Source organism: Oryza sativa, chromosome 8 (assembly GCF_034140825.1).
Source record: "Oryza sativa Japonica Group chromosome 8, ASM3414082v1".
NCBI lineage: Eukaryota > Viridiplantae > Streptophyta > Magnoliopsida > Poales > Poaceae > Oryza > Oryza sativa.
The window spans coordinates 17,728,089-17,790,392 of record NC_089042.1 but is presented as its reverse complement, the minus strand read 5'-3'; the positions used below and the strand labels follow the sequence as shown (position 1 = coordinate 17,790,392).

Genomic DNA, 62,304 nt, shown 5'->3' with positions numbered 1-62,304 from the left:
GCGGCTTGAGAGCGTTTATAGGATGTTTAATGGACTTTTAGTAGATAGATTTTGTCATAAAAAGTTAGAATCTTTAAAACAATTGACAAAATATATCGGGCCTGTTTGGCGCAGCTCCAGCTCCAGCTCCATCCCTCCTGGAGCTGGAGCTCAGCCAAACAGTTTCAGCTCCACCAAAACTGGGAGTGGAGTTAGGTGGAGTTCTATCACAAAATATACTAGAGTTATATTTAGGAGTTGAAGCTGTACCAAACATGACCATAATATATCATTTTACAAATATTCGAGTTTAAATTTTTGAAAAATTAATTTATTTTTCAACGTTTAAATACATGCCAGTAAAATACTTTGTTTGACTGCAAAATGGTTCTTCTCTAACTTTGTAAAATGGCATTTTATTTGATTAAAAAAATTATATATCGATTTACATTTTTCTTGGAAAAGATTTGACTGACAAATTTCTTATTTCGAACTGTTTGATCACAATTTATCATCATGTATGAGCAATGCCCTGCAATGTAAATATTATCTTATGTGAAACCCTTCCATATCATATTATGCTTTCACCTGACAAAGCTAAAAGCCATAGAAATCATAAGGGCCTACTTTCTCAAATTACCCCACGGGCATATTCACCACGTGACAAGCTAGCCCAAGCAGTTCTCACTAGTAATCATGCAATAAAATTAAAATATTATATTAAAATAATAATTTAGGAACTAATATTAAATTTTCACAGATAACATTCAATATAATTACAATTATATTTTTTAAGCTCTAAATTTGACCCGCCACTGCATCGCCCCCATTGGATCATGCTCACTCTGTGCGTAGGTTAGCCTCAGGCCCTCAAGTGTCACCATTAGCAAGCAGAACATACGCCTACTCCGTCTAAACTGAGACAGAATCACGGGCCCACCCGTCAGTCACCCAAGCTCCAAAACCCAAACCCCCCCTAATCTCCTTCAAAACTGACACGAGATGGTGGGTCCCACCCGTCAGTGAGACAGCCGCCCACGCCTTAAAGCCCAAACCCACCTTAATAGCCACCCACTACTCCCACTCCCACTTCGCTCCACTCCACGCTTCCCCCATGACTCCCCTGCTCCTCCTCCTCCTCGCCCTCGCCGCCGGCGCCGGCGCCGCCTCCTTCCCCGCCGACTTCGCCAACCTCTTCGCCGCCAAGGCCGCGCTCTCCGACCCGTCCTCCGCGCTCGCCGCGTGGGACCCTGGCCTGTCCCCGTCCCTCTCCCCGTGCCGATGGCCGCACCTCCTCTGCTCCAACCCGTCGTCCTCCTCCTCCGCCGCCATCGCCGCCGTGCTCCTCTCCAACCTCTCCCTCGCCGGCGAGTTCCCGGCGCCGCTGTGCGAGCTCCGGTCGCTGGCGCTGCTCGACCTGTCGTACAATGACCTCACCGGGCCGTTGCCCGGCTGCCTCGCCGCGATGCCGTCGCTGAGGCACCTTGATCTCGCCGGGAATGGGTTCTCCGGCGAGGTCCCGAGGAGCTACGGCGCGGGGTTCCCGTCTCTCTTGACGCTCAGCCTGGCCGGGAACGAGCTGTCCGGCGAGCTCCCGGCGTTCTTGGCGAACGTGAGCGCCCTCGAGGAGCTCCTCCTCGCGTACAACCAGTTCGCGCCGTCGCCGTTGCCGGAGACGTTCACCGGAATCCGGAGGCTACAGGTGCTGTGGCTGGCCGGGTGCAACCTCGTCGGAGATATCCCGCCGTCGATCGGGAGCCTGAAGAGCCTCGTCAACCTCGACCTCTCGACGAACAACCTCACCGGCGAGATCCCGAGCAGCATCGGAGGGTTGGAGAGCGTCGTCCAGCTCGAGCTCTACTCGAACCAGCTCACCGGGAGCTTGCCGGAGGGGATGTCGGCGCTCAAGAAGCTGCGGTTCTTCGACGCCGCCATGAACCAGCTCTCCGGCGAGATACCGGCCGACCTGTTCCTCGCACCGAGGCTGGAGAGCCTCCACCTGTACCAGAACGAGCTTACCGGACGCGTGCCGGCGACGGTGGCCGACGCGGCGGCGCTCAACGACCTCAGGCTGTTCACCAACCGGCTGGTCGGGGAGTTGCCGCCGGAGTTCGGGAAGAAGAGCCCGCTTGAGTTCTTGGACTTGTCGGACAACCGTATCTCCGGCGAGATTCCGGCGACGCTGTGCAGCGCCGGGAAGCTGGAGCAGCTTCTCATGCTGAACAACGAGCTCGTCGGCCCGATTCCGGCGGAGCTGGGGCAATGCCGGACGCTGACGCGGGTGCGGCTGCCGAACAACCGGCTCTCCGGCGCCGTGCCGCCGGACATGTGGGGCCTTCCGCACCTGTACCTGCTGGAGCTCGCCGGGAACGCCCTGTCCGGCGCCGTCGCGCCCGCCATTGCCACGGCGAGGAACCTGTCGCAGCTGCTGATATCTGACAACCGCTTCGCCGGCGCGCTGCCGCCGGAGCTAGGCAGCTTGCCGAACCTGTTCGAGCTGTCGGCTTCCAACAACGTGTTCTCCGGGCCATTGCCGGCGTCGTTGACCGTGGTCACCACGCTCGGCCGGCTTGATTTGAGGAACAACTCGCTCTCCGGCGAGCTGCCGCGAGGTGTTCGACGGTGGCAGAAGCTGACGCAGCTCGACCTCGCCGACAACCGCCTCACCGGAAACATCCCCGCCGAGCTCGGCGATCTGCCGGTGCTCAACTCGCTCGACCTGTCGAACAACGAGCTCACCGGCGGCGTGCCGGTGCAACTCGAGAACCTTAAGCTGAGCCTGCTCAACCTGTCGAACAACCGGCTCGCCGGCGTCCTGCCTCCTCTGTTCGCCGGCGAGATGTACAAGGACAGCTTCCTTGGCAATCCGGGGCTGTGCACCGGCGGTTCGTGCTCGAGCGGCCGCAGAGCCCGCGCCGGCCGCCGCGGCCTTGTCGGGAGCGTCACCGTCGCCGTCGCCGGCGTCATCCTGCTGCTCGGCGCCGCGTGGTTCGCCCACAGGTACAGGAGTCAAAGGAGGTGGAGCACGGAGGACGCCGCCGGCGAGAAGTCGAGGTGGGTGGTCACGTCGTTCCACAAGGCGGAGTTCGACGAGGAGGACATCCTGAGCTGCCTCGACGACGAGGACAACGTGGTCGGCACGGGCGCAGCGGGCAAGGTGTACAAGGCCGTCCTCGGGAACGGCGCCCGCGGCGGCGACGACGGCGCCGTCGTCGCCGTCAAGAAGCTCTGGGCTAACGGCGGCGCGGCGAAGAAGGCGGCGGCCATGGAAGCCGGCGGCGGCGGCGGCGGCGGCGGCAAGGACACGTTCGAGGCGGAGGTGGCGACGCTGGGGAGGATACGGCACAAGAACATCGTGAAGCTGTGGTGCAGCCTCAGCAGCGGCGACCGGCGGCTGCTCGTCTACGAGTACATGCCCAACGGCAGCCTCGGCGACCTCCTCCACGGCGGCAAGGGCGGCCTCCTCGACTGGCCGGCGCGGCACCGCATCATGGTCGACGCCGCCGAGGGTCTCTCCTACCTCCACCACGACTGCGCACCGCCGATCGTGCACCGCGACGTCAAGTCCAATAACATCCTCCTCGACGCCGACCTCCGCGCCAAGGTCGCCGACTTCGGCGTCGCCAGGGCCGTCTCCGCCGCGCCGCCCACCGCCGTGTCCGCCATCGCCGGCTCCTGCGGCTACATTGCCCCCGGTGAGTTAATCATTGCGCACCTCGATCGCCATCGCCATGGCGCCCGCTAACGATTCTTGATTTCCCAGAGTACTCGTACACGCTGCGTATCACGGAGAAGAGCGACGTGTACAGCTTCGGCGTGGTGATGCTGGAGCTCCTCACCGGCAAGGCGCCGGCGGGGCCGGAGCTCGGGGAGAAGGACCTCGTCAGGTGGGTGTGCGGCTGCGTCGAGCGCGACGGCGTCGACCGCGTGCTCGACGCGAGGCTCGCCGGCGCGCCGCGCGACGAGACGCGGAGGGCGCTCAACGTCGCGCTGCTCTGCGCGTCCAGCCTCCCGATCAACCGCCCGTCGATGAGGTCCGTCGTGAAGCTGCTGCTGGAGCTCCGGCCGGAGAGCAAGGAGAAGGCCATGGCGGAGGAGAAGCCTCTCCTCGTTTGATCACACAAAGCCAGCACTGATGAACACACTGAACAGTAGTACCTCACTTTAATTAGCAATTAGCATAATCACTCGCTTCAAAAATCAGTTAGCATAATCACATTAACAATCAGTAGTAATTAATGTACTCAAGTACCCAGCATTAAGGTTGAAGCCTCAAGCATGCAATGTAAGCTAGAACTACTTAAGTAAAGGTCCTCTATGTATAGCTCATTCTAGTATTTTCATGGGTTAATGTACTACTACCAGTTTGTCTAAAGTATCAATGCCAACAAGGATTTGGTTTAAGCTAGATGGTGCTAACACTTTTGACTCTGTGGACCATCTGCATTATTCTGTGCTCATTTCAGACCCTGAAAAGTGAAAAAGGTGCCTCTTGTTGTACCTGAACTTGTTGAGCGGCTTTTTTCCATTTTACATGTTCAGTTATCACTTGCTATCAGTTTATCACACAGACACATGTATAAGATATAGTGATTGATTTGGCTTGGATCGAACAAACTATTGGGTAGTAATTACTCATAGCAATCTAAAATCGTATGGAACACAACATAGTACAATAAATTTGGATAGATCTCCTGTCCAAATTAATTGTACTATGTTATGTCCCATTCAGTTCAGATTCATATATTATGGGATAAGGGGAGTAAAATTGCTATTTTAGTTTTAACATGTTAATTACTTTTCATTTTAGTATAAGCATTTCTAGGTATGTACCTGAACATCATCTCTCGACCCGGATAAATATGATCCTTCAGTGCTGTAATTTTTGGGCCATTCAGTGCTCCATTCAATTGCAGGCTTAGGTTGCAGCTTTTGCTATTAAGTTGGGAGCATTCAGCTGTGGTGGAGATCAAGTGACAGCAACAGAACAAGAGGCTGTACAGAAGCTGTGCTGGCTCTTTTCCCTTCTTCCCTTACCTTTCTGCTAGCCTGCAGGGTTTAGATCCAAAAAGGTTAGGTGATTTGTTGTTGGGATTACTGTTGGGCTTTGCATCTGTCAGGATATGCAAATTGTGGACACAGTCTGGAGTCCTGGACCATAGCCACACAACTGTGTAGTGAATGTCTGCATCTACAGTAACATGTACATTTGGTGTCAATGGTCCTGAAGAAAACCTTTATGAAATGCTAAGCTCCAAATTGTCCTTCATAGATTTCAGAGAAAATGTTTTTACTGTCTTTAAGTCCTTTGTCACTGACTGATCCAGACAATTACCCTCTGCTTGGACAGTTTATATGAGGGGACAGGATCAGCATCAGTGAATTTTCGTTTTCACTTCTGTAACTAACTGAATTCAACGGCTGCCGCACACCATAGCACAGTAACCAGTTAACCCCAAACTTGCCCAAGTGTCTGTCTGAATTACATGTGGGTCCATGCTGTTGGTACTAGTAGTAGACAGGAGACTCTTCGGATAGCCTACTATATCAATGGTTCTTTCTGAGAGGATATATGACAGGGTCACGATCAGAATGGTCGGCTTGTTGCCTGCTGATATTTCAAGGATTTTCAGTTTTACATGTCTTTATCGTCGAGTTTTTCTTGATTCACGTCAACTGAAAATACTTAAAAGTAGAGTCGTCCATCCACTCTAAAAACAATTTGAGTCTACTAATTATATGGGCCCATAAGCTTATGAATCAATGTTTATTGGTATGCACAGGTATATTACTATTTAACTGAAAATTCACATAAAGTTAGCACAAATGTTTCAAGAAAAGTTGACCACCGAAAAGACTGCAAAATCTATTTCAGAAAGGAGTTCACAAAGTTTTTTTCTGTTCAAACTTATTATGATCCAAACATTATCTATATATTTCAGCCCCACTGTTGTCGAAATTAAAAACTTGAAACCAAAAGGCAATCTCTCTATCCATGGATGCACATTGCCAATTCGCCTTCTTTTCAGAGGAGCAGAGTGGTATGGCAAGCAGCTGGGAGACTGAAGAAATGGACAGCCAAAAAATGCAGAGACGATGGGACTGCAGGGGCACGCCTGCCTGACCAAAGTGGCCTTTGGAGACAACAAGCACACACTCCCCTACTACTGAAATTCAGATAATCTTTTTAGCTTCCGTTCTAGTGCTGCCGTCGTTTTCCTTCACAGGTGCACATCCCTGTCTATCTGTCTGTCTGAAACTCTGAACATCAACAAAGTTGCTAAAGCTGAAAAGGAATAAAGCACAAGGGTTTGGAAGTTTCCTTCAGTGGGAATTTCTGTCTCAGGTCACATTCAGTGGCATGTTTTGTGTAATCCATTACCTCCATTAGTGCATGAAAAAAAACATTGTCTTTGGACTAAGAGGAAGTGTGTTTGTGCCGTTTATGAAATGAGGAGTTTGAGTTCCTATACCGATCAACTGAATTATAATAACAGGAGTTTCCAAGAGATGTTATTGCGAAATCAATACCAGTCCATCTGTCCCTCTTTGCTTCTTCTTTTGGGGGATATGCAAAAGGAGTTGTGTTGCATCATGTCCAACTTTGCTGCTCGGTTTTGCAAAGAAGGCTTCTTGATTCAACACCCTCTACAGTCCAAAATTTGTGGTTGTTATGATGTGTTCATTTTCTAAGATGATACATAGCATTGGGTAACCATACACAAAGAAGGAATTGTGCCATTTTGCAACTGGAATAATAAAAAAGAACACCAAATAGTAGGCGAGGTAATCCCATTTGGAATCCAATTATTAGTTATTTTAAACAAAACTCGCAACTCTAAACTATCTGCTAAAAAAATCCCTTAATAAATACTCCATCCGTTTCAGGTTATAAAACATTTTGACTTTGGTCAAAGTCAAACTGCTTTAATTTGACCAAGTTTATAGAAAAAAGTAGTAGTATTTTCAACCCAACACAAATTTATTATGAAAATATATTCAATTATTGATTTGATGACACTAATTTAGTATTATAAATATTACTATATTTGTCTATAAATTTAGTCAAACTTAAAACAGTTTGACTTTGACCAAAGTCAAAACGTTTTGTAACCTGAAACGGAGGGAGTAGTGGTTTTCCAATTGATGTACTGTTAAATTTAATCTTATGTTCTAGAGCACATAATTTGGGATAATCAGCTAACCAAACAGTCAAACACCAACATGCCCAACGGGTAGTCCAACCAAACAAGAGTACGATAATCCTTCGTAATTCCATTCCAAACAGGATTTTGGGCATGTTTGGTACAGCTCCAGGTCTAGAAGAGGTGGATCTAGGTGGAGCTCTCTTACAAAATGAAATAGACTGGTGGAGCTGTGTTTAGGTAGCTCTACAACTCCACTCCAGACCCAACTCCTGTAGTTAAATTTAGGAGTTGGAGCTCTACCAAACAGACCCTTTATTGCCAGCAGAACTCCCCAAAAAATAATACAAATCTCGTTTTGAAACTCTACCATTTTTTTCCCAAATCATGCCGCTCAAGAGAAACTACAATAGAGCCATGCTATCGCTGTAGTCAACAACCGAAGCGCAGATAAAGAATGGCAGTGCATGATTTGATTTTTGTGGATGATGGAATCCATGGAAATGACATTCATGGAAGCCTCCCCATGATTAACCCAAAGATTTACAAGAGGCATGCTTATGTTGTGTGGGCTCCATGAATCTGCTCTAAAGTTCTATTACCAAAAAGCTCCCACTACTCGTTAGGTTTTTTCAGAAAGCCCATGGACAATCCTGCAGTACGGTGCCTAACCACAGGAGGACACGATGGCTAAAAAGCCAACAGAAAACTAAGCAAAGTAACACTCTGATGTGAAGTAATGTAACTGAGAAAGAAGGTGAGAAAAAATTGTTTAGCAATGAAATTATACTATCTGCATACATACTGGGAGAAGCACTAGCAATCCATTGTCTACCATTTCTTTCTTTCTTTCTTTTGCATCTCATTTGTTTTATCTCAGGTTGAGTTGCCCAATCCAAACTTGCCACCTGCAAAAGTTTTCATCTGGGTATGTTGGATATACCATTTGTGTTTGCGACACATCAAGAGAAGTTGTGGGATAGAGACATGACAAAAGCAACACCATGATCTGATTGTAGTAAACATAGGGAAAGGTTAACAAAAAGATAACACTGCAGAAAAAACAGGTTTCAGAAGGAATGGAACAATTGAGCATCAACAGTATCAGCAATTTGGTAGGTTTTCACAAACATCTGATCCTAATTGAGTGACTGAACAACGCACTCAACACACTAAATTTGATTTATACTTCACATATAAAACCCAACTGTATTAGTGCAACTGTTTGGTGACATCAACAGGGAGCAAATGGGGGTTACTCAGATAACTCAGCATCAACAAATGTTAACATCAGCGTGTTATGTAAAGAATGGTGCAAAGAATAGAAAATATATATTCTCCAGCAACCTTTTTTGGGATTTTTTTTCCGCCATGCTCTTCAATCGGTATAATTGAGTCTCCATAGTAAGTTAACAGTATTTAGTATATGCTGATCCATGGCACTGCCAACGACCCCTTCAGAACTTTGGCAGGTTGAAATGTACTCTTCGCTCGGGAAAGTCTGGTGGGCGCTGGTATACAACTGAAGCAGCATGAATTAAGATGCGTGCAGTCAGGCCCCAGATTAAGTACTTTTGGTTCTCTTTCTCATAATTGAAGTAATGAATTGTGAATGTCTGCCCCATCTTTTCGCGCTCCTCAGATGTCCTATTTTCATCCTGCAGCGTTCCAGAATGGATTGGATGTCACAATGTCCCAAAAAAAAAGAAAAAAGAAGCAGATTTCTTTTGCCATTATTTGCACATAATAATTAATTTACTGTATTAACCCATGCAATTCTGGTAACTTTCCAAAGCAGTTCAACGTACATAACAGAGCATGTTCCAAAGTAAATCACTGCAGCATGGTAACTATGGCAGTTATGCCTGGACATTTTTAACAGTGAATTGTTATTTTGTACAGTAAACTGCAAATGTCAGTATGTCATGAACATGGAATGAAGGATGTAAAAAATTTACTACTCATAAAGTACAAACAATGTGATGCCTTTTAATTAATACAGTAAGAAGATAAATAAACTGACCTTGAGGAACATCTCCAGCGGTACATCAAAAATGTCATCTACCTCATCGACATTAAGAACAGGCTTAAATGCTTCTATATCTGAGAGGATGCCAACAATAGGAACAACCACCAGAAGATGCTGCAAGAATGTTTAAAGATTTGTATTTGTAACACCAGAAAAAAAATAAAAAAAGATTTCCCTATTTTTTATTGATGCATTGCAACACAGTTTTCTCTGATCTAAGAAAAAATTTCAGTTTCGATGTAAAAGAAGACCGAAAGGCATTGCACCTTTGACAAGAAATGCTCTAAAGAGGCAACAACAGTGACCAAAGAAGGATCAAGCCCAATCTCCTCCTTTGCCTCTCTCAGTGCTGTTGCTGCATCATCAGCATCACCTTCCTCAGCCTTCCCTCCTGGCAATGCAACCTCGCCTGACAATCTCAAATTTAGGCAAGAAACTTAGTTAAGAAAAAGCATAGAAGCAGCATTGGGCATCTATGAGCATCCATCAACACTTTGGGGTGTAGTTGAAGCAAGTTTAGATAAAATGAGCCAGGGCAGACTACATTTGGATCAGCTCACCTGAATATGCTGACTCAAACCAAGTCAGCTCTCTAGTAGAGCCAGAAGCTCAATTTATAACTCTTGTGTAAGCCAAACCTATCTTGAGACCATTTGTGAGCTCAAGTCCCCAAACTCAAAATCTATAACAAGAAAATATATGAGCAGGCTTGGTTTCAAAAGTATTTCAGAAAGTCAGCTTGTTTCATTTCACTTCAGAACCAAATCTCAAGTTGCTCAAACAATTCCTGAGGTGAGGCCAAGTCGCTTAAAATTTGTAAATTCTGATGCACCCTACTTGTTTTTCTCAAGTAGACACCGAAGTAAGAAATGCTATGATGTTCCTAGTATAAGTCCAATCATCTGTACAAATTGTTTGTTCAAAACATTCCACAAAAGCCAGTTGGCTAATAATGTTGAAGTGGACAAGACAAGAGAGAAACAACTATATCATTTGTAAACTAACTTCATGAATGAATCACCCACATGGTAGAAACTAGAAAGTGACTCCCTATCATATTTGTGAACTATATATTAACACCCCCCCCCCCTCACCCCCAAAAAGAAAAAATGTTTCAATCTGACATAATACTATGATAAAATTATCACAAAACTACAGATTTAACTCGGTGTATCACAAAACTACACATTTATGATGAAGTGTCACAAAACTACATGTTTATTAACTAAATTACCACAAGACTACAAGTTTAGAACCAATTTAGTCAGAAAGCAATAATGTTTATAGCTCCAATATAACAATGGTGCTAGGGATCTAAACTCCAAGTTGTAGTTTTGTGATTACTTCAATATTAAATATGCATTTTTGTGATACTTAACCTTAAAACTGTAGTTTTGTGATAAATTTGATGCTAAATCTGTAGTTGTAGTTTTGTGATACAACACATTAAATCTATAGTTGTAGTTTTGTGATAATTTGGTCAAAATACCTGTATTTTTGTGAAATTTACTCTAATATTTTTTATATAAACTACTATAGGCACCGTAGAGGACACTAGAAACAGAAGAAACTTACATCTATGCCACTAAAATACCTGAACAAAATCCACCAAAAAATCACGAACTCTTGCTCCTCTATGCTCTCAGAAACAATTATATTTGCTTCATTGACCTTAGCAAAAATGCCAAGAACTAACGGCCAATCCCCCTTGGGGACCGATGGAAAGAAGAAAGCGCCTAGGGAATGCCCGCCCCCCTCCCCCCACATTCCCCAACCTACCGCTCGCATGGACCGCAATGGCGAGCCCCGCTGCCGACAAATCTCCGAGCTTACCCGCAAGAATCCGATCGATCGCACTCGCGCCCGATCGCCCAACGGACCCCCCCACACCACACCACACCACGCGAAGGCGATGCGAGGGAGGAGGAAGGAAGGAAGGAAGCGAGCTCACCGGAGTGGGTGGAGAGGGAGGAGGATCGCTTGGTGAGGATGACGCGGAGCTCGCCGTCGCCTCCGCGGCGGCGGAAGAGGCAGACCAGCACGGCGGCCCTCCGCGGCCGGAACAGCTCGCCGCCGCCGCCGGCCGCCGTGGTCGAGGCGCCGTCGTACGGGGAGGGAGGCGGCTGGTACAGCCTGAGGCGGCGGACGAGCGCCTCGATGCCCTCCACCTCCGTCGTCCCCACCATGGGAAGGATGAGAGATCGGAGAAGGTGAGAATGGTGGAAGGGGAGGAGGGCTCGTTTCCTTCAGTCGACACGACAGCAATGGCCTGCCTACTGTACTGTGTTGCGTTGTGTGTGTGTCGCGTACAAAGTTGACCGTTGACCCCCGCCAAGAACGCATTTGTAATTCTGTATTTATTTTTATTTATATTACTTCCTCAGTTTTATATTATAAACAGCTTTTTAAGTCAAACTACTTGTTTAAGTTCGATAAGTTTATATAGAAAAACATATTAGTACTTACAACACAAAGTAAACATATTATTAAAATATATTTGGTGCTAGATTTAACGAGACTAATTTGGAGTTATATTGCTAATTATTTTTATAAAATTGATTAAACATAAAAAAGTTTGATAACTTATGATAGGATGAAACAGAGAAATATTATCTAAAACAAAAGGGTTTAGAGCTTCGAAATGTACTCCTTCCATTCCAAAATATTTTGGAACTACGGAAGTATATTTTTGAAATCGTATTAACAGAAAAAAAAAAACATATGAACAAATTGTTCAATCCAATTGATCACATGAATTTGTGACAAATGTTGTTGGTGGCACTAAAAGAAAATCATAGTTACTTTTCGAGTAAGGAAGAGAAAGCACGAGGCTAGAGTTCTCCTTCTCGTTTCCAAAATAAAAACCGCTCCTCACCGATTTATAAAAAATCTACAAAAACCAGTAAAAACCAACGATTTTTAGTCAATGTTGTACGAAAACCAACTAAAACGCTTGTTACCACAAACTAATGATCAGTGGTTTTACGAGAACCGATCGTTTTTGGAACCCTAGGTCAACCGGTTCCAAGTTAGTTTCTCACAAAAATTCTATGAAATAGGTATTTTCATAGTAGGAATTTGTTAGTTTTCCACCAAAATTCTTGTAGAAATGGGCCATTCCCCTGGAATATCATAGAATTTTGTGGAAGCCAATCTAGAGCAGAGTTGGATTATTTTTCATAGGATTGCAATCTTTCATTTCATCACATTTTCCTTTGTTACAAAGGAGCCCTTATTACAGTAACTAGATGATGCTCCGCACTTTGCTGCGGGATATATGTTAGATAACGGAGAAATGATGAAATCATTCGAATTGAAATATTATGAAAATGATTTAAGAATAATGATTTAGTATGTGTATGTTTAGTTTTGGAATGAAATAAATTATAGATATAATTATTATATGCTTGTATCTTGAGGATTTGTACTTAACATGTTGATGTGACATGCTTGCATGTAGGTTTTAGGAGTACTAATAAATACTATGTTTGGATGTTGAGCTTTAGGTCAAAGTTGACCGTTTAACCCCCCCCCCCCCCCCCCCGCCAAGATTTGTAGTTCTGTATTTATTTTTATTTATTACTTCCTCCATTTTATATTATAAACAGCTTTGTTTTTTTAAGTCACACTTGTTTAAGTTTGATAAGTTTAAATAAAAAACATAGTAGTATTTACAACACAGAGTAAACATATTATTAAAATATATTCGATGCTATATTTAACGAAACTAATTTAGAGTTAAGTTGCTAATTATTTTTATAAACTTGATTAAGCATAAAAAATTGACTATTACTTATGATATGAAACGAAGAAAATATTATATAAAACAAAAGGGTTTTTAAGCTCCGAAATGTACTCCTTCCATCCCAAAATATTTTAGAACGACGGAAGTATATTTTTGGAATCATAAGAGAAGAAAAAACATACGAACAAATTGTTCAATCCAATTGATCACGTGAATTTGTAACAAATGTTGTTGGTGGCACTAAAACAAAATCATAGTTACTTTTGGACCAAGGAAGAGAAAACACGAGGCTAGAGTTCTTCTTGTTTTCAAAATAAAAACCGCTCCTCACCGATTTATCAAAAATCAATGAAAACTAGCAAAAACCAACGATTTTCAGTCAATATTGTACGAAAACCAACTAAAACGCTCATTACCACAAATAATGATCAGCGGTTTTACGAGAACCCATCGTTTTTAACCCTAGGCTAACCGATCCCATGTTAGTTTCTCACCGAAATTCTCATGAAATAGGTATTCCATAGGAACTTGTTAGTTTTCCACCAAAGTTCTTGTGAAATGGGCCATTCCTCTAGAATATCATAGAATTTTGTGGAAGCCAATCTGCAACAGAGTCGGATTATTTTTTATAGGATTGCACTCCTATATTTCATCACCTTTTCCTTTGTTACAAAGGAGCCCTTACCTATTACAATAATTAAATACTGCATTTGCAAAACTTTTTCAGATACAATAATGGCTGGATTAACAGGGAAAAATTGCTCCATGTTGATTGTCAGACTAAAAAAAATCATTTTTATGGGTAAAACTAAAAAATATCATAGTAATTGTGTGGAGAGGAGCAACGGAACACCGGGTATTGCTAGTGGGTGGGTGATCACCTTCCTCTCCTCCTAGCGATCACCCGTCCCTCCCCCTGTACGCTCTTCCTCTCCCTCTTTCCTCCTCCCCTTCTTCTCTTCCTACTACAGTACACCATAATATTTTTTTTAAGAAAAAACAAAGTTGGAAAATTTATGCACAGAAATACTATATATAAAAAATTTGAATTCAAATTCAAATTTGAAACGGGTATGTAAACTTTTGACTTATAAACTTTGGGTCTATAAACTTTAAACTTTAGATGTATAAACTTTAGATGCATAGAAATACTATATATAAAATATATTTGAATTCAAATTCAAATTTGAATCAAATATAATTCAAATTCAAATTTAAATCGGGTATGTAAACTTTTAACTTATAAAATTTGGGTCTATAAACTTTAGGTATATATACTTTAGATGTATAGAAATACTATATATAAAAAATATTTGAATTCAAATTCAAATATGAATCGGATATAATTTAAATTCAAATTTGAATCGGGTATGTAAACTTTTAGATGTGTAAACTTGAGGTGTATAAACTTTAGGTGCATAAATTTACTAAAATAGGAAAGTAATGCGGTGCCAAAAAAGGAAACCACGTGGAGGAGAGGGGGGCGCGCTAGGGGCGATCGATCGCCCGTTAGCCATTTCGCAGAACACCGCTGCCGCCGTCCGTCAAGGACTCAAGAGAGCCAAGACTGGGCTTTCTCCCGGCAACCGCCCTTAAGGTGTGAGACAGCACGACAACGCCCTCAGGAGGGAAAATGACACTCGAGCGTCATCGTTGTTGGTCCGGCCAAGACCGAGCTGGGTTTTCACCCACCATCCACCACCTGCCAATCTACCATACATGCACCACTGCTCCACCGCCAACTAAACTTCCGCCGGCGTGTGGGCACATCGCACCGGCGCCCCCCGCCAGCCAGTCTTCGCGTGCAGCTACCTTGCCGGGCTCCGTCTCCATCGGCTTCGCCTCCTGCTGCACAGCCATCACGTGCCAGCAGTCCTCGACATCGCTGGCCACGCTGCATGGCTACCGGCTGCACGGCTGTCAGCCACAACATGCCGGCATCGGCCAGCCATAGCCCCCCCCGGCCCTCGCCGTCACCCACGCACCTCCTGCCCCTCCGCCGCCGTCGCGGCCTCCGCCTCCGTCTCCAGCGCCTCCGCGCTGTTGCGCCTGCCGCCGCCAGCCACACCCTCCGTCACTGGCGCCCGCAACCACCGCATCCACAAGATGCTACCACCGCCACCAGTCGTCATCCCGCTCCACCACCGCCAGATCCGGCCGCCGTGGCGTCGGCGCCGCCGTCGCCATCCCACAACAAGTGCGGTGGGAAGTGTGCTAGCACTTGTCCTCGCCAGATCCAGCGCGAATCTGGCGGCCTTGTCCTCCGCAGCCAGCGCCTCCAAACTCCGCCGCCACCCCCGCCAAACGCAGCCGCCTGAACGCCCTTCCCCGCCAGGTCTGGCCGGTCGGCGCGGATTTGGGCGGTTTCCGCCTCCCAACGCCGGGCAATCCCCCTGCCCTTGTGCGGTGAGACGGAGCGAAGCCCCGCCACCGCTGTCCTTGTGGCCGTACGGCTTTGCCGGCAGCTGCTCGGGCGGCGACGAGGTGGAGGAGGGAGGGCGGTGGGCGACGGCGAACGGGGCGCCTCCCGTGTCACCTGAGAGGAGGTGACGCGAGAGTAGATGCTCTAGTTTGTGTGATAACAGCTTGCTAGTTCCATAAATAAGAACAAATGAATCGGCCATCGTTGTTCCCTTCGATCAAGAGGCTGCCATACAGAAATAAATTACGGATCTCGCTGGATCAGTCACCACACACCAGTGGCATGAATATGGTTAACTTAGTATATATTTCCTTTTACCACCGCAAAACAATACATCGAATAATAGGTACATTCTGAGCATAACAATGTAAATTAGTGCAAGTTTAATAGTACAGTCAATTCATAGTTCTAAATCATCTATAGCCAATTTATACCATAGTTATCTATAAATATACACTACACAATTAATATCTGGTTCTATCTCTCATACACGCATAGCTTCCTGAAATCCGTATCCGTGTTGCAGTTGGCTATAAATTTATAACTCACTTCTTTTCTCTCTGCTCTCTCCTCTCTCCTCTCTTATCTATGTACATCACTCTCACTTATAGATGGCTTATACTGCTATTGCACCTGCTCTTATGACTGGAATTGGAAAAAGGATTCTCTTTTGGGGGTGATGCCAGCATAACAGGACTTTGCTGCATACAGTGAGAGTGATGTACATATGAAAGTAAAATTATGACCTCAAGACCGATGAACAGAAGCAAAACCATAATACTTATGGAATGTAAATATACAATCAAGTTTATGAAATACTGACCTGTATTGAGAAAGTCAGCAGATGCATAACCGTAGATTGCCCTACTGTTCTTATTGGAAATGAACATGGTTATCTAGCTCTCCCAATAGCTGGTGTCAATCATCGTAGGTAACCATGATAATTTGTGGTTACTATCCCAGACAAGGATCCACAAACAGCAAGAGTCCAATCCATTGTTTCAAAGGATGAACTGAAAGCAACTAGAAAACTTATAAGCTCAGAGAAAAAGGAAACTTATGAATGATTACTAGATGCAATGTAGAGTGGTCCATGTTACTAGGACCAGAGTTCTGCTAGCAGCCACCATCCAGATTGAGGAAGCAGATTAATGAAGAATCAACTGGGTAAGAAGTACAAAGTGAATTTACAAGCTTCCAGCACTAACTAAATAATGGACTCAACCTGATTTTGACATATTACAAACTGTTTTAGTACAAGTCTTTGTTTACATCAATACTTATTGGGACAACTGGGGGTAGGGATGACAGTAGTTTAATCCATAGGTGCCCATTGCCCAACTCTATTTCACCTACAAATAAAGAAATAAAGAAAAAGTGTGTTTTTAGTAAAACTAGCGGACTAATGGGTACCCATATTTATAATGGATTACTCCCATCTAATCAGGGATTTGGGGTGTACTCGAATAGCATTAACATTTTCATAAATGTTAATGTTCTCATAGTATTATGTACAAAAAATGTGCAAAGAATATAAACTATAAAACAACCTTTTGATTCAGTACCAATCTTTTGAGATGAAATCTGCTCTGCTGTACACCCCAATGGTCTACAACTGAAATTGTATTGTAAACATTAGTGTTTCACAGGTGCTGCTCATGGCATTGAAGAACACTCCTTTGAGTACTTCGGCAAGTTGAATTGCACTGTTCGTGCAGGAAAGTCTGGTGGCCGCTGGAATACAACTGAAGCAGCATGTATCAGGATGCCAGCAGTCAGACCCCATATTACGTACTTCTCACTCCCTTTCTCGTAATTGAAGTAATGAATTGTGAATTCTTGTCCCATCCATTCACGCTCCTCAGATGTCCTTTTCTCATCCTGCAGTATTTGATCAGCAGGTTGAAGATAGAAATGACACCAAGTCACTGAGATATTCCATGATTTCAGTAAAATAAGTGGTTTCTTTATCCCCTAGTTTGTTCCATATGTTGAAAAAAAAAACTATAATAGTATGCTATTCTGGTTAAGTCTAAACTCTAACCTATATTACCACTGTACAGAAAACTACAGTATGGAAAACTATGTGGTTGGTATCTTTTACACAATAAACTGGTCTCCTTTGTTTTTTTGTTATAAGTTGGAAATATCACAAACATGCAACCCAGGTTCACATAAAAGCCTGGAAATGTGTGTGGTCCTTTAATTAGCATGGTGGAAAAGACAGTGATAATACCAACCTTGAGAAACATCTCCAAGGGTACATCGAAAATGCTATCCACCTCATCAACATTAAGAACAGGTTTAAATGCTTGTATATCAGAGAGTATGCCAACAACAGGGACAACTACCAGAAGATGCTGCCAAAAATATGGAGAATATTAATCCTGATGATGACATTGTAAGAGTAATCTTATTACTGATTGCTAGTAGAAACAAACTAAAAGTAATTAAAACAGTGGGGCACAACAGCATAAGAATTGTAGTGGAGTTGGATATTAAGTATTGAAGCGAAGCAAAGGAACTACATTTTAGAATTGCAACAGTGCAACAAAGTTAGTAATTTACATGAAAAAACATAGAATTAGCCTCTCCCAGCTAATTCAATTTGAAGAGACTACCTATATATGTGTAAAATGAATTGAAAATTTTGGATAATTTTCTATATGAGTTTCACTTGACCTCATGACATGACAAGGCACAAGTACCAAGTTAGTCTTAATAAAACATGTGGCGAGCACAATTCAAACTTCAAAGGACAAATTAGCTAAATGACATGTGAAATGATCCATCAACAGACGGATCATACTAGTAAGACTAGCCTTCAGATGTAATCAAAACCTAAACAAGACAACCAAGACAGCAAAAGTGACCATGTTCACAGTTCCTTCAATGAAAAAATAATGTGCACCATGCAAAGACCTATAGTCCCACAGTAACATTGGTAACAAAATTTGGTTCGTTTCAACTTACAATTTTAATATTCGGTCTTTGAGAATTAAGTTTCATTTGCGATGCATGATATCAATTCAAAGCACTAAAGTACAATATGGTTTTCTGTGGCATGCAAACATGATTGCTACCAAACAAGAAAGGATTTTGGAAAGAACAGTTAGCAGCTTATGCATCAAAACATCTATAAGCAGATCCTGAGTCAAGTTGGTTTAGTTGCCCGTGTTTGGTTCTAAAATATTATTAAGGAAAATGGTGTATAGTTCCATCTTCCTTGCTGTTTCATGTGGTGTAAGGGAGAGCCAAATGGTATTCTACCTTTGACAAGAAGTGCTCAAGAGAGGCAACAACAGTAACAGAAGCTGGATCAAGTCCAATCTCCTCCTTTGCCTCCCTTAATGCTGTTGCTGCATCATCAGCATCACCCTCCTCAGCCTTTCCTCCTGGCAAAGAAACCTCCCCTGCAAACCCCAGATGGAAGAAATAAAAATCAAGCAGGTTTCAGAAGCCAATTTGAGCTAAGCAAGCTCTCTGAGGCAGCCAAAAAGATGGATCAGCTAAAGGACCATTTTTTAGCTTGAATCTGTAGCAGCCAAAACGAGCAGAGCAAAATGAAGGTTGTATGGGTTTGGAATTAAGGAACCAACTCATATTATTTTATTTACCCTATCTAAATCAATTGCTGAGCTCAAAGCCTTTCCGTGGACCAGGGAAAAAAGGGCACCCAGTTAGGCCAGCAGCAACAGTGCAACACTGATAAGGAGACCAGCCCATATGCACCTTAGAATATTGCATAGTACAAGCATTGCATGATAGTTTTTGAAGCATATTGTTAGCATCTGGTGCACCCTACTTGTCCAAGCAAGCACCAAAGATTCAATGTCATTATCAGCATCCAACCATGCAATCAATTCCAACCATTTGTCCAAACTGTTAACTCAACAAAACACCGCAAGTACGCTCCTCATGTGCTCAGGATAACTAAAATATGTGAAACCAGCATCAGAAAACAAATGTGGTCCATTTCGCGTATATCATTACAAACAACTGTCAGGCCACCATCCTATTATTATGCCATGGTTTATGTCACTAATGTCAATGCAAAATTGATACCCATTTTTAAATATGATCGATGCTCATTGGATGCTTGCTATATATTTACGCCAAATAAATAGGGTCAAAGACTCTGCCGAGGAAAAAAAAAAGGTTTCATCATAAACGCCACCCTCCACATTAATGGAATAGCTGAGACCACGGTAAAATCGTCCTTGGATTAATCGATGACAGCCTAAGATTTCTGTAAGAGATTACAATTTAGAACTGTAGTACTCGATTATAGTTTATTGCTTTGCAACTTCTTCCAAAAAAAAAAGAAATTCGCAGCGGTATACGCCCGAAACAGCAATTCACCTACGAATCGTAAAAAGAAGAAGCACTGGAAATGGCGATACTCTATAAGACTATAACCAGTAATTTGACCCATTCCCCTCAAAGGCTTCTCACCTTGCCCAAAGTATCCGATCGATCGATCATATCGAGGAGAAGCAGAAAAAAGATTGGGATCGATGATACCGAGGACAGCTCACCGGAGTGGGAGGAGAGTTTGGAGGAGCGCTTGGTGAGGAGGACACGGAGCTCGCCGGCGGCGCCGCGGAAGAGGCAGATCAGCACGGCGGCCCTCCGAGGGCGGAACAGCAGCTCGGCCGGCGGCGCGGCCGCGTCGGGCGAGGGGGCCGCCGCGGCGGCGTACGGGGAGGGGCGCGGGCGGTGGAGCCTGAGGCGCTGGATGAGCGCCTGGATGTCGGCGCCGGGTGCCTCCATGGAAGGTGGGATGGTGAGATCGGTGGACATGGAAAGCTTTGGCACTTGGGTCTGCGCGGTCGTGTACAGTGTAGACGGTCTCCATTTATAATACAGCAATGCTACGCTGGTGTACTGTCCCCGTCCTAAAATATGCTCCATCCTTTCTAAATTTTCTAAATTGATCATCATATAATCGCATAAACACGGATTTCATCGAAATACAATTAACACATTATAGAAGAATATGTACATGCTAGGGTGTAATTCGTATGATGCTTTAATCGAATGCGTACATGGTATCTTAATTGATGCGATTTAAATTATCTTTGGTCTTGATGCATAAACATATATAATGATCATTTTGGGTTAGAGGGAGTAATAACTTAGAATTGGATAGAAAATTTACTATTACTGTAAATATGGATATTCATATCTTGTTCGGTCCTAGCTATTGATATTTTGGATGAAGGAAACACATAATAGAAAAACAGTTACAAATATAAATTTCTCAACAATGTGATCTAAATGATTAGAAGTAAATCAAGATTTGGTCCTAATGTACCATATCATGTTATGTTCTTAAAATATTTATAAGAATCTGTTTTTATTTTAAAAAATTACAAGTGTATATATATATATATATATATATATATATATATATATATATATATATATATATATATATTTGTATACACAGGTGCACATTCATCTCTTTAAACTAGATGAAGCCCCCACTTTGCGGTGAGATATATGGATATATGTTGAATGTCGTAAAACTTATCGATGGATTTGATTTGGGTAAATATTGTGAAAATAACATGAGAAATGATAATTTAGCATGCTTGTATCTTGAGGTTTAGAATGTACTCTCCCTCCATCCACAAAAGTTACACATATTTCACATTTAAGTTTTTCCAAATAAATTGTTTCTATTTTTAGTTTGTATACATTCAAGACTTAAATGAAAAGATAAATTAAGTGTTTGATTAGAACCTAAGAAGTTATTTAAATACTCATTGGTTGCATGGTTGTATTCACTCATTGATTTTGTAACATCCAAGATGATTTAATTTCTTCTTGGTCTTAGTGATAAAAATAATATGTGTAACTTTTGTAGACGGGGGAGTAATGAATTGTAGATGTTATTATTAGACATGTATGTTGAGTTTTAGGTGCTTAGTGGATTGACGTGGCATACTTATCAATAGATTTGATTTGGAGTAAATATTGTGAAAATAATGTAAGAAGTGATAATTTGGCATACTTGTATGCTAGAGGTTTAGAATGTAATGAATTGTAGATGTTATTGCTATGCATGCATATTTGGTTTTAGGTGTTCGGTGGGTTGATATGACATGCTTGTATGTTAATCTTTACGATGTAGTAATAACTAATATGCTTGTATGTTGAGATTTAGATACATAATGAGTTGTAACTTTATATAATGTATAGAAACATACAAACACACATTATCTTTGGGCATGTTTGGAGGAGAAAAACCAGCTTTTAGGTTCTGGTTCGTTTTATGAATTCTAGCCTTCCAAGAATCTGAAAAAGAGAAGATTGATTGGAGTAGTTTTTATTCCGAAAGAAGCTATAGGCTTAGTTCACGATGCATATATTAAATTTGATTAATCAAGTCGCCTCGCCATACACATCTCTACGTGGTCTTGCATGTATTTCCATTTCTATCTTGCTTCCGTTATTTACGAAAAATACTCTCCTGTCACCAAGATGCTCAACCTTTTGGACTTGAAAAAGGGAATCTCATTGACATGTATCAGGTTCTTTGAAACATCAATAATTCAGTATGGATTATTTCTTCCAGCGGCTTTTTCGCAAGTGCCCTTCTGAAACGCATCTGTGCTTGTCCCAAGATCGAAGTGGGAGCAGTAAATAAGCAATTAGTTTTTGATTGGTTACAAACTTTTGTAATTTTTTCAGTGTGTTTTGTTCCCTTTGTAATCTGTAAATATTAATTTATTTTTATAAAATCACACTGTTGGGCAAATGCCTGACAGTAATTTACATAAAAAAAATAAACAAAAACATTGTAGCATTTCTCTGCTGTTCAACCTGGTAGGAGGCACCTGACACTCATGCGACAACGTACTTACTACTGAGTGAGCATCACTGTATCCAATCAAATTAACCCAAACTAAAATTGATATTAAACTTCCAAATTCTGACTATACAAGGTCTGTCCAGTCTCCAGAGCATGTATTTTTTTCCTGCAAGTACAATTTAACTGTATGTATTTTCAGAATCCTGATTCCATATAATTCGACTTTTGCTACATATTGCATTGAATTTTTTTTAGAACAGAATGAGCATCGGAGTTTCTAAAGACTGACGCTAATCAAAACAAAATATATTACATAATGAAATAAAAAAATGATAAAGAAAAGGTCGCTTTGCGTTTATCTTCTTGGACTGACATTGGTCCATATTTTCATTGCGAGTGCTTAACTTGGCCAATATTTCCATTATTTACTCTATCACAAAACACACCAAAAGACACGCAACATATATGTATCCACATCCTATAGTTTAGTTTCCACATTCTCAGCAGTTCTGCTGCAAACCCGTACATCTATCTGGATCTGCCTGACCACATTGTCACTACTTGCTCCCCCATATTCTAATGATGTAATATCTTTATTTCTAATTCTCTCCACCGTACTGCTACATCACATGAGTATGATATCTGAAATCCATATATAATTGCAACTGGTTGGATTGTTTTCTATGCTTAAAAGAATAGCCAAGCACCAGGCTTTTCTGCAGAAATGCTGACGAGTGATGTAGCAGGGAATCTCAGAAAATCAGACTATGACAATTTTTTTCATCATCAATTATACAGTTTAAACAATAGTTTACTGTTCAACATACCAGCAGGATAAGGCCATCTCGCATTTAATAGCAATTAAAAGATCAGCCTGAAGATAACGGATTCACAAATTGGTTAACTAGTGCAGGTAGTGGACTAGTGATACACAAAGAACACCATACTGTCATATTTGTCTCAATTTTAATTTTGAAATTTTGCAAGAAGCATTCATAAAAAATCAATCACAGGATAACCAAAGGTGCCCTGCAGCAGGCCTAGTGAACAATAGAAGTAACAGCAGGAGCTACAAGAGAAAATGTATAAGAAGATCCACCACAGCCCCCAGCGCACAGGTAAGGAATAGCTGTTATTCTTAATTACTAGAAAAGATAAGCATATGCTTCACATTACTTGCTTGAAAATAACAGATATGAGCATTTGTGAATAAGCATCAAGTGCTAAAAGACGACCTTTGTAAGCTCTAGTTGCATATATAGGATGAATAAACATGTACGTGTACCTGCCAGATTTCTTCATCCATAAGAGAATAATCCGGCACATGTTGTCCTATACGACAATAATGCATCATTCCTGAATGCCCTGAAAAACATCTGAGATGGCAGACCATTTGGAATATCTGATAGACATGTCAAGGATCCACATGCAGCATCATTACCCTTTGCTGGGGACAAAAAGCAAGCAATGTGTGAAAGAATTTTAATACGAATATAACATAACTCAGAAAAGAAGATAGAGCAATATATTTCCTTACCATTTGGTCTTGGGTGACTCAAGGATATAGGCAAGCTAAAAAACAAAAATATTTCCTTGGTAAGTTGCCCAGAAACTAAATTAAAGCTCTTGATAGTACTATTTAAATATGCTAGGTGCAAAGAAATACACAAAATTCTAACCAAATAAATGGTCAGAAAAATAATATTTGTGATATATGTTTACTTAAGGAATAACACTATCTGGATGAGAACATATCGTACACAATAGTGGACTATCAAAATTCAAGTTCATATGCCACTGGAAGTTATCATGAGAATATCTTCATCTTCACAATTAGAAAGCATCTGCTCTACTTGAAGCAACACCCTTAACATCTCATAGATCTCATCCATCTTTGGGTGTGATTTATCCTCTGCATTGAAAGAATGCACCTCATTCTTCACCTCAATCCAGCTCCACCCAGGGACTTTGCTTAATCCTCGTTTCTTCATTACCCTCTGCACTGTTGCCCTATCACTCCACATCCCAAGACCAGAATACATGCTGGACAGGAGAACATAGGTAGAGTGCTGTCTAGGTTCTGCCACAAATAGATGGCTGGCCACATCGCTTGCTAGTTCCACATTCCCATGGATTCTGCAAGCACCCAATAGGGTCATCCATACCATGGCATCTGGTTCAAATGGCATAGAATCAATTAGCTTTTTTGCTTTATCAAGCTGTCCAGCCCTCCCATACAGATCAACACCACATGCATAGTGCTCCATTCGAAGAGGAACTCCATACTTAGTTTCCATTGTATTGAGAATCTCTGACCCTTCATCTACAAGACCAGCATGACTGCAGGAAGTAATTAGGCCAACAAACGTTATGTGATCCAAAGGAGCCTTACGTTGCAGCATCTCATTGAAAAGTATGTCTACGTTTTCAGCTTGTCCATGTTGTGCATAACCAAATATCATAGCATTCCAAGGCACTGAACTACTCTTATCTGCCTCCTCAAAAGATTTCCGTGCATCGTCAATAATGCCACTCTTAGAGTACATGAAGATTAGCGAGCTGGAAACAAAATCATTGGAAGCAAAACCAGAATGGATGACTAAACCATGTATTTGTTTACCTAACTGAAGCACAGCAAGTTCAGAAGAGGACCGCAGAGCCGCAGAAAATGCATACTCATCGGTTCTAACATTTTCCGAACACATACATCTGAAGAACTTCAAGGCATCGGCACTCAAACCGTGCTGTGAATATCCAGTCAGCATAGAATTCCAGGACACTGTGTCCTTAAGCACCAAAGAGTTAAAACACTTGTATGCATCTTCCATCATGCAATTCTCATTGTACCTAGTGTACATGGCAATCAGAGCATTACAAACAGGCGTGACTCCTTCCAGAGCACTCTTGATCACCAACCCATGAATTACTCTCCCTTGATGATCATCATGCCCATGCTCTGAACATGAACTTATGATACTTGTGAAACTATACATGTCAGGATGAACTCCACTCTCTTGCATCATCCTAACAAAGAATTTCATCGCCTCGTCGTCCATTCCATTGTGAGTGTAAGCTCCAAGCATCGCATTCCATGAGATCAAATCCCTAATGTCCCCAATTCCATCAAAGATCCTTCTAGAGTCTTTCAGGGACCCACATTGTGAATATGCAGTGATTGCTGCATTCAACACTGTCAGCCCTAACGCAGATCCATACTTCACAATCTTCCCATGCAACTGGTGCATCAAGAAACAGCTTGGGCCCTCAACTGCTGTGAGCAGCGACGCAAATGTTGCTTCATCTGGAGCCAAACCTTCTCTTTCCATCTCAAGAAACAGCTCCAGTGCAGATGCCATGTCCCCAGATTCAGTATACCCGGCAATGAGTGCATTCCAAGAAACAGTGTTCCGCTCTGGCATTCCATCAAACACCTGTCGGGCATCCCTCACGCGGCCACATTTAGCATACACATCAAGTAATGCACTTGCCGCGAACACATTGTTGGCAAGGCCGGATTTCAAAGCGAGCGACTGCAGTTGGGCGCCGATGGCAGGACGCCGCGCTACGGCGGCGGAGCGGAGGGCCGAGCCGAGGGCGAACGTGTTGGAAGCGAGCCCCTGCGCGTGCATGGCCCGGAGGAGGCGCCATGCTTCCGGGTGCGCGCCGGACGCGGCTTGCGCGGCGAGGAGCGCGTTCCAGGAGACCTCGTCGCGGCGGGGCACCTCGTCGAACACCCGGCGCGCGGCGGCGAGGCCATCGGGGGAGGAGCGGGAGTAGGCGGTGAGGAGCTGGTTCCAGGGCGTGGGGGCGGCGACGCCGGACTTGAGGAGGGAGGCGTGGGACCTCGCGGCGGCGACGGCGAGGTGGTGGTGGCGCATGCGCAGCGGCGGCGGCGTCTATGGCCGCGGGGCATTCGCGGAGGTCCGGTATCTATGGACTTGCCGATTCTTTGGGTCGCGGAAGTAGCGGCCGGAGCGGCACCAACCTCACCTCCGTTCGCCGGAAATCCCCAGCCCCAGCTAGTCAGCTACCTCCCTCCGCTCTCCATGGCGGCTGGGTTGAATCGTCGAAGAGCAACGGAGGAGGAAGGAGGAGGAGGAGCCATGGCGGCTGGGAAGAAGAAGAAGAAGATGGCCGACACCATGCTGGGCCGCGTTGGGCTAACCTCTTGGCTATCTTGTTAAATTGGAGATATTTAACCATTTGCCACATTTAGATGTGGCAATTAACTTTTTGTCACTGTACCCATATGTCATAGACACATGTGGACCCATATGTTATTGAGATAGAGGTGGGAAATAGTTATTTGCCAAATCTAAAAGTAGCAAATAGTTAAAAGCCCCGTTAAATTGGTGGCCCATTAAAGCTGAACAATAGAGCACGAAAAATGGAACGAGCAACTAGCGCATGATTACGTGAATTATTTATTATTATTAACTTCATAAATAAGGGAGTTGAAAAAACGAAACGAGGAAAATAACGTGTCATAATTTAATGAGAAAATTACTTATGTAATTGTGAGTTCTTATTCAATCCATTATAAGCTCAGAACTATACTCTATATCTCATCCTCCTCTGCACGCCTCTAGGTTTTCATTTTGAATTTTCATTTTGATTCCCTCTATATCCATTTCGCTAGTTGACATGGCCGTGAATTAACAGTTAACTTATTTTTTAAAATGACTGTATTGTCACTGAATGGTATAGTCATACTCTTCAATTCCCTGTATTTCACTAGTTGTCCTATTTGATTATATAGTATTTTTTAGCATTGAGATTTATGTTTCTAAGTAGGTAGCACATAAGATCTATAAGTTGTATAAGTACGAGCGACAAACAGTATAGCTAGCCATTTCAGAAAAATCTAATAGCCAACTCATAATCAACTAAACAGTATAGATATAGAGGGAATTGAAATGAAAAAAAAAGGAAGAAATGAGGCAAAATTCATAGGTATAGATAGGATTGTGAAACACTTGGGGACATATTTTCTCAATTCTAAATGGGGAAAATTATGTTTAGAGCACAAGTAGGGTCCAAATCAGAAAATACCATAAAAGTATCCCATTATTGCCTCATACCACAGTCCGCACTACAATATTCAGTTTATACCATGACCATGGTCGAAAATACCCTCGCGTCAAGTGCAGTTGCCCAAACCTAAATGTAGTGGAGTTAAAAAAAAGCAGGGGAAGGGGGGAGGGAGTAAAAATTCATACGAAATAATATCCTGGATTCTCCTTACGAAAAAAAATCGTGAATATATCTTTTTTTAATAATTTACATTTATATACACGAACGAGAAGAATTTGCTTAAATATACCAATCCCCTAGGATGAAAACGTGGGACTAATGTTTGCCGTAGCGCAAAAACGCGGGACCGATAATCTCGCGGGATGGTCGCACATCACCGGCCATGGCATGCGTTGGGTGGGCATATATAATACTGTTTAGCGCTGTTAATACACTGTTTGGACATTATTTACCACTGTTTATTACTGTTCACAGAGCCAGTACCGCGCAGCGGGACAGGTTGGTACCGTGTTTTTTGAGCCTCCGGACTGTCTCGGTACTATGTAGTACCGCTAGCCACCACAGTGCCGCATTTTTGAGATTCGGGACCGTTGCGGTGTTGCACGACCATCCTGCAATACAGTCGGTCACGCGTTTTTGCGCTGTGGCCATCCTGCAATACAGTTGGTCACGCGTTTTTGTGCTGTGGCAAACATTCGGTCCCTCATTTTCACCCTGTGGTACGGGTATATTTATGCAATTTTCCGTGCCGGTATATAAACTTAAATTATTAAAAGAATAAGTATATTCGCAAATTTCTTTCTTCTCCTTACAACACGATTTAATAGCCCTCTCGTAGTTCACATCAATTTGATATTCTTTCTCAATTACTGTTGTCCGCCTTTTTTCACCTCTTTCCGGATGTGTTATATGACTTTTTGATGGACATGGTCCCAACCACTTTTTTTTTTCAGCGGCATATATGTCGCACTAAGCTCATCTTTCTCATCTTGAATCTACCGAAGAACATAATTGTTCACCTTGTAGCAACCTTGATGTCCAAGAGCGAAGACTCATGATTACTATCGCCCAACGAAATGCTAGGCGTGTGCCTGAGGAGGGATGCCACAATCATATCATAGGGCCTGGTCGACATGAATGACAATCACGGCTCATCGTATATTAGTATATATTCATATGAACGTGTGTCGGCTTTATGGCCACGAGAATAGGCAAGCAACAATAATAGGAGGAGGAGCAACCAATCTCAGTCCAAGGTGAATTAAGAGGAGCCGAGGAGTATTTGCAATAATTGTTTTATAGGGAGGAATCTTAAATACATGGCGATATTTTGGGTGGTTTTTTGCAAATATTTTTTTATAAAAAAAATGGATCGAAAAGCGTCACGAGGAGCACAATTGAAAACCCAAGCTATTCACTCGATAATCAAAGATCCCTATCCTCCTTTCCCAAGAGCACTGATAGCTTCACACTAGCTCGTAGAGATGAGAAAGTCAGAGCACGGGTAGCCTCACAATGACTTGCATTAGATGAGAAGGTGAATTATAATAGTGATATCTAGGTAGGGTACCATCGATAATTTTAGATTCGTGTATAAAAGTCGACTCTAACAGAAGACACATCTGTTACTGTGGATGGAGGTGGAATAATAAAGTATAAACCAAAGAAAGTTGTGTAAGCTGCGGTATAAGACGACCCTGAGATTCCGAACCATGATTTTGTTTCCTGCCTGTGCTACACTGAACTTTTCCTTTAATTTGATGGCTCAATCGAAACCACCGAAGAGCAAGCAAGTATAAGCTTAGACTAAACCGAGAGTTAAATAATAAGTAAATAAATTAGGAGGCAATGCAGTAAATTACTTAAGTATATATCAACCACCTAAACAGCTAAATCCTATCAGTGCTAAATAAGTACTAGTAACTAACACACGACGATAGTTAATGACAAATGCCTAAATTATATCAATCTTTGATACCCTAGTTGTCAAAAGCCCAAGCGTTCTCCTTACGGACCTCCGCCTCCTCCTCTGGCGTGAAGTCATTGGTGATGTTGAACACCTCCCTGACCTCCTCCACCGACATGTCTTTGATCAAGTCCGCCGCGTGCTGGCAGGTCAGATCTAGCAGGTCCTGCGCGTTCAAGAAGTTTGCAGCCAAAATCAACTCGAACACCATCGTCCTGTCGACGTCGACGAACTCGGCGTCGAAGCTCTTGAGCTCCTCCTCCCTCTTCGCTTTATCAGCGGCGACGGCTTCTGTGGCCGGCTTGGGGGTGACGGCGGCGTGTTTCTTGAAGTACTCGACCACCTTGGCGAGAACGACGGCGGTGACGTTGGGGAGGGGAACCCCATTGTCGGTGCAGTCATCCTCGATCATGTGGGATAACGTCTTTGACTGACTCGCCGCCGCCTCCGACAGCTCAAAACGCTCGCCGTCCGAGCTGATCAGGAGGATCATCTTTTCGCCGTTGTCCGCTGTCGCCGCCATGGATTGAAACGGGTGGCTTGCTTTTACTCGAACTTAGTAGATGCAGCCTTTTGATCGATCTTAATCCGCGCTAATTAACCGAACAGAGAGGTCGTTTTCTTGTTTCTCCTCGGTACGGCTTGGAGAACTGTTTGGTGGGTCCTGTATTTATAGCATGAATCATCAACTCTGATCCGAGACGGAGTCGATCGATTTGCTGTCTGCATAGCGCTGTTTAATTAATCTGTTAAAATCGAGTCAGAGACGAATCATCTAAAGTTAATCCGATTCGGAATCCAAGTAGTATTAGTAAGGATACGTTTCCTTCATCTGCGCATGGTAAGCTAGCTATCGATATCAGCACATCCCGGGAATCATGCGAGCTCGCCTTCTTGGCAAAGTTATCAGTATCATGATATCGTATGGCCTGTCTGAGAGCTTAAGAAATAATTAATTGGTAGCCAGCTTCTGAGAATCTGAAAAAATTAGGTTTCCTAGCTTCTGACTAGACTATTTTGTGGATTTTACAACTACATTTTCTCAGAATCTGGATCAAAAGTTGAACTGTTTAGAGGAGCTTCTGATTATAGAAAAACTGTAGCAGCTATATAAGCTTCCCCAAACATGTCCCTAGTATCTTCCTGTACTAAGATTCTACCAATCCCACCTAGGCAACTGTAGCAGCTATATAAGCTTCCCCAAACAGGTCCCTAGTATATTCCTGTACTAAGATTCTACCAATCCCACCTAGGCTGTGTTACTGTTTGGAGGTGAGAGTTGGAAACCCATCTCCCATGCACGGAAAACGGAGCAGTCTATTAGCGCGTGATTAATTAAATATTAGCTATTATTTTTCAAAACTGGATCAATATGATTTTTCTAAGCAACTTTCGTATAGAAACTTTTTGCAAAAAACGTACCGTTTAGCAGTTTGAAAAGCGTGCGCGCGAAAAACCAGAGGGGAGAGTTGGGAAAAGAGAGTACCGAACACAGCCCTAGTATCCTACTTTTAAAGCATCTCAATCATACTATTCATTTTCACACGATCTAACGAAATCTTAGGTACTACTACCTCCGTCCCAAAATATAGTTATTTTTAGCACAGTACCTTATTCTAAAATGAAGCTATTTCTCCACCTACCTTTTTCTCTTAACCAATTACAATACTACGATTCTACCAATCCCACTTAGTATCCTAATTTTCATATATAATATCTCAATACTATTCATTTTCACACAATGCAACGAAATCTTAGGTATTACTGCCTCCGTCTCAAAATGTAGCTATTTCTAGCTCAATACATTGTCCCAAAATGAAGCTATTTCTCCCCCCACTTCCTCCTCTCAACCAATCACAACCATTCTCCTTCACCTACTTTTTCTTTTCAACCAATCACACACTTTCTCCAAACATTCTCACATATCTTTTAATACTCGTGTCAACTTTAAAAATGTCTACATTTTGGGACGGCGGAAGTATCTCAATATTACGATCCTACCAAATATTATTTAAAATCAGGTAGATTTAAAATATTGTGAATAAAAATGCTCAAGTTTACATAAAAAACCAATTAAATTTATCTAAATCAATATTATATGCTTTAATTTATACACCATATTATATATATATATATATATAAGTATTTTCTAACATCTGATAGTATCCCGATACTATGGTAGTATTATGATACTACATATAAAAAAAGATCCTACCTAGTATCTCGATACTGATTATTTGGTCGGTGGCTCGGTGGTTTCAGCCCATCGTCGCATGCTCACTAGGAGGTTTGACGGTCTCACACCCCCCTCCCCCCCCCGAATCTATCTATTATCTATCCTTTTTTCCTATATAGTTGGTACCCACTATAGCATTAACTCCTATAAAGTTTGCTCCAGGTTAATCCACGTCCTCGGCGCATGAAAAGCCATCCGATCAAATCCACATCCAGCATCAACTGTTGTTTGCTCTCTTCTCTCATCAAGCTAACTCTCGCTCCCCCACCCATAAGACGCCCATCAAGGCCTGTGTTTTTTAGCCTTTAATCTTCCCCTCCCATCCATTGACCTTCCAGAATATAGCAATTTTCTCTCCGGCAGCGAAACTGTCGTCGTCAAAAGGCATCCGAGTGGTCATATTTATAATTCATTTATTCTCCTTTCACCTAATGTATATTTTCATAATTCACCCCACTAATCCTTGCGATCCTCATATATATCATCGTTGATCTAGCTGCTGATAATCTGACATCCTCTACTTCCAACTACCCACACACTAGCTACCTCCCTCCGCTCTCCATGGTGGCTAGCGCGAGTGGGTTGGGTTGAATCGTCCAAGAGCAACGGAGGAGCAAGGAGGAGGAGGAGCCATGGCGGCTGGGAAGAAGAAGATGGCCGACACCATGCTAGGCCGCGTTGGGCTCACCTCCTGGCCCACAGAGTAGCACGGTCGCTATGTCCCGGGGGCGACGTGGGCAGCGAACAAGCCGCGCCGCCTCCGCCCTTCTCCTCCACACCCCAGCCTAGTCGCCGCCCAAGCCGCCGCCGATGAAGCCAGGCGGCTGCAAGGACGGCGGCGGCGGGGCTCCCTCTCCCTCGCTCGTGGTCAAACCGGATGGGACGCCGGCAAGACAGGAGCTCAGGCTTGGTGCTGGCGACGAGGAGAAGCGCCCGGCGGCGGCCAGATCCGGCGCCGTGGAGGCCGGATCCGGTCCTCCATGGCGGGATCTGCTCGGCGGCGGGGTTGGAAGGTGGGTCGGGGGCGGCGGCAGGGTTTGGCGACGGGTCAGGGGCGGTGGCGACCTGGCGTAGCTGGCGACGGGTCGCTGCCGGCGCTGGCTCCCCTAGCTGCGCACGAACGCTGGCGGGGTGGCGACTGGCGGCAGGGAGGGCAACGGCAACAGCGGCGGGGAGGGCGACGACGAAGGCAGGGGCGCGCGGCGCCTAGGCGGCGGTGGTTGTCTCCACCGTGTCGGCGCCAGTTCGGCGAGCTGCCCCTCTGTGCTTCTGATTTCTGTTTGTGCTCCGCAGCCGCTGTCCTCACTCTCCGAAGCCGCTGTACTCGCTGGTCCCTCAACACCCTCCTCACCCTCATCTCCCTTCGTTGCCGCTTCCTTAACGGTGCGGGCGAGAAGGTCTGGGAGCAGCCGCACCTGGCTCCGGTGACCTGCTCGGCAGGCTAGCCGGCTACCTTGGCAGATGCAAGCCTGCAGTTTGGATTTGGGGAGAGAGGGTGAAAGCCGTGCACACCCCCGGTTGTGTGATCGACGGCGACGCCTTTTGGTGCCATATACCTCCCTGGAGGCATTGATTCTAGTCTCCCCAACCAAACCTACAACCATCTGCTCGGTGCTCTATTCGTCGATGGAGGCATCCGTGGATGTCACTTTCCTTGCTGAAGGCATCGACGCAAGCGTGCCCCCTCCTGCTTCGCCCTTTTGCTCTCCAAGCTTCTAATCTTGTGCCCATTCCCATTATCTCCCATTGATGTCCTTCTTCCTTGTGGAATTCCCCTCCTCAGCCATCCCCCTTTATGTCCAACTCCCTGTTCGTCTGCATCCATTCCTTGGGATGTCCTCTATCACATTGCCTCGCGGCCTTCCCTCTTTTGAGGCTTCCTTCCCTCAATGGGCGTTGGATGGCGTGAAGCCAACAAGCAATTCTTTTTAGCCTGATCGAAGATGACTCCATGTGGGCGGCTCTGGGCTGCAACCTTCAGTGCCTCTCCCTCCTCTGGGACTTCCTTCCCCCAAAGGGCGTTGGCGGGCACTGTTCTAGCTACAACAAGAAAAATGTTGGATTCTTGAAGGCTTCAAGCTGGTGGTCTAGTACTTCCACAGCCTTTTGGTCACCACTTTCCCCTGTCGGCATGCTCGTGGCACTCTGCCCTTTGGCTCGGCGTTCTGGATTCCAAGGCTGCTTGAGGATTTGTTTGTTGTTGATCTAGGAAGTTAGCTTTTAGGCGGTTATGGTTTGTGGCTGGGTGATTTTGCAGGAAAACCGTCTTTGGTTTCCTCGGAGGGCCACCTTTTCTCTCTGTTGTTTTTCTCTTCTTTGTTTTCCCTGTGTATCCTCGGCTACTATCCTCCAAGGCACCTGCGCTTGAGTAGGCCGAGCTGTCCTGTGTAATTTCGTTTGACTGCCCCCCCCCCCCCCCCCCGTGATTCAGTCAAAAAAAACCTCCTAGCCCATTAAAGCTGAACAATGGAGCACGGAACACGAAGCGAACAATTAGTGCAGGATTTTATTTTAATTATTTATTATTATTAACTTCAAAATTGGGTTTATTTTACCCAAAGGGTTTATTTAAATTTTTGAATAAACTTTTGTATGAAAGGTTTTTATATAAAAAAATAGTTTAAAAAAGCGTTCTCATGATAAATAAGGGAGTTGCAAAAGCGAAACGAGGAAAAGAACGTGTCATAATTTAATGAGAAAATTCCTTATATAATTGTGAGTTCTTATTCAATCCATTATAAGCTCATAACTATATCTCATCCTCTGCAAGCCTCTAGGTTTTTATTTTGATTACCTCTATAACCATTTCGCTAGGTTTTCATTTTGATTACCTCTATATCCATTTCGCTAGTTGACATGACCGTGAATTAACAGTTAACTTTTTTTCAAATGACTGTATTGCCACTGAATGATATAGTCATACTCTTCAATTCCCTGTATTTCACTAGTTGTCCTATTTGATTTTATAATATTTTTTAGCATTGAGATTTATTTTTCTAAGTAGGTAGCACATAAGATCTATAAGTTGTACAAGTATGAGCGACAAACAGTATAGCTAGCCATTTCAGAAAAATCTAATAGCCAACTCATAATCAACTAAACAGTATAGATATAGAGGGAATTGAAATGAAAAAAAAAAGAAATGGGGCGCAATTCACAGGTATAGATAGGATTGTGAAAAACTTGGGGACATATTTTCTCAATTCTAAATGGGGAAAATTATGTTTAGAGCACAAGTAGAGTCGAAATCAGAAAATACCATAAAAGTATCCCATTATTGCCTCATATCACAGTCCGCACTACAATATTCAGTTTATACCATGACCATGGTCGAAAATACCCTCGCGTCAAGTGCAGTTGCCCAAACCTAAATGTAGTGGAGTAAAAAAAAGCAGGGGAAGAGGGGAGAGGGAGTAAAAATCCATACGAAGTAACATCCTGGATTCTCCTTACGAAAAAAATTTTATGAATATACTTTTTTTAAGTAATTTATATTTATATACACACATGGGAAGAATTTGCATAAATATACCCATTCCTAGAATGAAAACGCAGGACTGAATGTTTGCCGTAGCGCAAAAACGAGGGACCGACGATCTCGCAGGATGGTCACGCGTCACCGGCCATGGCATGCGTAGGGTGGGCATATATAATACTGTTTAGCACTGTTAATACACTATTTGGACACTATTTACCATTGTTCACAGAGCCAGTACCGCGGAGCGGGACCGTGTTGGTACCGTGTTTTTTGAGCCGCCGGACTCTCGGTACTGTGCAGTATCGTCCACCACAGTGCCGCGTTTTTGAGACACGGGACCATTGTGGTGCCGTGCGACCATCCCGCAGTACAGTCAGTCACACGTTTTTGCGCTACGGCAAACATTTGGTCCCTTATTTTCACCCTGTGGTACGGGCATATTTACACAAATTTTTCTATGCTGGTATATAAACTTAAATTATTAGAATAATAAGTATATTCGCAAATTTCTTTCTTCTCCTTACAACACGATTTAATAGCCCTCTCGTAGTCCACATCGATTTGATATTCCTTCTCAACTAGTGTTGTCCGCCTTTTTTTACCTCTTTCCGCATGTGTTGACTTAGCGTACTTGATGGACATGGTCCCAACCACATTTTTTTTCTCAGCAGCATATATGTCACACTAAGCTCATCTTTCTCATCTTGAATATACCAAGAACATAACTGTTCACCTTTTAGCAACCTTGATGTCCAAGAGCGAAGACTCATGATTACTATCGCCCAATGATATGCTAGGCGTGTGTCTGAGGAGGGATGCCACAGATATGTCATATAGCCTGGTTGACATGAATGACGATCACGGCTGGTTGTATATTAGTATATATTCATATGAACGTGTGTCGGCTTTATGGCTACGAGAATAGGCAAGCAACAATAATAGGAAACAATAATAGGAGGAGGAGTGACCGATCTCAGACCAAGGTGAATTAAGAGGAGTATTGCAATAAATTGTTTTATAGGGAGGAATCTAAAACACATGGTGATATTTAGGGTGGTATTTGCATTTTTTTTTTGAAAAAATGGATCCAAAAAGTGTCACGAGGAGCACAATTAAGAAAATCCAAGCAATTCACTCGCCCATCAAAGGTCCCTATATATTCTCCTTTCCCTGGACCACCGATAGCATATCGCAGAGATGAGAAAGTCGGAGCACGGGTAACCTCACAATGGCTTGCATTAGATGAGAAGGTGAATTTTAATAGTGGTATCTAGGTAGGGTACCATCGTCAATTTTAGATTCGTGTATAAAAGTCGACTCTATAACAGAAGACACAACGGTTACTGTGCATGAAGGTGGAATAAAGTATAAACCGAAGAAAGTTGTGTAAGCTGCTGTATAAGACGACACCAAGAACCATGATTTTGGTTCCTGCCTGTGCTACACTGAACTTTTCATTTAATTTGAAATGGCTCAATCGAAACCACCGAAGAGCAAGCAAGTGCATAGCTTAGACTAAACGGAGAGTTAAATTATAAGCAATAAATAAATAAATTACGAGGCAATGCAATAGTATCAACCACATAAACAGCTAAATCCTATCAGTGCTAAATAAGTACTAGTAACTAACACACGACAATAGTTAATGACAAATGCCTAAATTATATCAATCTTTGATACCCTAGTTGTCAAAAGCCCAAGCGTTCTCTTTACGGACCTCCGCCTCCTCCTCTGGCGTGAAGTCGTTGGTGATGTTGAACACCTCCCTGACCTCCTCCACCGACATGTCTTTGATCAAGTCCGCCGCGTGCTGGCAGGTCAGATCTAGCAGGTCCTGCGCGTTCAAGAAGTTTGCGGCCAAAATCAACTCGAACAACATCGTCCTGTCGACGTCGACGAACTCGGCGTCAAAGCTCTTGAGCTCCTCCTCCCTCTTCGCTTTATCAGCAACGACGGCTTCCGTGGCTGGCTTGGGGGTGACGGCGGCGTGTTTCTTGAAGTACTCGACCACCTTGACGAGGACGACGGCGGTGACGTTGGGGAGGGGAACCCCATTATCGGTGCAGTCATCCTCGATCATGTGGGATAATGTCTTTGACTGACTCGCTGCCGCCTCCGACAGCTCAAAACGCTCACCGTCCGAGCTGATCAGGAGGATCATCTTTTCGCCGTTGTCCGCTGTCGCCGCCATGGATTAAAACGGGTGGCTTGCTTACTCGAAGTTAGTAGATGCAAACTTTTGATCGATCTAATCCGCGCTAATTAACCGAACAGAGAGGTCGTTTACTTGTTTCTCCCCTCGATACAGCTTGGAGAACTGTTTGGTGGGTCCTGTATTTATAGCATGAATCATCAACTCTGATCCGAGACGGAGTCGATCGATTTGCTGTCTGCATAGCGCTGTTTAATTAATCTGTTAAAATCGAGTCAGAGACGGATCATCTACAGTTAATCCGATTCGGAAACCAAGGAGTACTAGTTAGGATACGTTTCCTTCATCTGCATGGTTAGCTAGCTATCGATATCGGCACATCCAGGCAATCATGCTAGCTCGCCTTTTTGGCAATGTTATCAGTAGCATGATATCCTAGGGTCTGTTTGAAAAGCTTAGCCAGATTTTAAGAACCTATAGAAAAACTAGATTTCCTACCTAGCTTATAGTTTCTAGTTCATTTTTCGGAAGTATCTCAATACTATAATCCTAATAAATATTATTTAAAATCAGGTGGATTTAAAATATTATGAAAAAATATCCTCAAGTTTACATTAAAAACCTATTAAATTTATCAAAATCAATATTATATGCTTTAATTTATACACCATATTATATATTTATATAAAAAAATATATTTTCTAACATCTAATAGTATCCCAATCCTACGGTAATATACTGATATTATAATACATATAAAAAACGATCCTACGTAGTATCGCGTTACTGATTATTTGGTCGGTGCCTCGGTGGTTTTAGCCCGTTGTCGCATGCTCACTAGGAGGCTTAATGGTCTCACACTCCTGGAATCTATCTATTATCTATAGCATTAACTCCTATAAAGCTTGCTCCAGGTTAATCCACGTCATCGGCGCATGGAAAGCTGTCCGATCAAATCCATGTTTCCAGCATCAACGGTTGTTTGCTCTCTTCTTACGTCAAGCTAACTCTCGCTCCCCCACCCACCAGACCCATGCACATCAAGGCCAGTGTCTTTTGGCCTTTAATCTTCCCCTCCCGTCCATTGACCTTCCAGAATATGGCAATTTTCTCTCTGGCAGCGAAACTGTCGTCATCAAAAGACAGCCGAGTGGTCATATTTAATTCATTCATTCTCCTTTCAGTCAACTTATATTTTCATAATTCACCCCACTAGTCCTTGCGATCCTCATATCATCGTTGATCTCGCTGCTGCTAATCTAACATCCTCTACTTCCAACTACCCACACCACATGGCCGGTTCGGTGAGAGCTGAGCACATCGATCGGTAGCAGAGCCTTCAGCACTGCTCGATGCATCGATCGCCCTCATTTGATCTCATGCCATCTGCCAAGGTAGCAACCATGCATGCCTCATAGAACACGTACCTTCTAAAACTTCTGCAATACTCCTGTAGCTTACCTTCTCTATTGGTACTTTTGAATTCATTCTGCTTACATAATTCGTTTTGTAGCTTTATAATTGATCCTTCCGTACAACCTTGACCACACATATTACAGTCCTACTCCCTCCGCCCTAAAAAAAGACAAACCTGGTTTCCATGCCCAACGTTTGACCGTCTGTCTTATTTGAAAAAATTATGAAAAAATTTAAAAAGACAAATCACGCATAAAATATTAATCATGTTTTATCATCTAACAACAATAAAAATACGAATTATAAAAAAATTTCATATAAGACGGACAGTCAAAGTTGGACACGGAAACCCAGGGTTTGTCCTTTTTTGGGACAGAGGGAGTATGTATTATCTGATTGATTTTATAATATGACAGTTCTTTCAGGAATTCAGGCACCAAGCAATATTTGCTCCATTGCTTTGCAAAGTGATCTTTTACATATCATCTTTTTTGCCATTTATTTTCTACTATATGGACCTATCACAGCTTACTTATGTGCTGCAAAACTGCACTTCCTCCAGTGATTGTGGTGGTAAGTGGCAATCGATTATGCTCCTCAAATTATTGTTTGCCCAAACTATTGTGAGTACGTTTCCCTGATGATCCATATTTCCTACTGGCTACAAGTTAATTGATCCTTACGCAAAAACTTTTACTTTGCAACCTTCAGTCTCTAACTTTAGAGTTCTACCACTACTGGAAAAACCATCTTTACTCGGTCGCTAAAAAACTACAATAGTCCCGGTTCGAATAGGAACCGGGACTAAACGGTCACATCTTACTACGTACTATATGGCCGAGGGGCTGGTGGTGTTGTGGTCAGCGGCCCAACAGCACTCTGGCGTCAGCGGCTACTCCGCCGCTCACGCCGGTTGTGTTAGAGTTTGTGTCGAATATGTGTACGTAGTCGGTTACAGTTTAGAACTTGGAGTTGTAATAGGTATCAGAACTAGAGTATGAGTCGGTATCTATCCTAGGATAGCATGAGGTCAATGCCAGGCCCGTTGGTGCTTATATGTCCAACCTCAGCGCCAATGCGCTTGACGCTGAGCCGACGACCTAGTTTTTAGTTTTGGTTAAAGTATTTAGCAGGGGTTATTTTTAAATAAGTTTTTCAAAAAGGTCAATTTGTTAAAAAAGGGTCATCATAACGCAAGGACAAATGCTGGTCCATTATTGCGTCTGTTGTCACTGTCTCGTTGATTGAATCCTGCTGCTGATTGAATCATAGTACTATATATGTGTTTCGTCAGTTACTGATCGGTTTTTAATTGGGTGCCGGTGCTTTGCATCGGGGAAAGGAATATGTATGTGAAGCCTATAATCATTGAGAGCACGTACCCTCCGTCTAAAAAAAAATATACGTGTCCAAGTTTCCTGTTAGGATTGGAAAAAAAAACCAATATACATATCCAGATTTATTACTAGGATTAGATTTTTTTTAGGACGGAGTAGTAATCTTTTGTTTTACCTTACTCAACAACTTTAGGCCTTTCAAACTACTGCATGCAATGACAAGATTGAATGCCTACTCTCAAGGAAAAAAAAGCAACTACAAACATTAGCTCAAAAAGCACAGATGCAAAAAATTCGCCTAAGGCCTTGTTTAATCCCAAAAAATCTGTGTCAAAAAAGTCACATCAAATATTTAGATATATGCATGGGGCATTAAACGTGAGAAAAAAAACCAATTGCACAGTTTACATGTAAATTGTGAAACTAATTTTTTAGCCTAATTATATCATGATTTGACAATGTGATGCTACAGTAAATATTTGCTAATGACGGATTAATTAGGCTTAATAAATTCGTCTCGCAGTTTACAGGCGGAATATATAATTTGTTTTGTTATTGGTTTATGTTTAATACTTTAAATGTGCGTCCGTATACTTTAAAAACTTTACACCCAACGAACCAAATACACCCTAACTTTCTAGTTCAGCCAAATATCTCGTGGCCCTAGCTATGACTACGGGTAAATTATATAATTCTACCTAATTTATGTTATACTATTTTAAATTTCAATTGATAATAATTAAATAATTAATATGGTTAGGAGCTTCGATAATTCTTGTTCCGAGTTTGTCACTCGTAGTGTGATTAATAGTAATGATCAGAGGATCATAGCCTCTTTTTATTTCTTGTAAGGAAACAAAAAGTTAAAAGCACAACAAATAAATACGAGTATAATCTAGCTGCAGTGCACGGGAGCTCCCGGCCGGATAGATATCCATGGCGGAATCAAACGATCCACGTAGGAGTACAATAATCTCTCTTACTCGGTGGCTACCGCGTCGTCGTCTGCCGTCGCCGGCACGGACGCGTGCACGTCGAGCTCCAGCGCCATGTGGATCTCCGACCACACCTTGGCCGTCCTCCACAGCACGTACCCGGCGGCGCCCCGGAGCGCGCCGGTGCCGCCGACCACCGCGAGCTCCCTCGTCTCGTCGCGCACCCTGTCGCGCCCGGCGATGACGAGGTTGCTCCCGTTGTAGGGGCCCCCGGCCGAGGTGAGCGCCACGGTGATGGCAACCACCAGCACCGCCTCGCGCTGGGAGCTGAGCATGTACGTGCCCTGCGCGCGGCCGACGGCGGCGGAGGCGATGCTCGGGCCCTCCGTGACGAGGTCGTCCACGGCCACCGTGTCGCCGAACGCCCGCCCCGGCATGGACGCGTGGGGCGGCCCCGCGCCCCAGATGAGGCGGATCGCCGTCTGCCCCGGCCCGTCGATCACGTCGTGCATGTACAGCCGCATGCGCACCGGCCGGCGGCGCGGGCCGGGCGCCGCCGCCACGGCGCTCGCGGCGAGCGAGAGGGCGGCAGCGGCGGCGAGCAGCAGGGGAATCTTGTTTGCTGCGGCCATGGCTAGTGTAGGTTGAGGGTGTGATCTCACTCGCATCTGTGCAGTTCCGGCCGGCGGCCTACCACACTTATATAGGCCGTGTTTAGATTAAAAAATATTTTCTTTTCAAGAACATCATATTGATTGTTTGGGCACATGCATGGAGCATTAAATGTGAACGAAAAAACAATTGCATAATTTGTATGTAAATTGTGAGACGAATCTTTTGAGTCTAATTACGTCATGATTTGACAGTATGATGCAGTAAACATTTTCTAATGACGGATTAATTAGGCTTAATAAATTCGTCTCGCAGTTTACAGCCGGAATCTGTAATTTGTAATTTGTTTTTGTTATTAGACTATATTTAATATTTCAAATGTATGTCCGTATACTTGAAAAAAATCTTGGCCAAAGAACTAAACACAGCCATAGTCGGCCAGGAGCATGTACGTAAAAGAAGAGAAGGCGAATGCAGCAACCGGATTTCGATTGCATGAGTTACCAACTCACTCTTCTTATTTTTCACGCGCACGTTTTTTAAACTATTAAACGGTGTATTTTTTTAAAAAAATTTGTATAGAAAGTTGCTTAAGAAATTTATATTGATTCATTTTAAAGAAAGAATTAGCTAATATTTAAGTAATCATGCTCTAATGGATTTTTGGTGTGAGAGGGATTTGCTCCCAGCAAGAAGTAACGAACATGGCCTGGAAAAGGGCGGGTGGTAGGCTTATTGCAACCTACTGTTCATGTACCTTGTTGTATTCCGAGTGTTCCATCTTTTTTTACAAATGTTGAACATGATGGTTTCTTCGATGTTGTTAAACTGATCTTGATGTTGCAATCGACATTTTTTACTGACACATTTGCTTGAAATATTTTTTTCCCAAGTGACATAATATTTTTCACATAATAGTGCAGACATGCAGGAAGAAGACATGCAGGAAGAGGATGGCAGCGAGACCATGAACTCGTAGCGGCTATGTGCTATGTTGTTTGGGCAATAGTTTCCATAATTAGAGCCACTACTGAAAAACGATTTTTCTCTACAAAGACCTCTTTACATTGCAGACGAACCGTAATTGGTCGCGTCTGCAAAAATTGTCCTCCATTTTCGTGTGCGGCTCCTTAAGAGGATCGCATTGAAAAATAGATTTTCACTTACGGGCCTCTTATATGGACCACACGCAAAAATAAGCATATTTCGCAGGCGAGCCTCTTAAGTGGACTGCATACAAAAATAACACTCACCTTTACAGATTTTTTTATCCCATCCTCTCTTCCTTTCCCTTTTATTTCCACTCCCCTCTCTCTTCCTCTCCTCTCCTCTAAGCGCACGGAGCGCAGGGCACGGTAGGCAGCCGGCTCTGCACCGTCCCGTGTGCCTCCGCCGACGAGGAAGCGGCGGCCCGGAGTGGCCTCGCGACGGTCCTATCCGCCGTCTCTGGCACTGCGCGCGCATGACAGCCGGATCTGCGTCGCCCTCCGCACGCACAGCGACAGCGGCGGATCTGGCAGTGGTGAGGCACGGTGGCTATCGCCCGCGCGGATCCGATGACGGCTGCCCTGCCCCCACGTAGCGGTGGCAGATCGGACGGTGGGAAGGCACGGGGGTGGCAGATGCGGCGGTGGGGAGGCATGGGGGCGCTGGATCCGGCTCCAGCGACGGGAGCGGACGGACCCGACGATAGCGACGACAGCGAGCACGAGAAGGGCGGCGGCTGCGGTGGCTTATAGGGTTAGGGTTTGTGGATTTTTTTGGATTTTATTTTCTTTTGGTTTTTTATTTTTGCGTGCGGGTATGCCACTCACACGCATAAATGGCGATTTTCACATACCCTTCGGCGCGTGCGGCCTAGCCCTACCGCACGCGAAAACCCCTTTCGGGCCACACGGAAAAAATCTCTTTTGTAGCAGTGAACCTCGGGGATTAGGCTTCAACTGAACGTTATTATCAAATATCGGATCTTCCTATGTCATCATCTAGCATGTCTTGGATGAACAAATGTTTTAAATGATTGGGAAGGTTAGTTATTTATCTGCTATATCTACCAACTTTTATAACAAGTGATATCAGAGCCTAGATTTAGAATTAACCCAGAAGAATTTCTATGGGTCACATGGTGGGGAAATTCAGTAAACAAGTCTTCAAGTCACATAGGTTGATGTGGTGGGGGAGATTGCTGGCTCCGATGTGTGACGGGGGATATTATTAAGTTTAGTCCCAATCGATAATTGATGATAGGGGATCACGGCTTAAAAGGTAATGGCGGATTAATTAGACTCAAAAAATTCGTTTCACGGTTTTCAGGCGAGTTATGAAATTAGTTTTTTCATTCGTGTCCAAAACCCTCTTTCAACATCCAGTCAAACATCCGATGTGACATCTAAAAATTTTTATTTCGTGAACTAAACTGGCCCTAAGGAAAATGCTCATGGTCCTCACCCATGTTTCAGGCAGCTTATGCTACCTTTGGTTCTATCTAATCTACCTGCACAACCACCGCCTCCTTCGCACGAGTCCCCTGCATATCTACTCGTGAAGCTCGGGCGGAGAGCACCTTGTGGGGTCGTTGCCTACATTTGCTGCATACATTAGAGGAGATCGCTGAGGCCAACAACCCCAGAGTAGAAGGAGCAACTAGCTAGATCTATTCACCAGAGCAAAGGAAGAAGATGGATCTAGCCACCGGTGCTGAGGAAAAAAAAATGTTGCAACCTCTGCTGGGATACTTTGCTGGTAGGCTCTAGATTTATTGATCATCTAAAATTGATATTTTTTGGGATGGAGGGAGTACATTTTAGTTGAAGATTTTTTATAGAACTATGAGTTTCTAATTTACATTAGGTTTTAAAAGTAAGATTTGATTTAGTATACATTAAAAATCTACAATTGCCGAAAGGAAAGCATGCAAGTGATTAAGTAGCACCCATTCCATGAATAAACGATTGAATGGGATTTGTTTGGGCAACGAAATCAGCTGGTCCCTTTTCTCTCTTATTAGAATTACACAGTACAACGCAGATACTCACAACACACGCACACTCACCTCTATTAATATATGCACGTAAACCCTACTCTACCCCTATGAGTATCTTCGAATACTGGGCCGGTAAATCCTTGAATTTAACTAATTCATTTCCTCTTTTACTTTTGGATTTTTGGATTTTTTTTGGCACATTTGGCATTATTCAACAAGAGGAAATAAAAACTTCGATAAATTCCTGTTTTTAAAAATTGTTGTGCTAATTATGAGAAATAATCCTATTACTTCTCATCCTAAGGTTTTCCACAATTGATGAAAAAGGTACATGATGTATCGATCAAATTATTGGACACGTGCTTGGACACATGCTGGATAACACTTTTCCCATCGAGCAAGTTACCTTATATTTATAACGCTCTGATGGTCCAGAGTCGAGACAGAGACGGTAAGCAATTTAATATAAGGTGTGAGATACAACAATTATTAGAAAAAAAATCGTGTTATAGCTATGAGTGATAGGTTGGTAAGATAAATGGATCGGAGTGGTTAACACGGGAGTTCCTCTCAGTGTTCCTATCGGTGGAGTAGGTACGTACTCCGGTACTCCGTGCAGTCAATTGTTCATTACATCAATTCACAACAGCTCCTTAATTACAACAATTACTCCCTCCAGTACGCTTTGGACGAGATTTAAAATTCTGAAAGCAACAATTTTTTAAATACTCAGTTTAAAAATTGGTTATCAGAATTTTAAAATTTTAACAAAATCTTATGTTAAATCACAAATATTTTGTATAGGAGAGAGTAATTCACAACAGCCACCGCCCATCATGGACCGATCCTGTGCAACCCGGGCACTGTCTCATTCTCGGGCAACAATAATATACTGGCACGTGCAATATAGTTAGGCGAGATCAGGGTTCACAACCCCAATAACACAAAACCACTGTTTGGTTTCTTGGCCATGTTAAAAAAATCAAAAATAATTTTAAAATTTCGATAAATATTTTCAAATTTCATCTGTTTTATTTTGGTTCGTTATCTCTGGATTGTGAATCTGAGCGAGATGCCATTGTTTAAGTGGTGTGGATCACACCAATATAATAGTACACCATGAGGCCAACACAAGAAAACAAGCAGAATAATCTATTTTATTTATTTTATCTTTTAGTTTAGGTGGCCATCTTGTTAAAGGAATCGAGGATTTGCCCCCCGTCAACTCAATTATGTTCATTTTCAACTGTAAAACTCATTGACTACGTATCTGTTTTTCTTTTTGAGGTAGACTACGTATCTGTTGTGGCAGAGGCCGGAGACATAAATCATTTTTTTATTAAAAATAAATAGGTGTCATCAGCACAAGGCTGGATCTCACGATTTTCAGGGCCACAGGGGCCCAGAGCCACCAAAACTGAAGAAGACAAGCCATGAATATTTTTTGTTCCATCGGCTTTACTTGCTCATCGACCAGCAAAAAAAAAACCCAATCGAAAATGGCATGGTGTTACTGTTGAATTTATAAGCACATAATAATTTAATTTATTCTATAAATAAATCATGACATTGTAAATGTAAACTAGCATGAACGCATCATTAGATCTACACATGTAATTTAGACAGTAAAGTATGAACAAATTGAATATACGCAACATGTTAAACACGTACCGAGGGTACCGGAAGACCAGTTACTCAGCAGGAATTACTCGCAGTTGCGGACGTTGATGACGGCGCACAGTACGCGAACGAACATGAAGACGAGCCGTTGTGTTCGAACAGGGAGCAGTCGCGCGAAGCGCTTCCCAAAAACCTTATTGCCACCTTCTCCCGGTGCAGGACGTCGAAAGCAGAGGTTTTAGAGACCTGCTCTCCCGATTGCCGGTGCACATCGACGAGCGGGATGGAGTACACTACGAGCAACGGCGCAATACAGAGGAGGAGGCAAACCCTAGATTGATTTCGTGTGTTGCGTGGAGGCGGCGGCTCAACTTATATATAGATATCAGAACGCTTAATCAGGATGCTTGCACGATCTCTTCTCCGCGTAACCGAACCGGATAACTCACGTGAAACTTATCCGGACTCCACGCCGCTTCACGCACCGGATTTTTTTGGAGTGTTTTCAAAACAATCAAATCCGAATTTCCCACAGCAAAACAAAATTGTAAAAGGAGGCTGCATCTGCACAAGGGTGAGGAACCAATTTTGGCAGACCATTCCAAAACAAACAAATCCAAATTTCACACAGCAAAACAAAACCAATTTTGGCGGACCATTCCAAAACAAACAAATCCAAATTTCCACAGCAAAACTAAACTAAGGAACCAATTTTGGCGGACCATTCCAAAACAAACAAATCCGAATTTCCTATAGCAAAACTAAACCAATTTTGGCGGACCATTCCAAAACAAAACAAATCCAAATTTCCCACAGGAAAACTAAACTGCAAAAGGAGGCTGCATGTGTGCAAGGGTGAGGAACCAATATTAGCGGACCATTCGACGTGTACATTGTGCACGCGTGCCCCCATGCCATGCCAGGCAAGTGAGTGCGCGTGTTCCCCCTCTTCTCTCCACCTCACATGCTTCAAGTGGTTGGGAGAGCATCCCCTTTATAAGGAGGTCCCCTCTCCTAGAATAAGTAAGGTAGTACTAAACTCCCCATACATACCATCCCGTGAGGTGTGTTTTTGTGATTTTACGAAGAATTAATCTTCGAATGGGCTAAGGCCCATCTATTAATTCCAACCGTTACACCTTACACAGCATATGCATTGCATTCGCAGTCTGATGTCCCCAACTGGTTTACATTGTCAACGAAATGCCAGGCTATCAGGGGTGCAGATCCCCTAGAGTTAGTGCCAAATCCAACGGGTGGATTTCAGGTGATCCAAGCCATTGATTGATTTCAACGGATCAGATTAAGCAAGTTACTTACTTCTCCCCATCTATACGAGTGCACACCACATTCCAATTATTTACTTTTTTTTCTAGAATATAACAAACGTCAGGAGCAGATCAAATAATATGAGTTTAGATACATGTTTCCTAGGAAATGGAGACTGTAATATTACCACAGGTTGATTGAAAACATGGAACATGTATGATACATTCATTATGCTATTTAACTCTAAATATATAGCTCATCGGCACGGAGATAGCAAATCAAAACACCATGATGAATCATTCTGAACCGCGTGAAGGAAAATTTGTAGTATACAATGTCTTAATGTCATATCAAGAGATTGGTAGAAAATTCTTGGCATGCTTCAGCTCTCATGCATGAGATTTGGCAAAAAGAAGGTGACGTGGCTACATCTAGCTAGCTCCTAGAAAGTAACTAATGGTTCAGATTTGTTGAAATCCACCCGGTGGATTTGGCACCAACTCCAGGCGATCTGCACCCAGCGGGTCTACATTCATTAGCATAGGATTTTAGGAAACAAGCCAGTCATTGAGCGATGTGATCTCTCACCTTCATCTCCAGGTTGAACTAATTTCTCCATACTTCTTTCTCCTGCGGATTCAAACAGGCGATGGCTGAATCATAAAGCTTTTACACTACTAGAAAAACGATTTTTCATGGCGTTAGCCTACGATTTTCACTGGCGATTCCTTAGATGGGCCACCAGCGAAAATTGATTATTTTTGCAAGCGGTTTCTTAAGAAATCTGCTTGTAAAAATAACCATATTTTTGCTGGCGTACCTCTTAAACAACCGCGAGTCGAAAGTTGATTTTCGCTGGCGGGCTAGCAGCAGCTACAACGCACGAAACCCCGCGTGTCATATTAAAAGGAGCCACCCCTCCCAAGTCCCACCAACCCCAGCACCCTCTCTCTTCTCCCCTGCGCCTTTCTTCTTATTCTTCTCCCCTGTGCTTTTCTCTCCGGCCCTTAACTGGCGCCATCGTCATCGCCTCCCTCCACGACGAAGCCCCCGTCATCGAGGTCCGCCGCTGCATCGGTCAACGGCGAGGCCCGGGCCAGCGCCGGATCTGGCGACCCCGGGCTCTCTACGGTGGGACTCAAGACCTCCAAATCTGACGTCGGTGGTGCTCGGGACCGCCAGATCTGGGGAGGGGGGTGGCGGTGGCGGTCGTTGGCTTCGGCGAGAGATCCGGCAACGGTAAGTGGCGGCGGTGTTCGACGGGGGTGGCGGCGGTAGCAGCCAACGGGATGGATGGCGCGGCGACAACAGCAGAAGAGGTCCTCGCGGCCTCACCTCCTGCCAGTGACAGCAGCGGAAGGGGTAGCGGTGTCGGCTTCCCAGATATGGCTGGAGGGGATGTGGCCAGTGGCTAGTGAGCTCGTCGTGGAGGCGGTCGCGCGACTGCTCCAGTGGTGGGCTCTCTTCTCCCTCTCCCTCCTCCACTGCCGCCAGCTGCCATCGCCACCACTGCCATGGGCTGTCGTCGCCTCTACCGCCGTGAGCTCGGGGCCGGCCGGATCCGGCCGCCACGACAACGGGGGTGGCCGGTGGCCGGATCCACCACCGCTGCTGACGGGGGCAGCGCCGCGATGACTTCAAATTTTTGTTGATTGTTGTGATGCTTGAATGCTTGGGTGAAATTTTTTTACTGTAAATTGTTGATGTAAATTTATGTGGATATTTGAATGCTTGGGTAAATTTCTGTGAAATTTTTGAATGGTCAAGCGTTGACGAAGGAGGACGGAGCGGTGTCGCTCTGTCCGTCGTTTTTTTAAAACTTGGCCAGCATTTTCACTAGAGGCTGGCACAGTGTATCCCGCCAACGAAAATGTTTTTTCGCTGGCGGCCGTCCTAAGCTAACCGCCAACGAAAATGGATTTTTGCTGGCATCTAACTTAAGACGGCCGCCAGCAAAAATAAATTATCGCTAGCGGTCGATAACCGTTAGCGAAGATCTTGATTTTCACTGGCCCTTTGTGGCGGTTTCAAATTCCGCCAGCGAAAACCCAAAATGGCCGTCACGAAAAATGGATTTCGTAGTAGTGTCGGGCATTTGCCAAAGCACCATGGTCTCTGAGTGATGTACCGGAAGAACTTGAGGCTCAGGCTGGGGTAAAGCCAGAAATCTGTGTTGTATTCTTTGGGCTGCTCTCTAGGCTAGCCAGTTAGAGGTACTTTGTTAGATTAGATTGGTGGGCCATTAAAATTGTACTGTTTTTATTTAGAAAAAGTCATACTGTCTTCAAGATTAGAATATTTCTTTGCGAGGATTTAAGAATAGAATATTAGATTGGACTTTCAGTTGTCAGTTTTTTTCTTATTTCTTTTAAGATATATCAAAGGCTCCAATCAAAGCCAAGAAGAGCATGCAAGTTTATAGTTTCGACTAAACGGATACTTACAAAGTAAAAAACTAAATTAGGAGTCCAAACGGTTACCAAGAAGATAATACAGAGAATAATCAACGTGGATACTAAATCATACCCATGCTAAGTAAGTCTCAAGTAATATGTGTAACAAGTGCCTTAAATCATCCAACTACGATGATCTAATCGTCAAAGGCCCAAGCATTCTCCTTACGGACCTCCGCCTCCTCCTATAGCGTGAAGTCGTTGACGATGTTGAACACCTCCCTGACCTGCTCCAGCGTCATGTCTTTGATCAAGTCCACGGCATGCTGGCAGGTCAGATCTAGTAGGTCCTTCACATTCAAGTAGTTTGCAGCCAAAATCAAGCCAACCAGCATCGTCTTATCGACGTTGACGAACTTGGCATCGAAGCTCTTGAGCTCCTCCTTGCTAGCCTTAGGGGCAGAGGTCTTCGTGGAGCTGTCGGTGGCGGAGGCCTTGGGGTTTACGGCGGCGTGTTTGTTGAAGTACTCGACCACCTTGGCGAGAACGATGGCGGTGACGTTGGGGAGGAGAACTGTTTACACCCAAATTTGACACCTATAGACAAAATAGGGAAAAATTGCCAAAGTTTAGAAAGTGTTGGGTTTCCTTCACAGGGCCGGTCAGACCACAGGTGTGTGGGCGGTTGACCGGCTAGTAAGGTCGGTCTGACCGCAGGTATGTGGGCGGTCAGACCGGCAGGGTCTGAGTCCGAGTCTGTTTTCGTCGGGTCTCGGGTTTCCTTGCTCGGGAAGGCATGTTTCATGTTTCCTTTAGTTTCTATCACGAGTTGGACGTGGAGAAGGGCCTGTAGAGGGCAAGACCAACCCCTATTTAAGGGACAAGGCCGGTTCATTGTAAAACCCCCAATACAATTTACTTGAATCGTTCTTTTACTATGTTTTCTATTTTACCCTAATTTTAGTCCATCTTTGTCGGTTTGCGCCGTAAACCGTCCGCCGCCGCTGCGAGAGTGCGACACCTCTTTGTAGGTTTGTCCTGAAAACCTTCCGTTTTGCCCACGAGACGGGTAGTTATCTTCATATCGATCTAAATCGGCCTAGAGGCTGATTTTGATCTCTAAATCGGCTCCGTTAGCCGGTTTAGCTGTTTTTCTACTAAACCAATCTTAATTTGGCCCTTTGGCTAGATCGAGGTGGTTGACGACTCCATCACCGCAAGGCGTTCAGGTGTTGTGATGCTTATCGACTTGTCACAAAAAGTTGCCAACACGATTTTTGGCGACTTCACTGGGGAATCGATCTATTCGGCTTTATTATAGCCGAATATCTTGATTTACTGTTCGCGTTGTGATCTTGCTGGAGCGCGTTTGGGTGTCGTCATCGATTTCGTCTTCTCGCCGAATTATCTGGATTCGGCGGTGTTTGCGATCGACGGCAACAGCAATCGGATTGCTTCGGTAAAAGCCGATTTGCTGCACACGTCTAGAGAAGAAAATTCAATCGGTTTTGATTGGTTTAGTTAGTACTGTACACGTATTAAAAAAAATAGCTGATCTCTGTTCTATAGATCGGTTACTTTATAGCAATATTTTGATACAGTATTTTATACATCAAAACACAGCCGATTTGTATTTGGATTTGTATCAGATATTCTGCAAAGGATCAAGTGAGAATCAAGCAGCAGCAGTATCGGCTTTTTGCCATCAAACCGAGCCGATCAACTACTGTACACGCACAGTAATAGGTAGTATATCCAAGACCGTATATTAATCTATTCGGTCAACGATTTCGGTTATGAGCTATATGGCCGGATTTAATCAAGGAATTTCTTCATCAACTATAACGAGCCGGAACGGGTTCAACAATATTATTACACAATACATTAGGACCGATCAAGACGTCATCCTGCTACCTCAAGTCATAGTTTCATCAAAGGTAACATCCGATTCGCCCAACCCGTCCTTTACTAATAATCATTGTGTAGATGCATATGCTACTTCTAGTTTTGCTCCTTTACAATATGCTTATAATACTATGGGGGTCAATGGGTGATTATACAGCCGATTACACAGGAATCGACTATATGCAAAACCGAGCTGACGGTATGACCGGTCATGACACCGGTCTAACCGCATCCTTTGCCGGTCAGACCATGCCCACCATGGCCGGTCAGACCGTGTACTACGCTGGTCAGACCGTACCTACCATAGCCGGTCAGACCGTGCTCTATCCTGGCCAGATCGCGCCTCCTGTGGCCGGTCTAACTGCATCCCTGACCACCGGTCAGACCGGGCCATGGGCCGGTCTGACCGGATGCTTGGACGGTCAGACTAGGCTATCTATAACCGGTCAGACCGGTTCCCCGGGAATTTCTCCAGGTTTTCATATCACGACTAGCAGTACTGATTTTAATTATTATTCATCACCTGTTAATACTGTTAGTCATGCTACTCCACATATCCCTAATGCTTACAATGATCCTAATAGAGGATATTCTCATGACACTAGTTATGGCCAATATAATCATATTGCGCCGCAACAACCACCCCATAGGCTACCAAATACACCACCAGATCCACATAGGCCTAAAATATGGAGGAGTTGATTAGTGCCATTTTCAGGGCTACATTTGGGGTTGAAGCGAAGGATCGTGCTAGGGAGAACCAAAAACCGTATCCTGATTTTTATGACGCTCTCCCATATCCTCCTGATTATAAAATTCCTGAATTTACCAAGTTTAGTGGTGAGGATAGTAGGACTACGTACGAGCATGTAGATCAATTCTTAGCGCAATGTGGTAGGGCTAGTAGTATGAATACATGTAAGTTGCGTTTGTTTTCTTTATCTTTGTCCGGTACTGCTTTGATATGGTTTACTTCTTTACCGGCAAATTCTATTGGTACTTGGGCTCAATTAGAACAAAAATTTCATGATTATTTTCACACTAATGAAACTGAGCTTAAGTTGTCTGATTTAACATCGGTTAGGCATAAATACAATGAATCTGTTGCTGATTATATTGAAAGGTTTAGGGATGTTAAAAACTGATGTTTTAGTTTGAAAATAACTGACAAAGATTTGGCCAACATTGCATATGATGGATTGCTTGATTCTATAAAAGAGAGATTGAATGGCCAGATATTTCTTGATGTTGATCATGTGTTGAATGAAGCTCTGGCTCAGGAAAGCCGAGTGGATGACAATAGCTTACAAGCTAGTTTAGATGAAAATACAATATCATGTATAGCCGAACCAAGCGATGATTCAGATTGTGTTAATAATTTGTGCAATGATGCCATAACAATTATAGCCGAACCAAATGTTGGTTCGGATTGTCTTGCTAGCTTGGATAATGATGCAACAACCATTATGGCCGAACCAAGCAACGGTTCGGAGTGTGTTACTAGTTTAGACAATGATGGAATAGCCGAACCAAGTGATGATTTGGATTGTGTTGCTAGCTTAGAGAATAATGCCATTGAAGATATAGCCGAACTAAATGACGATTCGGATTGTATTATAAGCGAAAGTGAAATAGCATTGTCACCTAAGACCGAGTCACAAATCGGTCATGTGGATGTTGGAAAAGATGATGACAATGTCTTGCGGGATAATAGTGAAATAGAATCCAAAGTAGCCATGCATACATATCAAAGGCCGTATCCTGAACATGTAGATTCGGTCCCATACCCGCAAGGATTTGAGGTGCCCAACTTCACGAAATTCACAGGTGAGAATGCTATGACTACAATGGAGCATATCGGCTGCTTTATTGATCAATGTGGTAAGGCCGGTAGCGATGATTTGCTTAAGTTGAAGTTGTTTCCCCTTTCTTTGTCAAACTTTGCATCTACATGGTATAGTTTGCTTGCTCCTAGTTCAATTTCTACATGGTCACAAATGGAGCATGAGTTTCATGATTATTTTAAAGATGCAAGCTTAATGGAGAAAAGACCGGTTGATGATTCATCGGTCACTTGTGAAACTATTTTGGTTACATCTATGCCTAAGACCGGAGTTGTTAGTAATCCTCTCCCTATTAGTCCTATTGATGTTGACAAAAAGAAAGGGAAAAATATTATTATTGGGGATCCTCGGCCCAAGACAATTAGGATCAATAATGCAAAGGCCGAAGATCGTAAGGTTACAAAGGATGAGTTATCTAGTTCTATAAAGACCAAAAAGCCGAAGCTCACTTTTGAGATGCTTATGGCTAAGTACAAGAAAGAATTAGCCGGTCAACGATTTGATAATCAAACTAGTGATTCGAAAAGACCAAAGTCATCTCGTAGGAAGATATTTGGTCAATCACCAAAGCAATCGGAGTCATCGCCAACTCCATACAAACCTCCGGTTGTGATGCCATGGTGTCCATATCCAATGTCATTATATGGTTATCCTTTTATGTATTACATGCCATGGATGCCTCAACCACCTATGCCGTGTCATCAAGGATGGAAGCAATCACCTAGGACAGTACCAAGTCATTCTAACTCAAAACAAGACCGTTTTCCACAAAAGAATCGGTCCGGTAGATCAAAGGTGAAAAAGGTGAAGAAGGTGTGGGTGAGGAAAGAGGCCAAAGCTCCGGAGGTCGTTGCTATCAAAGAGGGGTCTCAAGATGTTCATGTACCTACTAGAGATGTGGTGGAAACCATACAAGTAAAGGAGATCAAAGCCGACACCGTGATTGTCAAAAGCGGAGGTCTGACCGAGGCGTCTAGCCGGTCAGACCGCCAAACTACGGTCGGTCTGACCGACTCTCCTGGTCGGTCTGACCGATGGCTTGTGGCCGGTCTGACCGGGCCCAGAGGCCAGTTTGACCGGGGGACATTAGAGAAGAGTAGGAAAATTGAGAGCAACACAGGAGCTTCCACTTCGACCAAAAATATGAAGAATCATTGCTTAGCTCCTGAAAAACAATCACAGCCGAAGTGGATACCTTCTGGCTTATCTCGCTCTCAAAAGAGGAGGCTACAGCGTCTTCGAGCCATAGGTCAAAAAGAAAAGGAGGCCGAAGATGAAGAGAACAAAACATGTAATAATTTAGAGCCTCGAACGACACCTAAGCGAGCGTGGAGACCTAAAGAAGTAAAAGTTAAAAGATTGGTGATTTCACGGAGTACTGATGGATTCAATTTGATGAGAGAAGAATCATTAGTCATTAAAGATAAGTCTCCTTCACATGATGCTATGGGTGTTAGTGCGGTATCCATCTTGCCTTCAAAATCGTGTAATCAAGAAAGCCGATTTTGCTTGGGGGGCAAGACATTAATATGCTCGTGAAGAAACCAAGAGAAGATGAACGGCGATGGATACAACATCACATCTTTGAGCCGTCGTTTGTTGGATGCTAAGGCAAGGTATGGGTTTATTGTGTTCATCATCATATTATATGCCTATGCCATGTTAGAACATTGCTTACTATCTAGCACATGTGTTTGCTTATCAAACTGATATTATACATACATGTTGCAAATGCCAGTTCTAAGTAGTGGAATTGGTAGGTTGGCATATAATTTGTTTGAAGTATGATTTGGCTCATGAGTCTTTGATATTTATTTAAAGCCAAATTGTATGTGTTTTTATGCATCACCATATAAGATATAGATTTTATAATTATTGCACCATGAAAGTTTTGCTTATTAGTAATTCGGCTAATGTCAATGGTCAATGTGATGATTTATTCTAGAGTTGTTTTCTTTAGAAACATTGGCATTGTTAATATTTTACATACATGCACAAGCCGATTACTTACATTTGTAGTTTATTGGAATCTATGCATGTGACACATATGACTTTGGTGATTCATTATTGATCATACTTCAATTGGCTAAGTGTTTTGATGCCATGATGATTATTGTTTCAAAAGCCATTTGAATTAGTATTCATCTAGACATGTTAGTTGGATGTTATAGTTTTTCATATGTCTAGAGAGAAGAAAGTTTGGTCCAATAGTTTGATACACCAAGCATCTGGCTATTATGTGAAGAAAAATTATATACTAAAGGTCGATGCTTGATTTCAGAGGTTTGGACGAAATTGGCAAAGTCATAGACTAGGGGCGGTCTGACCGGCATTGCACGGCCGGTCTGACCGGTGGTATCGGCGGTCTGACCGGCTCTGCATGGCCGGTCTGACCGGGCAGACAGGGTGGTCTGACCGACATTACGTGGCCGGTCTGACCGATCCCAGATAGGAGGCTGGGGGGCACGTTACAATTGATTAAAAGGCCGAATTAATTGTGAATTCGGACATTTGTGCCCATGAGTTAGAAATAGCTTGGAGAATTCCTTTGATTAGATATTTGAAATATCCTACACTTAAGGTTGATCGGAAGATACGGCGGCAAGCGCTCAAATATTATATCGCCGAAAAATAGATGGAGTATTACTTAGATAATGATCAATCTAAAGTTGCTAGGAGAGTAGTACATGAAGGGATTTGTGAAATTCATCAATCGGCCCGTAAGATAAATTGGTTGCTTAGGAGAGTGGGGTTTCATTGGCCAAAAATAATTGATGATTGTTTCAAATGTTATAGAGGGAGTGAAGCTTGTTAACGGATCGGCAATGTTCAATTAGTGCCTACCGCTGTGTTGAATCCTATCATTAAAATATGGTCGTTCCGAGGTTGGGCTTTGGATTTCATTGGTCAAATTTATCCTTCGTCATCAAAGGGGGCATCGGTTCATGCTAGATGTAAAGGATTACTTCACTAAGTAGGCCGAAGCTGTGCCGCTCGAGAATATTACTTGTATGGAGGTAATTGACTTTATTTTGAAGCATATTGTTCATAGATTCGGTATTCCTCAAACGTTAAAGGGGCTTCTTTATGTCCAAGGAAATGAGAAGTTTTGCCGAATCTTATGATATTAAGTTGTTGAGTTCTTCTCTTTACTATGCTCAGGCTAATGGATAAGCCGAGTCGAGTAATAAAACATTGTTGAAATTGTTGTTTTGCCAGTTGAGGTAAATCTTGGCTCTCTTCGGTATTTCAAGCAAGACGACTTGTCGGTTGAAGATTACAAGACCTTGATGGGAAGCAATTTTGAAGACGTCATCGACAAGCGTTCGAAGACTTTGAAGGAGATGAAGACACTTCAAGACGGTGTTTTTAGAGAGCAATTAATGGGAGATAGCTTGAAGAAATACTTCCCCAGCATTTGGTAAGATGCTTAGGAAGTCCTACGGGCTATGGCCGGTAATTGGATTATCGCCCTGAGATAACATGTTCTATGCTTTTAGGTTCACGTATGTTCACCAAAAAGGCAGGGGGGGCATGTGTTTACACCCAAATTTGGCACCTATGGACGAAATAGGGAAAATTACCAAGGTTTGGATAGTGCTGGGTTTCCTTCACAGGGCCGATCAGACCACAGGTGTATGGGCGGTTGACCGGCTAGTAGGGCCGGTCTGACCACAGGTATGTGGGCGGTCAGACCGGCAGGGTCCGAGTCCGAGTCTGTTTTCGTCGGGTCTCAGGTTTCCTTGCTCGGGAAGTCATGTTTCGTGTTTCCTTTCGTTTCTATCCCGAGTTGGACGTGGAGAAGGGCCTGTAGAGGGCAAGACCAACCCCTATTTAAGGGACAAGGCCGGTTCATTGTAAAACCCCCCAATACAATTTACTTGAATCGTTCTTTTACTATGTTTTCTATTTTACCCTAGTTTTAGTCCATCTTTGTCGGTTTGCGCCGTAAACCGTCCGCCGCCGCTGCGAGAGTGCGACACCTCTTTGTAGGTTTGTCCTGAAAACCTTCCGTTTTGCCCACGAGACGGGTAGTTATCTTCATATCGATCTAAATCGGCCTTGAGGCTGATTTTGATCTCTAAATCGGCTCCGTTAGCCGGTTTAGCTGTTTTTCTACGAAACCCATCTTGATTTGGCCCTTTGGCTAGATCGAGGTGGTTGGCGACTCCATATCACCGCAAGGCGTTTAGGTGTTGCGATAGTGCTTGTCGACTTGTCACAAAAAGTTGCCAACAGGAACCCCATTATCGGTGCAGTCATCCTCGATTGTATGGGACAACGTCTTTGACTGACTCGCCGCCGCCTCCGATAGCTCAAAACGCTCGCCGTCCGAGCTGATCAGGAGGATCATTTTTTCGCCGTTGTCACCACTGTCTGCTATCACTGCCATTGCTCGTCGATGGTTGGGTGGCTTGGTGGTCGAAGCCGCCGGAAGCAAAGTTTTGATTGATAGATCCGACGCTAATCAACCAGAAAGCTTGGAAAATACTACGTAGCTAAGCTGGTGATAGTGGTTGTATTTATTGCGTGAGGTGAGGGGGATCATCAACTCGGATGCAAACTAATTAACTTCCGAAGTGGAGTTGATCTCTTCTGTGTTGATCCAAGGCGCACTACTAGGAAAAGCATTATCACAAGCGGCCGAAAACGGTCTTCGCAGGCGGAGCGGCCGTCCGCCTGTAAGCAAACGACTGTGAAGATCGCCGATCTTCGCAGGCGGCGGACGTTGGCTAGTCCGGTCCGCCTACGAAAATAGGAATCGACCGCCTGCAAAAAAAAATATCCGCTTGCGAAGATAGGTAGAAAATTTTGAAATTTAATAATAATTTGCCCGTAAATTTAATAATAATTTGCCCGTTAATAGAAATTCTTGCATGTGGATTATTATGTACATATATTGGAAGATTATCAAGTATTTGGTACTGAGAAATCTACATATATTGCACAACTCAAAAGTGTTGCCAAAATATATATGTTACAATATTTTTTTACATTGTCACTTCAAATACGCCATCTAGTTACATTATGGCATAGCAGTGTTCCACTCCCGAAGATCCTTAAATTTGTTACTTGTCGCTAAGGCACCCTCTGGGTTGAAGATATCTCCTTTCACATGACAGCACTCATGGTGGATGAAGTGGCATAGATCACGCTGGACATTTGTGATGCATGTATCGTCAAAGCTTGTTCGACGTTCTAATCTTGGCAACTGCATGCATTGAAGATAAACAATATATTAGTATCATAAATATGTGAAGATGTCTAGTACATAGTATAGAGACTTACATCCTCTGCGTTAACCCTGTACCTCCCATTAACCCTAAGGAATTCGCACGCGTAATACCTGCAAAGGACCGTTCCTCGCAGTTGCTTGTGACACTTCAGGACATATCATAGAAAAAAATAGTTAAATTTTACAATTAGTGACATTAAGTGAGTTGAGTATTACCGGTCAATAGGTACGTACTAGCAGCTTCTCCCTTGTTCGGGTTTGTTCTCCACCCTTGAACTTGTAGTATTGGAACGCACTGTACAGATGTCGTACCGTTTCACATTAAGAAGGATATTAATTTATAATACATTCATATAAAAATGCAAGAGTCATAATCACTTACTACTGTAAGATTGTTAGAAATTCTTTATATGACTGGTGTCTGTACTCGAGAGGGTCCAAGACTACCACGGTTCCGTCTTTAGGGTGGATGAGTAAACAGATATAATGATCGCTACATATTAACAACAGCATAGTTAGTTAGTACCAGCTAAAATAAGACATATGTGTAGAAGATAAATATACCGGACTTACTTAAAATTATAAGCGGCCATGACAACTCTCTTATTTTGAAAGTGCAAGAAGGCTCGTCCAATGTACTGTGTGATAGTAATCAATTTCTCCTTGTGCAAGCCCTTCTTGTATTTAGCTATCTCTTTTGGAGTCTTCCCCTTCAGCTGGTCTGACCCTGGTGCTAGCCTTACGGTATGCTGTGTTTGACATATCCGAGTTGGATCCAAGAAGCCGATAGGTTCTTTTTTTCTTCTTAGTATCCATGTATTGCATCCTACATAAGAAGTTTGTTAGTAACAATCACATGGATTTGTATTGTATATATTTTTCATATAATTAATTAAAACTCATACTCACATGCACCAAACACCGACATAGTTGACGTCCATCTTATCCCGACGATATATGGCGTGGAGATCTGAGAAATCTAGCCATACGTAACCTTCGGCGCCGAAACAATCTACCGGTGATCGAACTATTATATTGCCCAAGCCTTTCTTGCTGGCTTCCATGTAGAAGGTATGTAACCTTCTCATCTCCCATGGTCCTTCGTTTAGTGCGCAATCCGGCAAGAGTGCTTTCCCATGTTCGTACTTTTCCAGGCAATCATCAGTTGCCAAGTATGTTGGCCCTGCTAGTTCAGCGGCCTTCTGGGGGTCATCATCTCTGAGTTTGGCATGTTGCTTACCCCCTCTGAAGACGGTTACCATGAACTTCTCCTTGTTCTCATCTTTGGACTTGGAGTTGTGGCTCCTAAGCACTCTAGGCACCTCAGAACTGGTAGTGACCTTCTTAGGGACCGTGGTCTCTTGCACCTCGGGGTCTTTCGTAGGAGAAGGGTCTTCAAATATTTCTAGCTCTGTACCGTCCCATTCCAATCCTGGTACTTCTTCTATTTCTGTCCCGACTGATGCCACAAATTGCACCTCTGGTTCTGCCACTGTAATCTCCATGGGCACCTCTGGCACTGCAATCTCCGGTGGCACTTCCAGCACTGGATTTTCCATATGCATCTCGGGTTCCTCCGCCTTATCAGTCACCTTCCTCTTAGGAGGTCTCGGAGGTTTTGCCAACCCCGGTTTTGGCACCACAGGTTTTCGCGTGGCGTCGGTGCCCAATCCAAAGGATATGTCATTCTTGTGCCAGAGAATTACAAGATCGACCGCATCCCCAAGTACGGATACACCATCTTGAGTAAGGAAGTCTACGTCGTAGGACTCATACCCCTCGTGGACCACTTGCGGCTGCACTTTGGCATACACATCGTCTATGAACTCTTCATTATATGTTCTTCCAGGAATAGCAATGGCTGTAGCGGCCTCAAAAGTTTTCCCGGAGCGTCCAATGGGAACGTGCAATCTGCAGGGAGTATTCTCCTTGAGGTCAACAAAGGGGTAATCTTGCTCAGGCTCTTTGGTTTTGGGGGGAGGGAAAAGCATATGCTTGACGCAGAAATCCATTATTTGCCTATCAAAATCCGCAGCCCATTCGTCACTAAGTTTATCCTTGTACGCTTCACGCGTCTTGTGGGGGTCATGTTTAAACCCTTCCTTCCAACTCATCTTGGATGACACCCCTCAAACCCTACCTCCATGCTCAGGAGTACCCAGCGCCGTACTTAGCACATCTTTCTCCCTCTTAGGCCTAAAAGCTCCTTTCTTCTGTGCACTGGATAAATTCTCTATTTTATCGGCCACCTCCTGCAGCTCCGGATCTTCAAACGATACTTTGCCTTCATCCATGATCTTAGGAGTTCTAGCTCTTACCCAGTTCCTTGATCTCTGTGTCCATTCCTCCATTGGTACCAGTTGCCCCACCTTCCTCATTTCCTCCTCCTCTTTTGTCCACTGCTCCACCTTTGGTGCGTATCCCGCGGAGCCTAAGCGATGAGGAAATTTGTTCTTCTTGGCTAACTCTGAAAACTTTTTGCTCCTTTCAACTTCTTCTGGGGAGTTCTTGAACGTCAGAAAGTCGTCCCACTGCTTCGGGGTTACGTTGGCATACGTCGAAAACGGTGTACATCCCATCATCACAAATTTCTTGTTCAAGGTGGTTTTCCAACCACGCCAAGACTTGTCCATTGTTTGCAGTGCACAATTCCTCACTGCTGCCTCTGATCCATCCGGGAACTGGAAGATTTTCTTCAACTCTTTCCATAGGTCTTCCTTATCCCCATTCGATACATGATCCTCGACATGTTTAAAAAAAATTAAAAAGGCAAACATATCCTCCACATTTTGTATAAAAAAAATTAACATACCCTCCCACATGTTATTAAATTTTTTTGACAAATTCACGTATCCTGCAAAATTGAACATACCCTCCCAATTTCATTCACATATCACCCACATTCCCAAATTCACATTCACAACCAACATATAACCCCTCATTCACATATCACCCACCCCTCATTCCCATTCACACCCACATGCACACACATATAAAAAGAAACACCCACATGCACACACGTCCGTAGACGACGAACGGCCGATGACGAGCTTCGGTCGGGGATGACGAAGGAAGGGCTGACGATGAGGTTCGGCCGTGGACGACGACCGGCCGAAGTCATCGTTCGGCCGAGGACGTCTTCCTCGTAGAGGACGACCGGCCGATGAAACCGTTCGGCCGCGAGCAAGAGAGAGAGAGGTAGTGGCCGGCGGTGGTGGAGGGGCCGGCGGCGCGGTGGAGGGGCCGGCGGCGTTGGAACTTGCGCACGCGCGGTGGTGGAGCTCGCGCTCGGTGCACGATCAGCGGCGGTGGAGCGGCGGCGCGCGGACAACGACGGTTGGCGGCGGAGGAGGACGGCGGAGGCGTGCGGCGGCGAAAAAATTTGGCAGCCTGACGGCACCAAAATTTCTAGGGTTCCCGCCTGGACTTAGAAATTTTGGTGGTGCGGGCTTGCCCTTATATAGGGAAACGATCTTCGCAGGCGGGCGGTCTGCCTGCAAAGAGGATCTTCGCACGCGGGCCGTCCGCCTACGAAGATTGTTTTTACTATTTTCGCAGGCGTACGGTCCGCCTGCGAAGATGTAAACCCTACTCGGTATAACATTTTCGCAGGCGGGCTGCCCGCCTGCGAAGATTGTTGCAGAGTTGAATATATTTATTACAAAATATACAAACCTTAATATTATTACTTTTCAAATGTAAATCTTACTTAAATGTTTAAAACATTAATATTACTAATTTAAATTTT

At 43.7% G+C, this 62,304-nt stretch overlaps 8 protein-coding genes across 10 annotated transcripts; 1 reads left to right on the top strand and 7 right to left on the bottom strand.

The window, feature by feature from the left end:
• The first annotated feature begins 1,032 nt into the window (after positions 1–1,032).
• LOC4345424 (receptor-like protein kinase HSL1) lies at positions 1,033–4,387 on the top strand. The gene is made up of 2 exons (XM_015793104.3): positions 1,033–3,674; positions 3,743–4,387. Exons 1-2 carry the CDS (start codon positions 1,094–1,096, stop codon positions 4,093–4,095), a joined length of 2,934 nt encoding a protein of 977 aa, XP_015648590.1. The 5' UTR covers positions 1,033–1,093; the 3' UTR covers positions 4,096–4,387.
• A 3,805-nt stretch (positions 4,388–8,192) lies between these two features.
• LOC4345423 (nudix hydrolase 15, mitochondrial) lies at positions 8,193–11,401 on the bottom strand. The gene is made up of 4 exons (XM_015793011.3): positions 11,105–11,401; positions 9,420–9,562; positions 9,148–9,267; positions 8,193–8,782 (listed from the first exon to the last, which is right to left on the bottom strand). The coding sequence occupies exons 1-4, from the start codon at positions 11,337–11,339 to the stop codon at positions 8,582–8,584; spliced, it is 699 nt and encodes a 232-aa protein (XP_015648497.1). The 5' UTR covers positions 11,340–11,401; the 3' UTR covers positions 8,193–8,581.
• Positions 11,402–15,671: 4,270 nt separating this feature from the next.
• Positions 15,672–20,150, bottom strand: LOC4345421 (nudix hydrolase 15, mitochondrial). 3 transcript variants are annotated; one of them, XR_010734547.1, is made up of 5 exons: positions 19,859–20,150; positions 18,591–18,733; positions 17,561–17,680; positions 16,871–17,201; positions 15,672–16,333 (listed from the first exon to the last, which is right to left on the bottom strand). XR_010734547.1 is itself a non-coding variant. In XM_015792857.3 (4 exons), exons 1-4 carry the CDS (start codon positions 20,121–20,123, stop codon positions 16,977–16,979), a joined length of 753 nt encoding a protein of 250 aa, XP_015648343.3. In that variant the 5' UTR covers positions 20,124–20,150; the 3' UTR covers positions 16,456–16,976. The 3 variants fall into 3 exon arrangements, 1 of the variants encoding a protein (XP_015648343.3); XR_001547917.3 differs by lacking the exon at positions 15,672–16,333 and adding an exon at positions 16,456–16,672; XM_015792857.3 differs by lacking the exon at positions 15,672–16,333 and having other exon boundaries at positions 16,456–17,201.
• A 2,825-nt stretch (positions 20,151–22,975) lies between these two features.
• LOC4345420 (putative pentatricopeptide repeat-containing protein At3g25970) lies at positions 22,976–26,310 on the bottom strand. The gene has a single exon (XM_066303563.1). The coding sequence runs from the start codon at positions 26,016–26,018 to the stop codon at positions 23,928–23,930; it is 2,091 nt and encodes a 696-aa protein (XP_066159660.1). The 5' UTR covers positions 26,019–26,310; the 3' UTR covers positions 22,976–23,927.
• Positions 26,311–29,077: 2,767 nt separating this feature from the next.
• On the bottom strand, positions 29,078–29,717 carry LOC4345419 (SKP1-like protein 5). Its single transcript, XM_015794145.3, has one exon. The coding sequence runs from the start codon at positions 29,661–29,663 to the stop codon at positions 29,154–29,156; it is 510 nt and encodes a 169-aa protein (XP_015649631.1). The 5' UTR covers positions 29,664–29,717; the 3' UTR covers positions 29,078–29,153.
• Positions 29,718–36,512: 6,795 nt separating this feature from the next.
• LOC107275970 (SKP1-like protein 5) lies at positions 36,513–37,080 on the bottom strand. The gene has a single exon (XM_066303680.1). The coding sequence runs from the start codon at positions 37,043–37,045 to the stop codon at positions 36,536–36,538; it is 510 nt and encodes a 169-aa protein (XP_066159777.1). The 5' UTR covers positions 37,046–37,080; the 3' UTR covers positions 36,513–36,535.
• A 3,483-nt stretch (positions 37,081–40,563) lies between these two features.
• LOC4345418 (dirigent protein 21) lies at positions 40,564–41,391 on the bottom strand. The gene has a single exon (XM_015793913.3). The coding sequence runs from the start codon at positions 41,360–41,362 to the stop codon at positions 40,739–40,741; it is 624 nt and encodes a 207-aa protein (XP_015649399.1). The 5' UTR covers positions 41,363–41,391; the 3' UTR covers positions 40,564–40,738.
• An 8,425-nt stretch (positions 41,392–49,816) lies between these two features.
• LOC107282017 (SKP1-like protein 5) lies at positions 49,817–57,674 on the bottom strand. The gene is made up of 2 exons (XM_015794122.3): positions 57,554–57,674; positions 49,817–50,145 (listed from the first exon to the last, which is right to left on the bottom strand). Exons 1-2 carry the CDS (start codon positions 57,672–57,674, stop codon positions 49,817–49,819), a joined length of 450 nt encoding a protein of 149 aa, XP_015649608.3.
• Between the last annotated feature and the right edge of the window lie 4,630 nt (positions 57,675–62,304).

What these genes read in the sequence shown, in the direction of transcription:
- LOC4345421 (XM_015792857.3), bottom strand. Translation starts at nt 20,123, where the DNA reads ATGTCCACCGATCTCACCATCCCACCTTCCATGGAGGCACCCGGCGCC. An exon ending in CAAACTCTCCTCCCACTCCG is followed by an intron (nt 18,734 to 19,858) that starts GTGAGCTGTCCT and finishes TGGGGTTTGCAG; the next exon opens with GGGAGGTTTCTTTGCCAGGA. An exon ending in CCTTGGAGATGTTTCTCAAG is followed by an intron (nt 17,202 to 17,560) that starts GTTGGTATTATC and finishes CAAATACTGCAG; the next exon opens with GATGAGAAAAGGACATCTGA.
- LOC107282017 (XM_015794122.3), bottom strand. Translation starts at nt 57,674, where the DNA reads ATGATCCTCCTGATCAGCTCGGACGGCGAGCGTTTTGAGCTATCGGAG. An exon ending in CGATAATGGGGTTCCTGTTG is followed by an intron (nt 50,146 to 57,553) that starts GCAACTTTTTGT and finishes GGGTGTAAACAG; the next exon opens with TTCTCCTCCCCAACGTCACC.
- LOC4345418 (XM_015793913.3), bottom strand. Translation starts at nt 41,362, where the DNA reads ATGCGAGTGAGATCACACCCTCAACCTACACTAGCCATGGCCGCAGCA.
- LOC107275970 (XM_066303680.1), bottom strand. Translation starts at nt 37,045, where the DNA reads ATGGCGGCGACAGCGGACAACGGCGAAAAGATGATCCTCCTGATCAGC.
- LOC4345420 (XM_066303563.1), bottom strand. Translation starts at nt 26,018, where the DNA reads ATGCGCCACCACCACCTCGCCGTCGCCGCCGCGAGGTCCCACGCCTCC.
- LOC4345424 (XM_015793104.3), top strand. Translation starts at nt 1,094, where the DNA reads ATGACTCCCCTGCTCCTCCTCCTCCTCGCCCTCGCCGCCGGCGCCGGC. An exon ending in CTGCGGCTACATTGCCCCCG is followed by an intron (nt 3,675 to 3,742) that starts GTGAGTTAATCA and finishes TTGATTTCCCAG; the next exon opens with AGTACTCGTACACGCTGCGT.
- LOC4345419 (XM_015794145.3), bottom strand. Translation starts at nt 29,663, where the DNA reads ATGGCGGCGACAGCGGACAACGGCGAAAAGATGATCCTCCTGATCAGC.
- LOC4345423 (XM_015793011.3), bottom strand. Translation starts at nt 11,339, where the DNA reads ATGGTGGGGACGACGGAGGTGGAGGGCATCGAGGCGCTCGTCCGCCGC. An exon ending in CTCCCTCTCCACCCACTCCG is followed by an intron (nt 9,563 to 11,104) that starts GTGAGCTCGCTT and finishes TGAGATTGTCAG; the next exon opens with GCGAGGTTGCATTGCCAGGA. An exon ending in CGCTGGAGATGTTCCTCAAG is followed by an intron (nt 8,783 to 9,147) that starts GTCAGTTTATTT and finishes GGAACGCTGCAG; the next exon opens with GATGAAAATAGGACATCTGA.